We start from the raw sequence: 72,089 nt of genomic DNA, 5'->3' as shown, positions 1-72,089 counted from the left end.
GCCCCGCATGGGCTCGCTTTTGCTACACAGGCGGACGATAATTCACTGCCCTAATCTTTCTCACCCATCATTGTTTTCTTCGTAACATTTCGCACTTCAAGGCGCTCTTTCTCTCGCACCGGAAGCGAGTGCTTTAAGATGAAGGCACCCGGTGTAGGAAATTGAAACGCTCCGCTGCGTTGCTCCAAAACTCGCGTGCCCTTGTCCTACTTTTATGCTCACGGTATTCCAACGCGTCTCCATGTATCTTAAGCCATTACTAAGACAGATCGTGCGGATTCACTCTGGCGCACGTTCTTTCGCCGATTTTTTTTTTGTTTCCTTTGCTCGCCCTCGCTTGCTGATAATTTTCCCCCGAATTTACTCACTCATACCGAGTTTGCTATGGCTACACTCGAAACGCGTTAGGCTAATGCTTCCTTCGAAACATCATGTACCTGTCATATTGGGATAAGCCAAAAAATTAATGATAAATGGTTGTCATTGGTGCTTGACATGCGCGCCACCGGTGGATGCGAGCAAGAGGATGGATTTTCGTATTTTAATCTCTCAGGATAGCCGCGTTCCAAAAGCATCTTTTTCTGGTACGTTTTCGGTGTTGTTTTCTTACATTTTACGATCTGCAAATCATTTAACTCATACCTATTAAAATTGCTGTACGGATTTATTGGTTGCTAGTTGATTTAAAATATAGTCGTTGAAATAGTGCTGTCTACAATTCTTTCATATCTGACAAAAAAGAAATAATCCTTCAATTTAAATAAACACATTTTCTAGCCAAACAATATGCGAAATGCTGCTTTAAATAATTTTAATAATATTACAGAACATTGATTGAGCTGCACTGCCTTCAAGATGCCAGTTTGAAGATAACTGATATCATTTTGATGCATTAAAGCAAGCCATGAAAATGATATTCCCGGAGATTGGCTCTGCCTCATGGCCTGCTCGGTCCTTCGCACAATTGAGCAACACGCAAATAATTGCTAAATTCAAACACGAACCGTATGCAGGATGCATTTTCTAACATAAATCTTAATAATGAGAATAATCGAAAAAGAAACGTGTTTAGCTTTTAGCGGGCTACGTGATCTAATAAGGGAGTTTCCAAAGATTCATCAACGACGGTACGGCTCCCGGCAAGCTGGCAGCGATAGGCGACCAGTGAGTGAAATTAAATGGCTAACAAGCCCAATTCCTGCACGGCATGCCAGTGCCATCGCACGCCAGTGCCACGTGGGCGTAAAATTTATATGAAGCTACGGTAACGTAATTTAACTTTTATCGGATAATTTCCACTGGATGGCCAATCCACCGGGCCTCGTCGAGCTTGTCGTGCAAGACAATCGACAAACCACATCGGCCGCTGGACGTTGGATTTTGCTATCAATATATAAAAATAAACGTGAGCTTGTGCGTGTATGCTACTGAAGCTTCTTCAGCTTCTAGCTGAAGGTTTTTCTTCTTTTCAGGATACCACACAAACACACACACACACACACACATACACTCAATTTTCGAAATTGTTTCCCGGGCAAACGGGCAGCCATCGTGAGGTACCATGCGCCTCCATCATTTAAAAATGATCAAGATGGGGATGATGACGGTACGTGTTTCGATTGCTCAAGTTCGGAAATTCAAACAATAATTTCAAAACTTCAGAACACGGAGCGTGCTTGTGGATCGAGCACCAAGCGCACGGTAGTGGCCAGTACCTAAACGTTTGATTTGCTACTCGCAACCATGATCAGTGTCCTGTGTCGATATAGGCTGTGTCTATTTCTTTTTTTTTATCTGTAAACTTCCTGTACTAATGATGCCATTTTCTACCACAAAATTGGAGAACTAACTAACCACTGCATCACGTTGGATAATCAGTGCGGAAGACAGCATTGGTAACAGGATTCTCCTTAACGATGTTGGAAAAGCGATTCGAATGTGCAATTAAACGCATTATGATACAACGTGTACTTTTTTAGAAAAACAATCTTTTTGACAGCATAATCATCACTGCGAAAAACTATACTGATATAAAAAAGAGTGATTTTTGACGTTATTTTAGCAAGTATCACGTTATCCATATATAACCATTTTTAATTCCACAATGTACAAAGATTATTATGCTATCGAGGTGCACACTTCCATTAGCTAAATATTTTATGTTACAACGAAGAGCTGCTAGTGGATTGAAATACACATGCCAGCCTTTTATTTTCGATATTCGCGAAACGTACCACAACAAATAGAAGGATGGTAGCCATAAATGCATTGTTGCGATGCACCACGGATCACGACTCCGTGCATCGTACGCGGCGTTCAACAGCATAATAAAAATGAACCACGTGCATCGAACCGTGCAAAATAAATGATTTCAACATCGCTCTGCGCAGGAAGTGGTAAACAGGAATGAAAATGTTTAGAAACACGAACTCGGTGCATGGTTTGATTCGGCAGTACGCTATAATAATAATTTTACAAAACCCAATCCCACATTAGTGATGCGCTAAGCCGACCGGAAACATCTACAAAATACGCCATGTAGCTGATTTTCTCCTCCATTTTGAGATGCTTCAAATCGCTCTATCCTGTGCATTTACTAAAACATCAGAGAGCACGTCATCAAACGGTTTTTCAACTGCTAGCTCCGATCCATTTGATGAGAAATCTTATGATGCGTTGCTAATATCACCGACTGCGTATGCGTACCATTTTTCGTGTTAATAAACAACATAATTAGCATCCGTGAAGCCGATCGCACTTTGATATGCAAACACGGTCCCACAAACGAGGAAACGAATTAATCGAAGCGCAGCTCCCATGCGAACGATATTACGTACGGAGTCCAAATTTCCCGTCCAATAACGCTCGAACGCTATTTCCCGCCTATTTCCACCTAGCTCACAACTCGTTACGATTCTTCCGATTTCGGCCATCGGAAAGCATCGGCTCACGTAACGGAAGAACCTACGCCATAAAACACCAGCTCATCTCGTTTGCTGGCTGCCAAATTGAACGACGTGGCCAGTCATACGTGCATTCTGGCACGAACGAAACCCTGGCCTCCACGCTAGTGGATAAAATTTAATATCTTATCGGTGAGTGTGGTAATTTTATGAATTTCATTGTGTGCATCCAATTTCGCCCTGGTTGGCATGACAACGGCATGGTTTGAAATTGTTTACTAGCACTCGGTGGCTTTGATGTCAGCTAGCCGGCTGGCTGCCGCACCATCTAAATGCGATGCTCCTCCAGCCTGATCGGGAAATGATTGATGACGGCTGAGTTTCGCGAACGTGCAGGAAAAATGCTTCGCATGCTTTCAAAGGGTTGCAAATAAAACGAACAAAGTATGTTTCGTAGCTGCGATTTTGTATGCAAAAAAGTATAAAGAGTGTGTTATAAAATACTTTCCCATTAATCTTTGGTTTTTTTTTGCAGCTCAAAAATTTATCGCATGATTAAAAACATTGTATGTACATGAGCTAATACGAAGGAAGATAAAATATCAATTTATAACCATGGGTAAATTAAATATTACGTTGGTATTTGATTTAACATTTGTTGTTCTTCAACCCGATTTTTATTAATGATTAACAATCAATCATAGAGTTTAAAACAATTGCCTGTTTTCTCTTATTAAATTAAAATTTAGTAGCTTATTTCAATTGTCAAAAGATTATTGCAAAAAGTTTGGAAACAGATTATATGGAATCGAAACAAGCAATTCCGCTTTAATCGTAAGAAAAGCATCCTCTACCATACCATACCATAAGATCATTTTTCAGCTTCCCAAGACCATTTGTGGAGAAAGAAAAAACATGTCTACATAATAAAGCCAATGAAACGTGACAACCAATACGAGCGATTCGTCTCACAGCTCGTCGGAAGTCAAATAAAAAATTGATTTGAGTTTTAAACATCGCCTCTCGCCGTGCTAATCTTCAATCTCCCCAGAACCACGTCGGTCCCATTTCCATTCATCCCGTGAGTTAGTTGAGCATAAACTACACCAAAGCTTTCACCGGAAGGGTCGCCCTGCTCGGAGCTTCCGGCCAACCCTGCCGGAAACGAAGCCAAGCACAAACCGATATCCTGCTGTTTATGAGGCCACCCATCTGAGAGCGTGCTCCGTTTCGAAAGCTCGGGTTGCCACGCGCGTCCCTAGACACACCCAGAAAGCCAGATAGATCAACCGGAGAGCAGCGAGTTCCGGCCCCCGAATGCGGCCACACGGTGTATGGTGTACCGAAATTAACATTAATTTACAGCTCTCCGTTCCGGCACACCCCGGGGGCGAGTGCCGAAAGGTGGCCCGGATCATCTTTCCCAGCTCGTTCGGTCCGTGCGGTCGCGCCATCCCGTCGCCCGTAAGGATGTAAAACCTTTGTCGTCATCATCCCGCCGTTGACCACTGCGATGGTTTTTGTGGTAACGTTCTGCACAAATAGGGCACACGCCTGGTCACTTTGGTTTGGTTCAGCCGTTCAACCATCGTCCTTGGGTGTGCTCCCGGGCGCAGAATTTACGGCTCGAGCGCCGGAAAAAGCCGAATGTCGGCCGAAGATAGAATCATATTAAAGTAATATATGGAAGTCGGCTTCACGGCTCCACTTTAGGCAGGCGCTAACCACGTCAGGATGGCACATAAATCCAAATCACACGACCGAAACTGGGACTAATGAATGCTCGGGCGCGTTCGCTTTGATCAAAAACCGAGCGGCAGCCCGCCTTGGAACCATATTACCCTGGGCACTTTTATTCCTTTCAACCAGTACGGTTGGTGGCTCGATACAAAACCCGGTCCTATGGTATGGCCACGGCACATGATCTAGATTAATTTTCGACAGCACGATGAATCCCGGTGCACACGGCTCAGCTTCCGGGCGATCGAAAACGGTTCCGGTCGTAAAGCGAAATTTGATCCACGAGGTCTCGGGCTCGATGGCAGGCTGACGAAATGCGTCCACTTAATCCCCGAAGTGCGCTGGGAGGTTTTTGGGGGGGATAAAACCATGCGACTAAACCAGCGAACTAAGCAAATCCTCGATTAACGCCGGCGTCGAGTTAATTTAATACAAAATATGCTCCACGCACAAGCGGAGAAAGAAAATGCGACCGGGAAATCGGTGCTGCAAAGCGATTGCAAAAGAAACCGAAGCCAAAAAAAAAAAAAAGCTCAGCAAAACAATCTACTCCGACATATGTCCGCCGTGCCATAAACCGTCGCTTTATCCATCTGCACGGGAAAATTTGCCATCGGTTTACCGAAAATCCGGCTACGCACACACTCGCAGCCACTAACCCCCCTGTGGGGGGGCTGATTTATGCCCCTACTCTCTAGCCAACCGCTTCCAACCGCAATCTAAACACCATCCAGGACCAGTGACACCCGTAAAAGGCTCGACGACGACCACTTCATAATGCGCCATTACATTCCATTTGCATTCCGCCGGTGCGCTTTTGGTGCATTATGCTGTCCCACAAAACCAAACCATGCGTGTGAATTATCAAACGATTCCAACCCCCTTTGGGGGGGGGGGGGGGGGGGGGCGAATGGACACCGATCGGTTGCGCCGGATGCGCCAAACGCGAATAGCACATCGACACAAGCCCACGTGGCATCGCACAGTTATCCCCAGTTAATAATTGCCAGCCATAAATCACACTGTTTCGTTTCGTTTGTCAATATTAATGGACCACGAAACAATAAACCATGAATTAATCCGGGGGGGGGGGTTTCGATTCTCAACATACCGTGCTATTTTAGGTCGCGCGATGATTAGGTCGACCGAACGGGTGGGTGGGCGAGTTCTAAAAGGGCTCGCTGTGGGCCCTAAAAGCACGGGAGGCCCTGGAAGAAGAGCCACGTGGGCTGGGGTGTGCCATATTATTCTTTCTTCTCCGAGCGCCACCGGCGGCCAAAGTGTGGGCTATTTTGCATTCGATCGCTTGTGGTGCTGCATTCAAATGCGCTCTTTGCCGGGACGGCCTTTTGCGCGAGTGCAGCAGACTGAAAAATGCTTAAAACCCAAACCGGAGTTCGATAATTATTTTCTAAAGCAACCAAACCGCCACGCTGCATAGGTGGTTACGCAAAAAAAAGGCACCAAAGCGCACCGCTAGTGGATGGATTTGTGCGGTGCGAGTGGACAAAAACAATATGAAATGGCATTTTTTGAAAGCGGTTAGCAAACGATCGATTATGTGCAGAAAAAAAACGGACGCACATTAATTTTTGGAAAAATTAATTACAGAACGCTAATGAAAAGTTAATTAAAAAGGTATTCTGTGAATTTACCAATTGCAGTAACTTTAAGCTACAGCTTTAATAAATAAGGATAGAGGAGTTCTCATAGAGCTGTTTGGTGCTGTTGGTTGGAAAATGCTATAACGAGTGTATTGCATAAAAACAATATTATAATCATAAAAAAATGTAACATATGACTGCTTGAGCGATTTCTGTTTCCATTGAATTTTCTGTATTAGTATTTCATAGCAATATTTTAAATGTGTATTTTACTACATTACCTAAAATGTGTACAATTTCGTTTGAGATGCTTTAAATTAGAAATATTTGAACTATAATAAAACCTCAAATATCTGTACCCAGTACAAGCTGGCTGATTAACTGTGGATCCTAAAAGGAAATTCTCAGTCATCGTTTACTAACTGATAAGCTGTAAATATTAAATATACGATACACGTTGACCATCAAAGTTCCGAATTGAATTTCCAGAAGATGTATTTGGTTTAAATTATCTCATCAACTAGCTCCAGGATAAACGCACATTCGAATTGAATAATTTCTTACTGATAAGTGTTCCAAACCGACAAGCCAACATCATCACCAACCTTGTAACTATGCGTGAAACTGCTACTATGTATGCAGCCACGGTTGGGGAACTTTTTCCCAACTCTGCCAGGCCATAAATATGATCTAAGCAAGCGCGTCGGAAAAGTGGCAGCAAAAAACAAGCAACGATGAAGAGCAAAAACGCACCACTTTTCCCGCAACCGGCGAACGCTCATCGGCACCGTTTTTGCATAGGAACAGAGTATAAATTACCTCACGGAAAGCTTTTAGCAGCCACGTGCCTGTCCCAGCCACGAGCAGCATCAGCACCAGCACAAAAATAACATTGAAAAGCGAACACGGCAAACCAGAAGGGAGCGGAAACGCTACCGGAACAGGCGAACACGCGGTCAAATTAATTGAACTCGTTCCAAGATTTAATTGAATTCACAAGCAAAATCATTCAAATTAATTTACCATGAAAAGAAATGCTTAAATAGATGCACGGCCTTTCCCCCAAGCGACGGGACCGACGGGAAGGGCAATCGCAAGGACTCGAGCCTCCTTCAGGAGCCTCAGTTAGTGCCCGGGTGCCAACAAAACCCGCCTCCTCCCGGTGCGAGCGTAAAGGTTACGGGCGCCGAGCCAGGAGTAATCATTTCTGGACGGGGTTTTTCCGCCGACTGGGCGACGAATGTTGCATCCTAAATTTCCACCCCAAAAAAAACCCGGGCGCTCAGCCGTAGGACGCGGCCCCAAAGTGCGCTAGCAAAAGCCAAAGTACACCACGATATTTTAAAGTGCCGAATATAACTCTCCTACCCCGTCAGCCGTGGACGAAAACCGAACGGTTTCACTTCTCGCCATAACTCTCCGCGCGCACGGTTCATTCTTTTTCGAGATTTTCCTTTTTCTTTTTTTTCTGTGTGTGTGTGTCGGTGCCCACACCTCAATCCAACCCGGGCTGGATGCACTATCTGCTTTTCACTCGTTCTTACTGCAGATTTATAGCGCCTTGTTCCCCCGTAAACCCCCTTAGCGTGGAGCGCTGCCAAACGCGCGCTGCCGTTCGTTTTGCATTTCTGCTCCACCATTTGCCCTTGCAGTTGGTCCTTTTTGCGTTCCCTTCCATTTCCTTCGGGTGCTACGGCGTAAGTGTATGTGTGTGTGTGTGCCCTTAACTTCTGTGGATGGGGGGGGGGCAATGGTCAGAGAGAAGAAGAAGAAGAAGAAAAGCCCCCCACCAACCTGACAAGGACCAAACAGCACACCGGAAGCACCGAAGGGGATGGGAAAAGCTGGCCGAGCTGGCGAAACCCGGACGCATCCGGACGGCAATTGTAAAGTCTCGAAAATCGTTGAGTCACACAAACGCATCGACGCACGCAAATACCGCACAACTTTTCGGGAGAAACAGAGAGAGAGAGCGAGCGAGACAGTCGTGTGTGTGTGTGTGTGTGAAAGAGAAAGAGAAGGAACCTGCAGCACTCGATCCGGGCTTGTAGACGCATCGCCGGAGCCAGCTCAACCTTTGCCCACTTTTCCGTTCAAGCACAATTCGGAGTGGTCAGGAAAAGCCAGCAATAAGCCGAACGAAAATCGCACTCGTGTGGTGTGAGAAGGGGGTGGGAGGGAGGGAAACCCACAGGGTGGTGGTGGTGGGGAGGGGGGGGGGTAGAGAAGGGAAATGTTTTGCAAATATTGCCACAATACACCAGGCGCCAGCATTATTCGAGATGAAAATTTATAGACGGTATGTGTGCTACATTCATTTCCTCTGCGGGTACGTCCCACCCCTTTCCCCGGCCACTTTCCACCTCCTTCCTTCCTCTCTCACTCTGCATCTCAAGCCCTTCACGGAGAGATGCTGATTCCGAGGACTCGACACGGTTCGCTGGCTTGATGCGACCCCGATGTTCTGCAGCAAAGCGCCCGAGCGCAGCCATGTGTGAAGCGTCTTCAAGATGCAAATTGTTCATCGCTTGCAAGCTCACACCCACACACCCACACACACACCCACGAGCGTGGTTTTCTGATAGATAGGTAAGGACGATCGTACTTGAAGCCGAAGAGACCTAGCACACCAGGTCGGCGAACTAATGGGCAAACGTGCAATCGCTTCCGTGATGCAGAAAAGCTGCGAAATGCGATTATGAGCAGCATCTAAGCGCCAACCCTTTCCCGGGCAAAAAGGGGATGCGAGTGCACCCGTAAACTAATATAAAACGGCAGCAGAGCGTAAGATCCGCATCTCGGAAGGAGCTAATTTTTCGGGTACCGAGGTGGGTATTTTCCATCCACCATTCTGCGAATTGAATTACTGCCGCAGTGGTTGGGCGTGCAAATGCGCATGTCGAGAGGGCATGTCAGGGGTGGTTTAGTATGCGCCTTGCAAAACAGCCGCACGCAACCCGTCGTACGTCGGGGGTGGTGAATTAAGCTTTGCTCGGGAGCTTTTCGAAAAACGTGCACACTCAACGTGGAGACGCTCACGCGTACGAATCAATTACGACGCTCAAACACAAACACTCCTTTAAGGATGTAGCTAAGCTCAGGTGGGCACACCCACCACCCCATTCCCCAAAAGAAAAAAAAGTCCCACCCACCAAAACAATACGATCGGGCGAAAAATGATAAATTGATTGCCAAGGTGTTTGCCAGTGCCATTGTTATGCGGCTATAAATCATAAACTGAGCTAAGCGTACAGCCGCTTGCATCCTGAGCCCGGCGGACGCCACATCACCCACACGAGGATCGGTTGCAGGCGCGAAATGTACTTCCGGAGGTGCTGTCGTTCAGCTTTCCCATCGTCTGATACTCGTCGTAAAAGCCGTCTTAGTAGGCCGGTTGGGAACGCCTGCGAAATCAGTCACAGTAGTAGGCCGATTTCGATTGCGATCCAAACGCCCAAATACACTTCTCTCTCTCTCACTCTCTCTCTCTTTCGCACGTGTGACGCTCGGAAACGAACAAAGGCACAATTCGGCCGTCCCGTGGGTGAAGATGATCCTGGGAACACAGGAAACGCACACGGGGCAACAAACATGATGCGGGACAGCAATGACGGGCAATCATCTTGTTTTATTTATTAGCCCGTGTATCGGGGCCCGGTGCCGAAGCGTGTGTCCTGTTTGCATCCTGGGCGTTTGGGGGTGATTTTTGGACGGTGCTTGTGATGAATGTTGGCGTGCGTGGGTGCGTCGATTGGGATTTGCACCAAAAAGCCCACCGACGTCCAGTCGAGCAGTTCATCATTGACGTACCATCGGCAAGGACTTGTGCGTCTGGAAGGACAATCTGGGGTGTTGTCTTCAGGGCGATTCTAAAATGGTTTGCAAAAGAAAACTAGTTCCGATGGAAACACTTACCTAAATGGTGCCACTGAATAATGTCCAGAGGGTTCTGTAAGCTAAGTTTTAAAATTTAACCACAACCATTTAACAATACACCGGTAAAATGAAACGCAAGTCTAATTACCATTCTAGGAAACGACAGGATGTTGTTCTTCACCAGGACATATAGACGGCATTTCCATCAGTACCCAATCGGATTCGAATTTGAACGAACATGGGCTCTTGCTACAATCTATAATCATTCAAGACAAACCATTATCAAGGATTCGTGTCCTTTTCAACTGTAACCCACCTTTAGATAATTTTTTTCCAACGCATACAGAGCCCTTTACAAAGAAAATAACAATGTCTGGCTGAGGTCTGGGATGCCTTTTTTGTTGCTCGAATCCATCAACTGTACGCTCTCTTTCTCTCTCTCTCTCACCCACGTGCTTGAGATAACAAACAGCGTAATCAAATCAGCGAATTGCACGTTGCCAGTGCCGTGCGGGTGGCTTATGCTATCAAAGCAGATAATAAATGCTTTATCTACCGGGAGGTACCGGTAGATGGTTGTTTAATGCGCCCGACCGGATGGAGCTGAAACCGTTCTGGGTGGGTGTTAGTGCTGAAATGATTGTCTGGTCCCTTTGTTTTTCTTTTCCTTTTGCTCCTTCGCTCAAAGTAACATTATTTTGCCAAACACCAACACACTCGAGCACATTAAGTATATGTTGCGCTGTGTTGAGGGAAAATTTGCCCAGCAAAAGCTCGCCACCAGCAGTGAACAGCACATGCATGAAATGTCGTAAAACGGGCGCTTTAAGGCGTGATGTAACAGCGCACAGATGGAAAGGAATGCCGGACGGAATGCTCTATCATACAAGGGGCCATCCACCCACACCCACGGGGGTGGCCCTAATTATTTCACGGCAAGAAAGGGGGAAACTCTATCGGTAATCGCCAATAATGATAATGCTGAAATTCAATTTCCCACGGTCATTTCACTTCCGCTGCGGCTTTACCGCAATGGCAAATATATTCACCGCTATTTTCCGCTCATTTCACCAGCGTCCCGATGACGGGAAGAAGAGACAGAAAGAGAGAGTGATAGAGCGAGAGAGAGAGTGACAGCCAGATGGAAAAAGTCGGGGGTGCGAAACGCAGCATCCCGTACGACTCCCAATTCCCATGGCAGAATTCACGCCATTTCGCCCACCCCTGGACGTCGGGATGTCCTTCCTCGTGGCATTGTTGTCCTTTCGAGCGATGGAAGGAACCCACACCCGCACCTGATGGGCCGGAACGTGTCGAGTCGCCAGCCGTAGGTCCTGCAGGACGAAAAAAAAAGGAGAATCGAACCGCACCAGCTCCGTTCACTTATGGGCGAAAACCGGACGATTCAGGTGTCATTATTTTACCATTTTACCCTGTCTGTCCCACACACTGCCGCTGGGGCTAGAGTGATCCTAGTGACGTTTTTCTTTTTGTCGTACTCTACTTGCTCTCCTTGCGGAACCCGTTCATTTCGAGCTCCAGACGGACGATCGGAACGACCCGACGATGGACTGTGTGCTGCTAACGATTTCATCTCGTTCGTTGGTTTATTTAGATGCACGTGGAGGGAATAAATACGATTCAGCTTTTTGTCGTTTCTTTCTTCTTTCTCTCTCTCTCTCTTACGCTTACACTTTCCACCGGGGGTGACTTTTCTCGACCTCCCAAATGCCTGCAGCACGTAACGCTCACGTAACTAGTGCATGGGCACCAAGATTCGTCGCTTGTCTTCGAAGGACGATAAGAACGTCCTGGTGGCGGTGACGATGATGAGTCCTGTTGGGCGCACATGTATGAGAGCATGGGTGTGTGTGTGTGTTCATTGGAATCGGCACGAGCGCCACACAGCAAACGATGTCCCGATGTCGATTATCGAGCAGTGGCAAGATGGTTGGAGAAAAATTGGAAAACACGTCACCAGAGCGTAGACAGCGTTTCGATTCCTGCCCGTTTTGAGCTCATGTATGGTTCGCGTATCTTTTCGCACTCGGCGAGTTCGAGTTATCATCGCGATGAAGCTGTAACTGCATCAAGCAGATAGTTTGTCATTGCAACAAGCGGACAATTGAGAGAAGACAACAGAAAAACAGATGCTACACAAACACGTGCTTTAGTTGAAGTGCAAAAATAAATTTATCATTTCCACAACGGCATAAATTGAAGTGCTTGTGTATCACCATTACGGCGAAATACGCCTCACGGGTTTTCAGCAAATAAATAGCCCAGGGGCGCTTAATCACCTTGTCAAGCGGATAAGTCACAACTCATCCACGACGGTGGTTGAAGAAAAAAAAAACAAGCCCACACAAAAGAACGCGCTCGATCACAACACCTCTCGCCGTAGCCATAGAAACCATAGTAACCGTGCTTGGCATGCTAGCCTCGTGAAGTCTGTGAACGACTCCACCGAACTGTTGCGTCCTCGCTTACACACACCCACGCACACACGCACACACGCACGCACCTAGCAACCGGTGCCCTTTATCCCCAGGAAGGGTGGCTCGTTTGAAGAGGCCGAACCTCAATCCGCGCGTCCAGCAAAACTGCTCCTCGGGGTGCACTTTCGCAAATCATTATCGTACCATTTTTCACCTCACGGACGGTTTCCATCATCGACTCAATCAGGAGCAGAAACCGGGCAGGACGGTGGGTCGCAACAACCAAAGGCGAGAAGAAGAAGAAGAAAAAAGCACAGGAAACAGAATAACCTAACCGACCGTACGAGCCCGGGAATCGAACCATGACACAGGTGAAGCTCGGATCGGTCGCCCTCTTTCGCCAAAACGGGTGGAAAATGTGCTTCCCCGAGTGGGTTTTCCCTGTCGCCGGTTCGCCTACTTTGATGAGCCATAGCAATGACTGTTGCTGCGTGAGTGCGTGAGTCGGTATTGTACTGAATCATTTTCAATTTCCTTGCCATCGTGGGAGGTAATTGAAAAATGATTCGTAGTTGCTCTAGTTCCCGCAATACGCACCCGCGGGTCGTAAAAATGTTTGCCACCCAGTCCGTATGAGAGCTATATGATACTTACCGGGGGTGGCTTTTGGTGCAATATCCAAAACATGCCCTTAATAAAGTTTTTCCCCCAATGTGGCTGCAAATTTGTAACCAACTCTTTCGGGGGAATGACGTTGTACGTTGAGCGATTCCAAGAACTGTATGTTGTTTTTTGATGTTAAGCATGGAATGAGAGGAATCAATTTATTTGCGAGACAAAATTCAACGAATTTCGCTTGGAACTTTAATTAGCTTCTTTCTGAAAGGAGCAGCGAGTATCCGCTAGCAACGCTGTGGTTCCTTTTATTTTCGTGAATTTAACAGTAGTAATTGGAATTTAAAAGCACAGAAATGTCTACAATTTCATTCATAATCTCATGAATGGCGCACACGATTCCACTTCGAATGCACTTCGTAAAAATGTACCATTTTTCTCACGATAAAATTTTATCCAATCACTGTGCGAGAGTTAAAGGACGAAAAAAACCCATCCTTCCTTCCAGTAAATGGCTGGGCCGGTTGCTATTTATAGAATTTGAATCGCATCCCCCGCCGGCTACGTACCAACCGTGGGCTGCTCGTTATTTCCATGTGCCGACGCAATTCTTCGCGCTGATTGCCCCAATAGAGATATGCTTTTCCCGTTTGCTTTCCTTCCTCCCCACCAAATCGCACCCAAATTCGCGACCGAAAAGCCAGATCACCCGAATTGGCAACAAGAAAACCACAATACACACAAACACCAAACGACAAAGACGCAACGACTGCTGCTGCTGGAAAAGAAAACGACCACCACACCGACAACAGATGGATCTGTTTTGCATTCCGGTGTTGAGCACGCGGCCCCATTCCAACGGAACCACGGGGACAGTTCGGCCGGAAACGCGCCTGAGCGGAAAAGCGATAGGCGGAAGAAACCGGATGTTGCGCGTGGCCCCCACGCGTTTCCGGGTTTCCGGTGCGGATGCGAAGGTGTTGTGCGAAAGGAGCCAAAATGTGCCGTGGGTCCTTTAGTAGCGCCCACCCACACCCACCCACACGTGCGATTTCCTCCCGACCCACGACCCCACGAAGCAGTCGCAAATCCGCGAGCCAACGGCGAAGGCAAAAGCGGAAAACCAGCAGACTATCAGCGGTCATAAATAATAAATTGAATTATCATTATTAATGTGCAGCAGGTATTATCATTTTCCTATGGAGGAGCTGCCCTGATTAATATTCATGTTATATAATTTTATGAATTTGTTGTTCCTGCTGCCGGCTGTCAGCTGTGTGTGTGTGTGTGTGTGTGTGTGGGTGGATCGTGCCCGGGTCTCCGCAGACGTGCCTGACGAGACGGTCGTGTTTCCCGCGCTTATTTACGATTTTGAGCGCAAAGTCCGGCCCAATTGCGCACCGAGGGGCTTCTGGAAGCGATTTAATTGACTGCTGCTGACCCGATTGGCCCTTTCGGTGGAGCGCACATCTGGCGCGCACATTATGCCCGTTTTCCCCGATTTTCGCCCTCGTGTTTGCCCGGGGGAAAACTCCCTCACGCTGTGGCGTGTTGACAAATGCGCCCTCATCGAGCCGCGTAAGCCTCGATCGGTCGAAGGGGGTTACGATTTCGCCTAAATTATGCACAACCATGCTGATCCCCATTGGTTGGCCCAAAACTCCTACACCCGCCATCATTCATTGGCCCCCTTTGGTTTTGGGAATGTCGTGCGCGTCCGTGGAATGAAAAACTTTGCGGACTTTAAAGTGGCCCACCAACGCCGGAACCCCTTTTTTTTGGGGGGGTTTTTTCTGGCAGAAGTTTCTGATCGGTGGGGGAGGAAAAATTATGACGAAACACAACAAATCGGTCGTCTCCGCGATTCGCAGCAAAACGCTTGTGTGTGGGTGTGTATCACACAGACGCACAATTTATGCAAAGTAAGTATCAACAGATTTTCCTCCGCGCAGGTACGGGTTAATTTTAGCGCCAGCAAATTAGAGCCCCGGGTTCTCGTCTGTGTGGAACGTAGTGGACGGGGTTTGAGGCGCGTTCGGGTTTTGTGGGTGTGACACAGGGAAGGACATAATTTAAGGTTTTCTTTCTGGGAAACGAGCGCGAACGAGTGAATTTAGCTACACGTTCTGTAGCGTTTGCAAACAGCCTGTTGAGAAGCCTTGAGCTTCTGTTGGTTTAGTATTTTTGGGTTTGAAAACGAACTTGATAACATTTTACATCAACTTTCTGTTCCTCGAACTTCGATATCTGAACAAGTTGTAAACGATGACAAAAAATGTTCCACAAAAAAATGTGATATTATGCTTTTTCAAACGTACATTCCTTATCATACTTTGAAGAATATAAGCGTGCATCACAAAGATCTCGATACAAATGTGATGAGCTAAGCAAAAAATAGACTTCAAATGGATAAAGTATTTATTTTGAAATTCTTTATTCAAAACCATTAAACGCATGAATGTAAAATTGCTGTAATGTATCAATTCAAACTTATACGCACTAATGATTTAATAAAGCATATAAATAATTATACCAATTAAAAAGTATGTAATTAATTAGAAAGACCAGTAAGAAAATATGCATTTCTTTCACAAAACATCGTTCGAGAAGCAAAACCTTAAAAGCACCACATAATTCTTACACGAAATATTGAAATAAATATCCAACAAAACGATCCCCGATCGGGTTGAAATGGAACAACTTTCCACCGATGAAAAGCCTCTCCGTTTCTTGTGATATACCAACGTTTCATTTGCAAAAGATAACACACTGCTTGTTTTAATTATAAAATCTCGAAGTTTATTAACTTATTTTAAATGCTTAAATCGTACTACCTGAAGTAGAAAATAAACTATTTCACTAAACCGTGTTCGGACTCGTAACCGTGAACAGATATCCTAAACATGCCCCTTACATAAGATTTGTTTTGTGTCGCTTCGTACGGCGCCCGGCCCCCCACACCCGGGGGGCGGGTTTACCTTTGGTTATGAATCATCAGATCAGCCGGCAAACGGAGATAGAGAAGGATAATGACGGTTTTGACACATAAAATTATCCACTATCAACGAAGGGAAACGGAACGGAGCGAAACATTATTACTAGTTATTGTACAACGATACGGGTTTTCTTTTTTTGGGGGGAGAATAAATTAAAGTATTCGTTAGCGCAACGTATGGGGAACCCCCTTTGCGGACCAGCGTGTGGCCGCGTTTAGGCCGCACCCGGGGCTCGGAGCTCTTAACGAGTGAGTATTTAATTCGGTATCAGAGATTCGTTTTTTTTTTGTTACTGCATTCGCTTTACACTTGCAATTTTACTAGCTCATTAGCTTTAATGATGATTTTAAAAATTAGACTTAGCTTCATAAGTATTAATCAGTACTGGATGTTGTTTTTAAAGAGTTTTGTTTTCTTTTCTTTTCTTTTCTTTTTCTTCTTCTCTGTCCACGCTTCTTGTTTCATTTTTGATCTTTCACCTTACACTGCTATATCGTTATTATTATGTTTTGCCGTTTGCCTGCTTTGCAATCGCTGCCGCTCCAAAATCCGTTTTGTCCACCTGCGAGCCTATTTTTACATCCTTACCCAACCTGTTTAATTTGATTTATGTTTCTTTGTACACTGTTTTGTCGTTTCGCCAGCTGGCTGGCTGGCTACTTTTAGCTATTTTGTTTCGATTGTTAATGTTGCGGTTTCACTTCTTTGTTTTGTTTTGTTTTTTTTTTTATTGGCTTTACTTTGCATTGGCGTTGCTGTCGTGGCGGCGGCATTCGAATCTTCGAAACCCGCGCCCAGCGTTCGAGCGACCTGCCGTCAATGAGGAGCGCTTCGAAGGATGATCCTTTTTGATCGTGTTTCGCGCGTTCTTACCGCAAAATGGCCTACTGCATTGTAGCTGGAAGTAAAACTCGGTCGCCATTGTTTCGCTTTTGAATTTCCATGGCCTACCAATGCCGATCGGCTAAGCTTTCGATCCTTAGCTGTGGGGCCTTTAGAGCGCTTTATCTTTCGATCCTTTTATTTTTCTTCCCCTACTTTTCTTCTTTATATATATATGAATATGAACCTTTCCTTTATTAGCTTTAAATTGTGAATATGTATATATATATTTATTTATAGATGTATGTATATTAGCGCATCAACCCGCGAGTGATTGTTGCATTTGAGATTCTTGATTTGTTGTTGTTTCTTTTTTCTTCACTTGTGTGTGAGTGAGTGAGTGTGTGTGTGTGTGTTTCTTTTTGAATGATTTTGCTTTAACTTTAAAGTACTTACAGCTCGCTGCACGCGCGTTTGGCAGCGAAAACCCTGTCCTCTTCTGTCACAACCGAGCAACGCAAACATTTTACGTCTAGACGAAAACAACCAGAGACACGATGCAAGCAATGTTATGTTCAGAATGCAACGTCCCGGATAAGCTTCCCTAGATGTACCGACAGCAGGCAGACGCGCTGCTTACAAAGCCTTACCGTCAGCCCACCTACGCACTCGAGCGCGGTTTCCGCAACTCACACACTACCACAACACTTGCACACAAGCTCTCTCGTTCGTCCTTTGGCTCGATCGAACGCAACCGAACGCAGAGGATCGCGAAGGATCGCCAACTCTCTCCCCCTGCACACGCAGCTTCCAGCTAGTGGGCTTCCATCGACACTCACGCGCTTCGTAATTACACATTATGCTAGCAAAGTTTTGTTATCACAGTCAACACAGCGCTCTAACACGCCAGATTCAGATAGGGAGGAGAAAAGTTTAGAAAAAAAAAAAAAACACCGTACCCACGAACGTACACAATAATAATTACACACGCAAAAACCGAAACGCTCGGAGATGGCTGGCCAGCGAGCGGCGTCGTCCTGGCACATCACGCGACCATGTTGCAGCGTTGACTCAATGCCCGACGGGGTTTTGGCAAGGATGCGCAGGACCTTTGGCCCCTTTTTACACCAGGTGCCCGTCAGCATCCGTGAACCCGAACGACGCGTTAAACGAGCTTAAATTCGTGCTGCTAGGATCGTACGTACCGATCAGCAGACTATTTCCGAGGCTGCTACCATGACCTCCAGGCTGTCCACCTGCTGTCGACGTGCCACCAGTGGCCGCTCCCAAAAACGTACTACCCACGATCGGAAGCCCGAGTGGCACCGGTGAAGGATTTTGCACCGCGATCAGTTGCGTCCCGTGTTGTAGCTGTTGGTGTTGGCTGCTGTTGCTTGCGCTGCTGTTACGCTTCGGGTCCTTTAGGATGCCCTGCAGAGGTTTGGGAGCTGGTACTGGAGCTTGACCGGGCCCAAGAGTACCGATGATGGCGCCACTAAGACTACTGCTCATGTGCTGCGGTGATGAGGAGCTCTCGTTAACCACCGATTGCGCGTGATAGGTCACATCTGGTGGTGGCACCATCGGGCGAGTCGTGCGTGTTAGCGTGCCAGTGTTTTTAGGCAATGCCGGTATGATCGGTGGCGGTGGTGTCGACATCTCCATCGCCGAATAATCCTGCTGTGAGGGGGAAAAATCGAAGAAGCACCAAACAAAAAAAGCAGCATGAAACGAAGTGAAACTACATCAGCCAACCGCTGGGAAACCTACCATGGGTGGATAGGATAGGTAGCGATCGCTGTTCATGTTGTAATACGACCCATCAAACGGTGGTCCTGGCGAAGGAGCAGTCACGTAGCTACTCCGTTCGATCATCTGATCGTCGTGGCTGCGCTGCTGATAGTTCACTGGGTTGTGCCGCGGATGGGGCAAAGTCCGGGCGTAGGCTGTTTCGATCGAGCGAAAAACACACACGAAAAATAAGCAATCGAACGACATGCAGGAGGACCTCCTTGGGCGTGTAAAACACGCGCGAAACAGGGACGAAATGAATGAAAAATTAACCCACCTCCATTGATATTGTTAGGGTACGGGGGAAGAGTGCCTTCCTTCTGGTAGCGAGGCGGCGGCATGTCCCCATTTTCCACGAGATATGTCGAAGCGGATTTGCTGGTAGTGTCATCCTGTTAATCGGGTCGTTATCGCGATGAGTTACGCGTGCAAGTGCGATGCAAAGGTGCGATGTCGTGGAACAATGAGAGAGAGAGAGAAAGAGGGCAAAGATGGAAAGATGGAACATTATGCGCTGGCTCGACACACAACGGCAGGTCGAAAGAGCCTCCGTTTGGGCGAATTTGGGTTAAGAGGCACCTACCGTGTAGTCGGGACGATTAGCGTCGGTTGAGTAAGCGTCACTCTTTTCCGAGACACTAGACAGCGTTTCGCCTGAAACGAATGCAATCACGTTTAGTATGGCGGCGTTTAGACACACGGCTGCAACGGTTGAGGATGTCCCATCGCCTTTGAGGAGCGTTTCTTTTCGTTTTTTTTCTGTCTTCTTCTCTATTTTCCCACAGCACCACGAGCCCGCTAACGGCCCGGGTGTGCACCCAAGTTTTCCCATGTTTTCCCCCCGAAAACACACCGGAACGGGATTAGTGAAAGGATTTTGAATTTAGTCTCAGCACGGTTAGCGACAGAACACGCGGAAGAGTTATGCTTTTGTCCGGAAAATTAACCGCCAAATGAGTGCCCGATTGAGGGGTTAGAGCAGGGCGCCACAAAGCGCTGGCAGCTTACCTTTTGCTCGCTTTCGCAAAATGCACCAGATAACGAGCCCGGCGTTAACCGCCAGCAGGCAGAGGGCGGCCAGGGCGATGCAAAATATCACGAAGCTAGGAATTTCGGCACTTTGCACCATCTCGGGGGCGTCTACGGCAGGACCTGATCCGTTTAGTGGAAGGAAATCATGGAAATAAACAAAAAGCCAAAGCAAATTATAAAAAAACATATAAAACAAACATATAAAATAATATAAAATAAAAAAAGAAAATACAGAGAGAAACAAGACACAAAAAAAACAAGAGAAATAACACGCATATAACAAAGCACATCATGAACCTACAACACGACGAATCAAAAGAACAGTAAAGCAACCATAATGGAGAAGAAATAAAGCGACGCTGTCGAACACAATTAGTCGACATTGTTCTCTGCACGCGTGCCAATCTATATCCAAACTGAAGCACACACAAAAAATCCTAATTGCCAAATGGTGCTACAAATGAATTCAATTGCCTGTCAACATATTGGCACATTGGCAAAAACGAGCACTCGAGCAAACGATCAATAGACCGTAGGTGATGTAGAAGCCAAAGAACAAAAAAAATGTCCCTTCCATTGCTCCCTAATCACGCCACAGGATCATCCGGGAGAGAGAGAGAGAGAAAAAACGGCTCTTTTTTCACGCAAAAATCCATGCCGTACTTAGTGTTTCCAATTTTCGAGCGACAATTTACGAATTGACCGCTTGACGGCGTTTTGTGTCGCGCTATTTCCACCCCGTTACATCCAATTGCGCTAAGTTTATTCCATTCCCAAAATCCATTATCTCTTCACGAGTCTGCCGACATCGCAAAAAAAAACACACACACACATTTCGTTCACTCGACAAAAATTGATTCCATTTCTGGCAGTTTTCCTCCCGCTGACTGTGAATAAATCAGCACCAAGCGCCAACGAATGCGTGGCTTGTCAACGAAACCATCGGACGCCGAATCTTTTCCCCATTTTCCTCGACCTGTTCCTGCGACAGCTCCACCCATTCGGTGCAATTTGCATCGTTATCGTTATCCGCCCCCCCACCGTCTAACAAGTGGCTAATGGTGCGTTACCGGAATCGAAATCAAAGCCCGACAACGTCCCCGAAAACGCGCACGGTACTGCACCATCATTAGCTGCACGCGCGGATACAAAATGGAATGGCAATGATGAGGATGATTGATGGATCGATACATCCTTTCCCGGGACACCACCACCGGCCGTAGACGACGAGACATTCGTGATTGAGCCAATCGTAAAGACGACGATTCGACACGTGCACTGCGGAACCGTCTTCAGTGCAACGAAACGCGTCAACTAGCGGTGGTGGCAAAAAGAACCACACTTCCTATCGCTCGGAGATGGGACATCCACTGGGAAAGTTGCTGGCTTGTGAAGGGACGAAACAGTTACCCCGCTTGATGCGCTTGTGAACGGTGCGCCGGTGAATGCAGCACCCAATCAGGATGATGTTGAGCAGCACGAGACAGATTCCGGCCGCAACGCCTATTAGCAGCACGATGCCGGAAGCGCCGATCGAACCACCGCCCGCCTGTGATGTGGCCGGTTTACTACCCAACGATGATGCTGGTTGTGATGGTGGCGTGTCTGCAGCCAGCCGCACGGAAGAGATACGAGCATTACATCGCGATCGAACACGAGAGCTAAGGGACGAGAGTACTCTGCTGGGGGAACAGGACATAGACTTACCTTTAGTGTGTGCACGCGTCACATCCGGTAGATAGCGGCTCGAACCGAGCCCATTCGATGCCATGATCGAGAAAACGTACAGCGTGTTCATGCGCAAGCCACCGATCGTGAGTTTGTACGAGTTTGGTTGACTATCCTCGTACCAGTAGCGATCGCTGTTCACCTCGCGATACCGGATGCGATAGTTCGCCTTCATGCCACCATCAAAGCCGGGCGTCCAGGCAAGCGTCACCGAATCGTGCGTGACATTCAGCACGTTCAGGCTCACCGGTGGATCCGGTGGTGAGGTTACATCCAACCGAACCTTTTCCTTCACATTACCAAGCTCATTGCGCGCGATGCACTCGTACAGACCGTAGTCATTGGCCGCCACACGTTCGACGATCAGCGTCGATTCGTACGTTAACGCGTCGATCTGCTTGTACTCGACGTAGAACTTTGCCGATTGGTTCACGTTCAGCACCTGCCCGGAGCGGGACCAGTAGAATTTTGGCCTTGGTGCGGCCTGAGCACGGCACGGTAATCGAGCACGTTCACTGAAACCGGCCGCCGCTCGAAGCATCACCGGGGATTTGTCGATTTCCGGTGCAACTGTTCCGTGTGAGAAAGAGGCCGAAAGAAACCCCGTGCGGGCAGGATAAGCAACGCGTTTCGAGAGTTAAAACGATGGCCAGAAAAAAGCAAGTTGCTCATAACCATCGCTCACACGAAAAGCTTCATGTTTATGCTACTTACACTTCACGATCAGCAGCACATCGCGGCTGGTTGGATTTGCGACGCGATTGTCGGCGATACACCGGAAGTTGCCGACGTCCTCACGGCGAGCGTTTTTCACGTGCAGATAGCTCGTCCCATTCGCGAAGGTGGTCGAAGTTTTGATGGTCATATCGTACCCGATGCGCTCCCATCGGATGTGTTCCTCCGTCAGGGGTTTGCCTGTTGTGATTTGACACGAACAAAATTGAAGGCCTTTTTCAATTTTGTGCGGGGGGCGCAATTTTTTGCGGGGACCCAGCGCGTCTGAGGGTCTTTTCAAGGTGCAGGACAATCAATCAACTCGACAAAAAAATCTCTTACCTTCGACGGTGCAGGACAACATTGCTTCCTCGCCTGGGCTCACGGTAACGTTTTCCGAAATCGACTGAATAGAAGCGCCATCTGGTGAGGAGGGAAAAATAACACACACATACAGCCGAGCGTTAGATTCGATCGATAAATTCATACGAAAAAAAGGAATTTCAGTCACAAAAACAAACCACTCATAACGACAAATATCGAAAACGGATCTGACACGCCCAACGGAAGGACAACGACCAATTTTCCAATCGCCTAGGGAAAGCTGTCTCGCGCCACTAGCCTACAGGTCCTTCGTAACTGCTACACCGGCATAAAAGTGCCCACACAAAAAACTGCCTCTTTTTTTGCCCCCAACCCAAGCTCCCATTCCGACGTGGCAACAATTTCATCCAGATTAATGTTCACGGACAGCTGCATTAATCCATAAAATGTAATAAATTTTTATTTGCACCGCTGACGTATAAATGCTTCCGGGAGACCGAACCCAGAACGCCCGGGGCCCACACATGGTTCCGGGTAAAAATCTTTTGCTACGCCCCCAACCGGCCGGGCCAAATGAAAACCATTTGTCTTTCACGCCCAATACACGTACCGCGCGACCACGGTACGCTGGCGCAAAGGTACACTCGAAGGGGCACTGCCGGGGCATTGATCCGTGTAACGTGTACCAGGCAAGGACACGTGGGCAGCTTTTTGGGGTAGGTTCAATATTGAGCATGCGGCTCTCGGAGCGAGCAGCTTCGCAGCAAAACCAAAGCAGATGACAAATGCGTACGTGTGTTCGGGCGCTCCGTGGAAGGTCCTGAGACCCCCGAGCCCGTGGATGCGCGTCACGTCACGCAAAAATATCGGCCCACCCGGTCCGTTATGCCGGTCTGCGAAAAACGATAACGACCGGACGACCGAACGACCGGACAAAGTTTGATTCATGTACTTACACTCAACTACGACGGAAATATTAATCATCGCCGACCCTTGGGAGTTGACAGCCTCGCAAGTGTAGATGCCGGTATCGTTACGGTTGAGCCGGGTGATGTTCAGGATTGGTCCCTCGGACACGATCCGCTGGGCCGCTGCGTTTGAGATAAACGGGAAACGCGTGGATGAAACAGTTTTACTTAGATTAATTTCGCTGATTATGGGTGCAAAAAAAGCCGGGATTACATCTTCGCGGGTCCGGTTTTGCGTGCCGGAGGTGGTTGGGTTTTTTTTTCTTTCTTTTGGTTGTCCCGTTTTTCCAGCCACACCACGCTAACCTACCTGCAGTTGAAAGGATCGGAAGGCCATCCTTCGTCCACGTGTACGAGATGGACATCGGGTTCCCGGTGGCAACCATCGCGACGGTCAGTGGTTCTCCTTCCGCACCGACGACGGTCGACGATGGAGGTGGCTTAAATTTAGGTGGATCTGCAAATGGACACACAGAGATAGCAAACGGTACACCGGAAGTTAGTGAGTGTGCGCTTACGGGCGGCCCGGTAAATGGAGAAAGTTCCCCAAAAAAAAAAACAAATGGAGGTCCTTTCGGTCGAACACCCTCCAGGATACGTACATAGCACCTGCAGCTTGATGGCTTCGTGCACGTTGCGTTGTAGCGCTTCGTTGGCGCTCTGGCACGTGTACACATTCCCGTCCATGTCCTGGCTGATGTTCACCTTCAGCTCCAGCGAGGACACGTAGCCACCCCACAGGCCCGGTTTCGACGAGTTGTTCATTCCTGGCAGGCGGGAAAAGACGCAAAAAACCACCCAACCCCGGAGAAAGATTGAGTGAAAACAGCACAAAACATGGGTCCTGGTTGGTGTACGAGGCGCACTTTGGGGGGGGTGTTTGATCACCCCCAAGATAGACTGCGCGTGGTTGTGATGAGGTTTGCAGCAATTCAGGCGCTGTGAAGCCACCACGCGCGCATCCTTTTTTTCTTGTGTGTGTGTGCGCATGCACGCGTGTGTGTGTGTGTGTACTTACCGTCAACAGCGATACCATCGCGCCACCACGAAATCGTTGCGGGAGGATTACTGGAGCTCGAATCACAGATCAGCGTCGCCTCGATGCCGGGCTTAAGCTCCGGTGGGATGATTTTGATTTTCACCGTCTCGGGCGGGACTGCGCGGTCACGAGGGTAAAAACACAAAAAAAAAACGCCGCAAGAAGAGTTAAATCCTTTGCTCAAGCAAGCGCAACGCCACCCGGCGAGCAAACGGCGATGGCAGTTCAAACGCGTGTGTCCTTGCGGCACCGGATACTTACAGTTCACCGCGAGAGTCCTGCTGGCCGACATGGGTATTTCGGTGGCTGAGTTGTGCGCCTCGCAGCGGTACTTCGCCTGGTTATCCGTCGCGTTAACCAGTATCGAGAGCTCCGAGGAGACGGATTTATCCGTCGACTTTGTGGGTGCGTTTAACTGGTTGGGTTGGAGAACAAAAACACAAAAAGGGCGCATCAGTCGCGTTCGACAGTTAAGTGGCGTTTTCTCGGGGCAGCGAAAGTCACCAGCCGGCTTTGGACAATTTTGCAATTAGTTTGGAAGCCCGAATGTGTGACGTGGGAATTTCTAATTTAATTCCACTGCGAACGCAAATAATCCGCTGATACGCCGAGTGGCGTTTTCCCACCGCTCGGGTCGACAAAAACACGGTCCATCCGGTTTTCCCCCGCCCCCCGAAAACAAGGCGTCAGCGCTTGAGTGACGAATGGTGATCGAAACACAACACACAAAACCCCCCCCAGAGCATCTGCAAACCGATCCCGGTTCCGGCTTCCGGATCTCAAAGATCCGTTCGCAAGGGCCACGCAACCCAGGCACGCAAGCAGGCGCAGGAGCAGAAGCAAACAAAAACAGAACACAGAACCCCGAGAGCTCGGGCACATGCGAGCTAAGCGAAGGACTTTCCCCAGGTCCGGTCACTGGTCACTGGTGTTGGCCGGTTTTTCGGGCAAATATTTACCAACCGAGGGGACGCAAAACCGTACGGCTCGGTTCGGCAAAGTTTGCGGAAATTAATTAAATCTCCCACGCGGGCGGAGATGCCGTGGCAACGGACACGGGTGGGTCCCGGAAAAATGGCGAACACCCCCTAGGACACGAAGCTCAACACGTGGCCAAACGGTTTTAGGAACTAGCGAGCGTTGTGTAAGTTACACAAACACTGACGGGGAGCTTTCGGTGATGAATGATGTAAACTATATGCTAACCGCACGCGTGTTGGGTGGGTTAGTGTGCATAAATAACAAAGAAAAAAACGCCCAAAAACCGAACAAGAAACGAACAAGGCACCGGTGGCCCAAAAAGTGGCAACATATTATCAGCTGCCCGCAAACAATCTCGCTTTTGGGAGGATCCCCGAGCCCGAAACGGGGTTTTGCCGTGATTTGTGGACCGATTATTGACTTACCTTTTTGTCGTTCTTGTACCAGGTCAGCGTGGCCAGTGGATTGCCACCGGTTGAGGTGCACTGGAGTCGTTGCACGGATCCGGCCGCTATTATCGTACCCTCGGTGTAGCCCGTTATGATCGGTTGGCTTGGGGGAACTGTTGGAAAGAGCGAGAGAAAGAGAGAGAGAGAGATAAAAAAGGACACACGGTACGAAGGGAAAAAGATTAATGTGCGTGTTGGTTTGAGGGTGGAAAACTTACGGCCACCTTAGCAGCGGCAAACCTTCCGGCCAGAAGCCAATTAACCGCACTTATCGAGCGCTCAAAGTGACCGAAAGCCCGCAAATAAATCACTGTTAAAATTAAACGCTAAAACGCCGGACAGGATGGTATCCTGAAGGACGAAAGCTAATCAGGCTGGTTTTGCATTTTCCCTCACTTCGGGCGTGACGGTTTTCCTTGCGATGCACAAACTCGGGTTTCTCGTCCTCGTTTCGCTACCATCAGCATGAATAATTCAATTTTGTTACGCAAACTATAATCTCGTGAGCCCGCAGAAAGGGCCGCACACGCGGACGCGGTTTCGTGCACTTCGAGTGCAGTGCGGATTAATTAATTTGCTGGGCGTCTTTTTCGCCGTCCTCGGTTATGCTGACGTGTCCGGACGATGCCATCTCATGCTCCGGTGCGGTGAAGGTGCATTCAAACCACCATTAACCGCGTGAAGGTTTCGATTTCGAGTACCTAACTTTAACCTCAATCTTAACAAGGGGAATACTTACGCAGCACGTTAACCGTGTGTGTAGCGATGACGTTCTCCGTCAGCTGCATGTTGAGCCCGTGGCAAATCACCACCATCGAGCGTTTGTTCGGTTCCACCGGTACGGAAATGTTGGACATCGTGATCCATCCTCCTGCGAGTGTGTGTTTGTGAGAGAGAGAAGGATTCCAAGGAGTGTATGTGGGTGAGAAAATGTGATGTAACACCTTCCCAGCGAGAAACTTACCATCGGGATTCTCGATCGTCCTTGAGGTGGTGTTCTTCATGTGATGCCCATTGACGCTCCATTTGATTTCCGCCGGTGGGTTCGAAGGAGCCGTCTGGCATTGCAACGCCACGACATCTCCTGTGCGAGCTTCCGAGGCACCGGAAATGATGACCTGAGTGGGTGCGACTGTGGAAAACAGGGAAAATGTGTCATTCGACACGTGAAACCATTCTTTCTATTTCGAGCAATCCAATCAAATAAAAAGAACCACTTACACAATACGCTGAGCGTTAGTTCGGTTTTAAGCGGAGCCGAGATCATAATGTTGTTGGCTTCACAACGCAACCGAGCCTTATTGTCGCCTTCTTCGGCCACGAACGAGTAGATGTTCTCTGATAGTCGATCCGTCGTCCGGTAAGCCATGCGAACCTGCACGTCATTCTTGTACCAGATCAGCTGAGCTGGTGGGTTGCCGCCACGACTACGACAGATCAGCTCCACGTTCTGACCACGCCGAAGGACCTCACCAGCCGAGTAGCCCTCGATCTGTGGCTCCCCAGGTGGATCTGTGTGAGGATACACGCGAAGGTATGTTTCACAATCAAATCAAGCTGCTTCGAGGAGTCACTTCGATCGATACTCACACAACACCGAAAGCTGCACTTTTGTCTGCATCGGTCGGTCCGGTTGCAGGGCTTTGTGCTTCGCCTGGCAGGTGTACTCCATGTAGTCATCCTCGGCGGTCGGTTTGATTCGCAGCTGCGAGGACACCGTGTACCGTTTGCCCTCCGTTTCCGTCATCTTGTTCTCGATCGTATCTGCAATCGACCAATGAAACGTGTTAAACGAGAAAAACGAGTGAAAATGAAAGAAAAATTAAATGTAACCCTGCTTCTGGGGGTGTCTGGCGTCTAAAGTTTGGGAGAAAAAAAAATTAAGCACAGTTCACTGGCACTCCCACTGGGGTCGATCTGGACCGACAGGTATTCGTAGATTCTCCGGCAACCTGCCACCGGGAAGGTTCATTACGGGCAGATAATTTAATATCTTCAGCCCGAAGGATATAACTTTTACACACCGCCACGAGGGACGCGACCTTCGAGCATTGGGAAATTCTGTCTCGCTCTCGGGACGATCTCGCTGTCATTTCCGAGCCACGGGCTGATCAAGAGTAATGATGCTCAATTTGGTACGGCAACTGCCACTCATTTGTTTTATTTTCGCAACCCGCGCCCCGGCTTCGGAACCTGCATTTATTAACGGTGTAACGCCCGTGACAGCTATCTGTGGGAGTGCAAAATTTCGGTCTGTGTTTGTGCGTTTTTTTTTTTCGGTGCCATTCCTTTTTTAAGATCCTATTTTGGCACTGTAAATGTTCATAAAGCAGTGGGGCGTACGCATGGGCGACTTTATGCATCCTATTCGCATCGCATTACCATGGCAACGGCGTTGTGGAAAATGTTGCACACTAACACGATTTGTCGTGCTGAATATTTGACAAATACATCAAGCGAGCGCGAATGTTCGCACAACGGTATTTATTCTCGCCTTCCCCGGTGAGGAGTTCCGGTTTGCCCTCTCGGAAGGATAAAAAAAAGATACACCCCTTGCGTCCTAATCCCTGCCACATTCGAAATGGAATTGTGCGCCATTTGTACTGACCATAACAAAGTCGCCCCGAGCGGAATCCATTAGCAATTTCCATCGAAAGCGGCATCAAATGGGGTTGGAAAACAGAGAGAAAAAAATCCTCCAACCACCCGGAATCGCATCGCAATGGTGGCCAACCTCCCCGCACACACACACGCACTCATACATGTGTGGAAAAATCCACCCACCCGGTGCGTGGAAAATGGATATGAGATGTTTTCGTCTCGATTGGTCGCTTCGGCTGACCGGACAATCCGTGACAAATTTGTTTATGAAAATAGGATTTTGGGGCAAAGGACCGGCAAAGGGTCGGTTGGTCGGCGAGGAAAGCAATTTGTCATCACCATATAACGCAAAATGGAGCCCCACCGTTGGGTGGAAATGAAGAATGAAGAAACCAAGCACCGACTGCCGGAGAAGCGAAATGATATCCTCGAAAGAATGTCAACCATGCGGCTCGTCCCGAAGCCGCCACGAAGAGATTGAAAATGTGTGACCATTTTTGATCATTTAGGCTGGGTCTTCTTTCTTTCTCTCTCTCTCTTTCTCTCTCACACACAAACTTTCAGCAGCATCCCTCGGAGGACCTTCTGCGGACCTATCAACAGCAACCCCCGGAGGGTGGGTTGGCCCGTTCAAGGATACACCCGTGCCGTCATCCACACGTGCTGGTCCAATCCCGGCGATCCACACACGAACGAGAGTGCGAGTTTTTGGGCAAACGTTCGAGGAAATTGAAATCGCTTGAACCCCTTTTAAGTGCGACCATCTATCAACGGACCACCGAGGGCGGGATAGGATTGTCACCTCAAACGCTGCAAGCCACCGCGCGCCAGCGGTGTCGCACATCCGGTCGTGCCGCCCGGAATTATGTTGTCTTTGTTTTTCGACCCATTTTTCTTCAACCCAAGTGCTTCCGGGCTTCAAGTTGACTTTCTTCGCACTTGTTCACATGTCGCAAATGGAGCCACCATCAGGCGGACGCTTCGGTTTCCGTTTGCCGTGTCCACTTCATCTGACACGAGTCCTTGATGAAAAAGGACCTCGCTACTACATTCCAACGTGGGGGTGCTCTGTGTTGCTTTATCTGCCGGCAACACTCGGGAGCTTCCGTTCGAAAAAAAAAAACAGAAAAAGAGTCTTTAAATTTCGTGCCAAAGAAGCCGTCCCACAAACGGCAGCATCTAGCGCTTTAAACGATTAAGGTAAGCTTAACAAAAGAAAATCCTTTTAATGCCTCCCGGACAAAACGGTTGCTGCTGGTGACCCTTGCCGTTGCGAGTTGCTTCATGTTTTTTTTTGTTTTGCTGCTGCTACTTTCTCCTCAGAACGGTCACACACAAAGTTTCATCTCCACCCCGGTGTCCTAGCACCTCGAACGGTAGGGTGGCGAGCTGAACACACACAGCACAAAAAAAAGAAAGAAAGAATCCCGAACAGACACACCAACTGCGAATGTCAAAAAATGATGAAAAATGTACCGAGAGGGACTTCAATTTATTTTGTTCTCTCTCGTTCTCTCACTCGCACGTCTGGTGCCACGGAAACGGTCCGGTTCTGACATCGCAGGGAATCCCTTGCCGAATCCTTGCCCAGTGAGCCGCGCAACCGACGCCAGGGACGGGTTTTATTTTTTCGGAAAGGTGTAAAAAACACCACCAACTCGCAGGCTTATGTCCGGAACCCGTGACGGTAATGGGGCGGATGATCGAGGAAAATCGGGGATGAAAAGAAGAAAAACGCAAGGACAAAATCACACGCCGAGGGATGAGAACCGAACCGCGGTCCTTTGAAAAATGTCCTTTTGAAGAGAGCGATGTCGGTTCCTGCGGAGGACACGCACACGCTACGAGGGAGTTTGGCGCTGACGAATGAAGTCTCCACGCCACTGTTTATACTGATGAGCTGACATTCGTTCGAGGATTCTCAAGCATCCTGCTTCGGTCGCACAGGTCACACACACACGCTCACGTCAGCAAACAATTTTCACATTCGTGATAGATTTTCCCCGAAGCGGTGAATAAACACGGTGCTCGCTGTGGCCCAAGGTGTCACCTTCAGGTCAGCCCATGCTCGTTGGGAGGTGTTCTATCTCCACCGGGACTCTCGAAATCGGACTCCTTTCACCGGGCGGGACAACCGTCACACGTTCGTTTCTTCGCTACGCAAAACAAACAAAACCATTCCGCTGGAGAGAGAGAGCGGTAGCAGCGAAGACGAAACGAAGGAGCGGTGAAAGAAAAAAATAAAGGAAGAGCGAAAACCCGCCCGTATAATTTATTTAGTGACATTTACCAACTTCATCGACCGCAAACCCCGAGGTCCAGAAGCACGGCTCGGAAGCGGAACATCTTACTCTCAGGCCTCTCGGTCATGGGCGTTTGCCCGGGCGCGCACGGTGATGTCGTTTGTGAAAACCGTTTCCTGGTGCCATTTCCTCCGAATATATTACCGTTATTTATTACGATGCTGACCGCATTTTCCCCTGAGCTGGCCGCAGCCGGCGTTGATGCCGGGGATGATTTTGATCATTCGTATCACTTCGGAAAACCGCCTCCGAAACCGACCGCAAGGACGAGCGCTCGAATGAAGTGTGGACTTCTCCCGGTTCGGTCGGTTCTCGCATGCTCATCCGTGAACAGGGACACGCTGCCCTTGGGTTTGGGTGGAATGTTCGTTTTCTTGTTCCGCAGTGGGGTCGGGATGGGAGGCCAAAAAATTTCCATAACACCATCCCATTGGAGGTCCGACCAGGGGGGGTTTGACCTCGCAAAATGCACGCGCGAAAAAGGCGACACCAGCGCCAGTAATCGGAGGAAGTTGTTCAAAGTTGGAGTGTATTTATTCGAGTGTAAAAGCGAAACACGACGATTCGACCCGTACGGGTTGGCGGGCGGTTGTTTAAGGATTTTCCCCGAGAAAAAGGCGTGCAGAAGACGCACCGGAACTCCGCACAAAAAACGATGTGTTGAAGGCGAGCATTCGCCCAACGGAGATCAATGCTGTGGTTAACCGCGAAACTGGAGCATGACAATTGCACAACCGTCTACTGTTACAGTGCGCGTCATTTGAGAGAATATTTTCAATAACCTCAACACCAGTTTTCCGCACAAATAAACGTTCGTGAGTGTCGGAAAAACGATTCGAAAAACGATGCACTTGAAGAAGAAATAAAAAAAACTCTGAAAAGCCCTTGTTGAGCAACCGAAGGATGTGGAATTTGTTGAAAGCTGCTTACCCGATTTGTACTCCGCTTTGCCGCGATACCACACGATCTGGGCGACGGGTTTTGCGTTCGACACCACGCAGGTCAGCGTCAGGTCCTGGCCTTCGCGGACTTCCACCTTGGCGTTACGGTTGTAGCCCTGGATTTCGATCGACGATGGTGGAGCTGTGAATGAAACCGCAACACAAAGAGATTAATCATTTCGTTCGAAGCGGGAAAAACAGCGCCCTCTGTGTGTGTAATGCAACATTTGTGTAAAACATTCAAAATGGAGCTCGGGTTTTCCCGGATGTTCGAGCGACACATCTGCGATAATAAGGATGTAATTTGCTTGCCACCATAATTGGCAAACGCTTTCTCGCTTCCACGCTCGAATATCCGCTCGTAACTCATTAGTCCGCACGAAAGGATCCTTTCCCACGCTCTATCGACCCATTTCTCTCTTTTTTTTTCTTTTGCTTTTCTCGCACCAAATGCAACCCAAGACGGGATGAAAAAACGGGACCTTCCCCACCCACACGAGAGCGCGCGGTGTGGCGCATATCTCCACACGGGAATCTGAAGCAGTACTTAAATAATCATTAGAAATCGATTGGAAAATCCTTTATCCCGTTGAGCATGTTGATCCTCCCGTGCACGTGCTCCCGGTTTTCACCCACGCCCATCGGAATGGGGGCTTATCTCGCACTACGGTGACCGAAACCCTACGCTGGTGGGTGGTGGGTGAGAGATGAGCAGAGAAAAAAACCACTCCTTCTCGAAAATTCCCGATCCACAGGACTCCAGTGACACTCGCGCACAACCAACTGCGCCCTGGACTCGACTGCGCTAAATGACGGTGTTCCGATGGCACCCGGAGCTGTCAGCCATCAAAGGAAGAAGAGGAGGAAAAAGCACCCACCCACCCACCTACCCAACACACACACACACACACACACACTCATAGACCGAAAAATAAACGATGGAAAAGAAAATCGAATGTATGCCCGGAATGAATTCGGATTCGGAACCTTTTTTTTGTGTTTGGCTCATTTTCCCAAATCTATCCCGCGTTCCGAAGATATGCGCGACCAGAGGCAATCCCATTGCTGCAAAGCAGCGTGGGAGGGTGGATAGGTGAGTGAAGAAAAGGAAGAAATCACACGAAAACCACACCGGGAGCCGGCTCGGGTTTCGGGCGGTGAGGGAAAAAACCACGTCAAAGCGAATAACGATTTCACAATTATCTGAAAATTGCTTTCTATCCTTTTTGGGGCGAGGATTTTCCGCCCAAGCATTTGTCCGGGCGTCAGGTATGGGAACCGGGCGTACGAGGACGAAAGGATCAGGCGCTTGAATGTGTTTTTTTTTTCTCTCTCTTTTGCAATCTCACCCAACACCCAGCTAAACGTATGCGATGTATAGACACCGAGTGAAAGACAGACCGAAGGAAAGTGCAAACGAGTTTCTTGCGAATATTTTTCGGTTAAATCCCTTTTTGCTCACCGGCCCGGCGTTCGTCCCTTTCTCTCTCTCTCTCTCTCTCTCTCTCTCGCTGCGTTCAATCCGTCTTCCGGTGGCGGTGGTAGAAAAAGTGACACCAAGACGAGATAGTACCTGAACTAAATATAGCGCCTCCATTTGAGCTCACCTGCGCGGACGAACTCAGGCGCGATTTGAATAAGAGCGCGTCTTTCGGCCCGCAAATGAATATTAAACGGGGTTTGGAGGAAATATTATGAAAATAATCCACGGAATAGATTGGAAACGGCTGCAATCTGTGTGTGCAGCCGCCCGGTTTCGCGGAGCATATCGGTAAAAGCTTTCTGCGTTGGCTTTCAATTTGCATTTCGGGCCAAACTCGAACGGGAAAAGGTGGGACCAAATTATTCGTCCACTCCGTTTCGATTCCTTCGGTGCACCTTTGCCGGTGTGAGGGATTGCTCGAAGAAGCAGTGGAGGCAAACGATCAAATGAGAAAAGGAAAACCCAACCCAACCGAACTCCTTTTGCGTTTGGCCAAACCAACAGCGAACACACCTTGCGCACGTGCCCGAACGTCGTGAGGAATGAACTTAAAGGACTCCCCTTTTTTTTTGGTGGGGGGAGAAACCAACTCCAGCAGTGCAACGGTGAAGTGAAGTTGAAGTAAAAATACACCCCGAAGGGGTTGGGTGAACAGGAATGAAGGGAAAAAAAAACTACAAACGAAACCTCAAACACCACCCACCCATCGGGAAGGGGCGAACAACCCGAAAATGGCATAGAACGGAGCATAAAAAAGCACTAAGCTCTCCAAAAAGGTCATACACCGGGTTCGGGCCGGAGGATGCACGGTCGTAAAAAGCACACAACCCTACCCAAGTGGCCGTTGGGCACGCTGGCGGGGGGGATGAAGATGGGAGGGTTCACCCGCGCAAGGATGCGCTCGAAAGTCGGCGGAAAAGGCAAAAAATCAAATCCATGCAAAGCGCCACCGGAGCGGAATGGATCCGAGTGTCAGCGACAGCCAGCTGCCGGACTCGGAGCCCAGCCACCATCGGACGAATGAGTTTTCCCCCCACCCTCGCTTGTTTTCCACCACTCCAACCCCCGGAAACCACCCGGAACGGAACTGGGGAGGGTAAAGCAACGCAACGCAACGCAAGAAAAAAATCGTCCACCACGGAAAATTCTGCTCGACAACTGAAAATAAAAAAAACACAAAAACTGAAGCTGAATAAAAGCAAGCCGGCTTGAAACGGAGGATGGAAAACAACGAGCAAGACGAGATAAAAAAAAGACGTGCTCTCTTGATTCCGGCCAACGAAAAAACAAAAAAAGCACGCTCCCCGGTCCAATATATGATAAATTGAAGCAGGAAAGCGATACAAAATGGATTTGGATTCATTTCTCGTTTCCGATCTCCGCCGGTTTATTTTGCACCGAGGGTTTGGTTTCGTTTTTCTTTCTTTTTTTCTTTTTTGCGCCCCTATCCTGCTCCTGTCAGTTTGGTGCCTTTTTTTTGTTTTTTGTTTCTGCATCGTTCTCGTGCCACCCATCGGCTGCCGTTTATGGGAAAGGATCTAGCGCTCGGCCACTCAGTTTCCCTCGACGCACTGTCGATCGGGGCAAAGTGTTGGGCCCCTTCCGAGAGAATTTTTGATGCTGTTCCCGACCCGGCCGGGCTGCCAGTTTTATTGCTGCGCCCTCTTACTGACAGCTTTTTGCTCATTTCCATACGATTGCGGGGTGACACCGGTTAAGGATATCGGTCGAAGGGTGTCGGCCTTCATCTTCGGGCGTCAGCTTTTGCATAAAATGAAACAAAGCGCGACCGGCGCGTTCATGCAGCAAGCTGTCATCAATACTGTCCGCTGTTGTGCAATATTTATAGATTTATCACAATCGCAATTGATAGCGCCCTTTGTCCGATGTGCAATGATGTGTTCCAGGCGCATGCAAATTCCGCTCCCGGTGACATGGCGTGCCGAATGCGAGCGGATCTACAGCGCTAAAATATGTAAAACCCTCGTCCATTCCTATTTAATTGCATGTAGCTCGCTTTTCTTTCGCCAGCATTTGCATACTCGCGCGCAGCGTTAGGCAACCGAGTTGGAATCGTCTTATCACGATTTTACACAGCATCTGCGGCCAATCAAACAGCCAAACGAGCTTGGGTCAATCGATAATGGATGAATCAATTTTTCATCACGACCGTCCTGCCGCGGTTCGTGGCATTAATTTACAGGCCACCGCAGATGGTTGAAACTTTTCGAAACGTTTTTTCGTAATACCCCGAGTCGGGGGTTGGAGTGTTTTATTTTTTTTTTTTTTTGAGGGACGACGAAAATCAACTTCACATAAAACGCGCGTGGGATTCATAATCGAATGCAGCCGGTTAATTTCATTCATGCCCTGCGCGATCGTGCGTGTGTGTGTGTGGGAATACGAAATTATGCAAAAGCAAAACGGAGCTACAGCAAGAAAAAAAAAGCTCCACCGAAGCACGGTTCATTAATATTTCCCACACGGGGCCAGGAGACGAGATTCATCGCCCCATTCATGCTTCACGATTGCTATCCTTGACCGAAGCGGGAGTGGAGAAAGATAACAAAAAGCAAAACAAGAAAAAAAAAGCACACTCACGCTCACAAACCGGTTTTTACATTTTCATTCACAAAAACAAAGCGACAACCCGGTGCGCGGTGCCGGTAACGTGGCTCAATATGTTGCAAAAACGGCACAAAGAGGATCGCCTTGCTGCAGCCGTGGAGCGCAAATGGAGTCGCAGCATCCGCTCGAGAGAAACGCAAAAGGCGATACTTAGCTACCGTCACTCGCTCCCGAAAGAGACGGCTGGTTTTCGGGAACTGCTGTAACATTAGCTCCTATTATGCACCACCGAATCACCCGTAATTAATTCTTCAACCGGGTGAACCTTGGTGACGCCCAGTTGCCGCCGGGCCAGTGGCCATTTCCCACCGGAAAGTCGCGTTCACACGGCTCGGTTGGATGTGCAGGATGTCGCTGTTGACTTTCTTGTTTAACGCTTCATTTGCTTATCGCATCGTTTGCTGGGGCACGACGGCAAAACGACCCGAGAGTCAAACACACGCCGGAGAAGGTGTTGGTTGGTTGCTCGGGAAATTCGATACTAATTCGATTGCGCGCGGTAATGTCGGTAATCAAATTTACCCTCGGTACGCGGAGTAGCGCTCGCGCACCAAATCCCCGAGAAGCTCGCCCCGGGCCCTGGGTATCGAAAGGATACGCTGGTATTGCATGCACCCAGGGAGACGCCGGGACCAACTGCAAGGCCGAGCGGGATTAGAATGGGCATCGTGCATTCACCGTTTCGCTCATTTGCTGATCGATTTCAATTAGGTTTTACTGCAGCCTGAATTCAATTCCTGCGCCAGGCGGCTGCCTTGTTTGGTGTGTGCGCACGTGCGCGTTAATCGGTGGGGTCCTTTTTCAATTTTCCACCGGGTTCGATTTTTCGTCGCATCGAGTTTGGGAGCTCCTTAGCGCGAAACGCGACCGTACATTGAGTGAGTGGAATTTCGTGCCACATATCCGTGCCATTGAGACGTTCAATATGGGTGAGTCGTTTAATTAAAGCACATGGAGCAAATTAAATTCAACGGGTTTTTCGTAGCGAACCGACAGCAGGATCACGCTCTTTGTGTCGTTCAAAGGAAGTCCTCAGTTGCGCAGCTCGCAAAAAAAAAAACGACACAGCTAAGTAGCGCCAAAAAAAAAATGCTGTGTCAACGGCAGCGATGCCCTTTCGAGCCCCTTTTTCCACCGGAAAAGTGAAGCCTCATGCGTGAATTTGGCACATTTTCGGCGCTGCCCACTCGAAAGCCAGCCGTGCTGTATTTTTAATTCCCTCCGCGGGAAATTCGTGCATCCCGCACGCACTAATCACCCTCCAACGGTCACGCCCACGCGGATTCACACTAATCAGCACTGAGCGCTTCCACGAAAGCGACCGGCTAACGAGGCCGTCCACCGGAATCCGGCCCATCCTAAGCTCGCACCGGTGCGCACGCCGGTTTGAAAGCCGGATCTGGTTTCCGGACGTCCGGACAAGCCACCCGTTCCCGGATGCTTCCCCCATCTGGTGCCTGGGCCCTGGAACCCTCGAACGCCCGGGGAAAGCTCGAAAACCCGGGGGTTTCCATGTGCCAAGCCAAACCGGCCGATACACCGGGTTGACATGAAATATTCATGAATTAAAATTTTTCCAATTTCATTCCGGCACGCAACCCCAACGCCCCCGGTGGCAAATGGAGAGCATCCGGAAGGTTGCGAGGTGAGGGGAGGGACGAGGTGAGGGTGCACCCCCCCCCCCCTCCCTGAGCCTGTCGGTGCAGGATAGTCGAAGGATGTAGCCAGGATGGGTGCAGATTTTCGAAACTATTTGTCGGCCGCTCGTCGAAATTTATCTCCTGTCCGCAGCGGCGTGATCTGAGTTTCACCCCCGTTCCAGCGGGGGTAAGGGGTGGTATTGGGGGGGAGGGGGAGGACGCAGAGATCGCTATCGAAAACGAGCACCCGGTCGAGTATCGTTCGCACCGAATCGGGCTCCCGGATGGCTCGATTGCACGCCGTTGCCACCGGAGGCGATGCACATTTTTAATTTAGATTGTAATCAATACGCACACACGCAACCCCCGGCCAGCAATACAAATGAGCCTGCTCGGTCGAGCATGTTTACCGGGTGTAGCGAAATAGCGGGGCATTTTTCCTGCTTTTTTTTTCTCTCCTCTGATTTCACTATTAGCCCAAAACAAGCCCACGATAACAGCCGGGCTTATCGATGCGCGGTGATTTTCTGGAGCATGTGGAGGCAGCAGCGCGGCAAAATGAAGGAAAAATAGTTTGCCATAACTAACGGCGCTGTGCGGGGTTGCGGGACGTCGTACGTGGGTGAAGCTTCAAACCACCCCCAACCCCCGCGCGGGGGTACGCACACGCATGCAAATGTGCTAAATTTTTGCAAGGCAATGCGTTGCGCCCGAATCTATGCAATCTGCTCGCATATGCAAAACACGTCCCACCGGCGGTTGGAGTGCGATTCGGCGGGGAAGGACTCGTCGTACACACACACACACACACACCCACACACACACGCGCGTGCGTGTGTGAATGATGAGCAGGCTGATCGTACCCGACGCTTCTGCTGATGAGTACCGTCCCACTCGCCAATCGAAGTGGATCTCGAACATTGTTTCGCTTTTTTCCGGGGTCCGGTGCTTTTTTGTTTTGTTTTGTTTCATTTCATTGCCCGCTTTGCTTGGGATTTTTCCGGCAAACCCACCCATTGCACCGGGTGCCGTGGTTTAAGGGGGATGAGATTTTGCCGAATGCATTTTCAAATAAGCATACACTTCCGGTCCAGTTGAGTCCGGTGGCAAATTGGGAGCGATTTTTCCGATCGTCCGGCCAGCTGGAGCCTTCGGAATGCATCACCCCGCACTTGTTAAAACCACGGTGCCGAATGCAATCGAAGCGCGCTGAAGCGCTGCAAATCCCACCGGAACGCAGCCGGAGCCCGTTAGCGCTTGTTAGGCATAGTTTTAATTATTTAGCCGTCCGACTGGCCAGTTATTTAACCGCTGCTCGCTGGGGAAGGAAATGTGTAACACCGTGTAGGGTGGGATGCCACCGATGGTGCTGGAAAAAATGGCGCAATGGCAGCGAAAACTGCGAACGTGTGCTAAGTGCTTTGAGCAAAGGAGAGAGAGAGAGAGAGAGAGAGAGAGAGAAAAATCTTCACCCATTTCCATTCCAATAGAGCACTTTCGTTTAATGAACGAGCTGTGTTTTTTCCTATTTTAGACTTTCAATCGCTCCCGAAACGTATCGAGTTTGCTGAAGCGCGATTTAGCTTTATTCGCTTTTATTTCGATCACTTCCCAGCGTACGCAACATATCGCACCCGTACGCCGATGGACACACCGTCTACGGGAACCGAGCGCCATGAATAAATTATTCCACTCAAAAATGTAATTTGTCCGCGCGGGGTTTTTCATACACACGCACCTGTAGCATGTTTGACGGGGTGTGGTACATAACGACGAACAAAAAAAAAAAAGGAAAACCTTCACACACAAAATCGCACCGATCATACCCAATCACGGGGCCGACACGTGATTTTCGACTTTAATCATATTAAAATTTGAAGTGCCAACAAACCATCAACCAGCGCCAGCGCCCGGATGTTGATGTTGGCATTTTATTCCTTTAGCTTCGTTTTTTTTCTTTTTTTTTTGCTCACATTTTCCTCGCTTGCTGAGAGAAAATTCGATTCCCGGCTGGCTGGTGCTACTGCCGCCGCTCGTCGGGCAGATATTGTTCTCGAGCCACGACACACGTCACATATGCTTGCTGGGACGCGCTGATCGAATCACAATTTCGCCTAATTTCAATCTGCCACCATCACGTCAGTGCGTTCGTGCGTGAACCGTTCGTGCACGCTTCCGGCCGCAAACAAACAAACAAAATCAACACCAACTACCGGAGGCGACCGGGGGACGGGACGAAAGTAAAAGAAAGAAGAAAAAAAAGCGAAGAAGATATATATATAAACGCAGGAAGGGATTTTTCTGTCACATAAGAGCGAAAGCGAGCGCCGCTGAAGCAACCAAAGCACACAACAACAAAAAAACACGAGCCGGAAAAGCGCCAGCCTCCCATCATCGTGGGCCGGCTGCCAAAATCAGAACGTTACTGAAAATTCACGCTCTCGTAGCGGCATATCATCCTCCCATCTTGCGCAGGGGATGCGTCAATCCACGGCCCGAGACAGGCAGACAGACAGGATCGGGTGTAATCTGCTCTCTTTTTAGGGCGCGCGTGTGCGTGTGCGTGTGTGTTACGATTTTTTTTTTCCCATAGCACCCCTCTTATTTGCACGTTTTGTCATCTTTCGCCTTCTAACCGGTCCTAATGATCCCCGACGTGTTCGAGACGCTCAACACCGTCAGCCATTGGTTTGGGGGCGCGTAAAAAAAAAAGCAGGGAGCGAAAGGAATTGATTTTCTTCGAGCTTTTCTTTTCCCACTCGCTCGCTAAACGCTACGCTTCCCCTCGGTACCCCGGGGCTCGGGCGAGAATCTGCTTAATTTGATGAACTTTACACATTTCTCGAAGACAATATTGACTTTCGAATGCGCACCAAGCCGGGCGCGTGAAACGGTGCGCGTAACAGAAAAGGGCCCCATCGTGCGTTCGACAAACGAGCACGGGTTCGTTGTGGTTTTGAAGAAATATTTCTCAATTCTTCCAGCACACGCTGAGACAAATTACGGCCCACGCCAGCTTATGCTGACCGGGTGAAATATTCACCCCTGCCCAAAAGCGCGGGTCGGTTCATAACCGCGTCTCGGCACGCAACGGAACGATGCCACCTGCGCTGTGTTTCGGTGGAAAACTCGATCCCATCTTCGAGCTTACTGGAAGTGCAAAAAAAAAAAGTAGGAAAGAAAAAAAAACCTTCACCAAAAGCTTTCGCAGGTGAGCCGCGATGGAATGCGCGAGCAACAACAACGCAAAAAAAACGGCAAAAAAAATGTGCAAGCCCTGGCTACGAGACAAGATAAACACGGAAATTCCTGCTTACACGCACCGGCGGCTTTCGGGTGAAGAAATTCATCAAAATATCATCCCGTCCAGCCAGCCCATTCGCGCTGGGTGGGTATCATTCGCACTGGGATTGTATTTCAATTTGCGCCAACACCGCCACCATCGCACCGGGGCGCTATTTTACATACCCAGCGCTTTTCCACCGGCCTGGGAGCGACATAAAAAGCAAACACGCCCCACTCGGCAAGGGCTCCTAAGCTCTAATCCCGGTGAGCTCCCCGGGACCAGGGGGCCAGAAAACCTTAAAGCAAGTGTAAAGGTACGGTTAAAATCGTTTGAATATTTAAAAAGCATTACAACTTTTTCTCCCGTGGCGTTCGTTCGCGTGTACGCGCGCGCGCGCGCGCGATCGTTTGAAGTTCCGCGGGGCCGTATTGTTTGTGCGCGTTTTTCCGCACACGCAAGCCCACCCAAAACACCTGCCAGCGGGCGAAACAAACGAAGACATAAAAAGGCCATCGCGCCGGGTGGGTCGTTTTGCCGAAAACGGAATCCTTGTTTTTCGCTCCTACTTTTGCACTTTCGCCCCTCGTGGTTCAATCGTCGTGTGGGTGGGTGGGTGGGTGGTAAGGGTGGCTCATCCGCCGGTGGCGAAAGGCGCCGCTACCACCAGCTAAGAAATTGCTCTACACGTGATTACCATAATATTAGAAAATGTTCTCCTCCCGGGCGTCGGCGTTACAGCGTGGAACCCGGGAAAAACGGAGCATGAGGAGGTTTTCTGCTTCTGGTGCCGCTTTTCCGACGCCCATCATGCGTCCACCGCCCATTGGACGCTAGGACAGGGCGCGATAAGCACAAAAAAAAAGCCAGGAGCATGAAGTGTTATTAAAGTCGAATTAAAACATCTCACCTGTAGCAGGAGGGCGCGCTAGACTTGATTTGTTTTCGGTGTGTGTTCTTTCGGTTGTTTTCTTCCCGCTCGTTTTCTTCTGCCGGTGGCTTTTGCCAGGCGGTGTGTGAAACTTTCGGCATCAAACGCGCCCCACAACCGATACCGCGGGGTCTATATTTTCCCCGACCGAAGCAGGAAGGAGGACTGCTTCGGACCGTAAATGAAGTGATGAGTGGATCACACGAAATCGGTAAATGCCCGTGGGGGCAAAAGTTTTTGCGTGCACGGATCGCGTCTGGTCTAATACCATTATCGGATAATTTATTCATAACTGTGCGCAGTTTGGCCGTGATTCGCGTGCCGTGGTCGTGCAGAATTCTTCCCGTGGCCAGATTGTTTTTCCCTCTTTTTTTTCTGCATGATGAAACGCTTCCAACCGCACTGCTTGCTTCTCATTTACCCGCAATTAATCACTTTAGCGTGGTCGCGCAGTGCGTCGCGTGGAAAAAGCGCAGCGATTATGGTAGCCCTTTTTCTTGTACCCAATGGAAAGGGGGGAAAAAAACTAACACGCGCGTGGACGCCAGGACGATGGAGAGGCTTTTTCCTCGCACGAGAGAAAAAAAATCACCGTTTTACATTCCAAACGTGGATAAAAAAAAAACTTCCCGTTCGAAGCACGTGTAACCAGGCGCAAAAAAAGGACATCTAATTGGTTGGAGCCATGAGCAAACGTAAAAAAAAAAATAAAGCACCCAGCAACCTGACAAATTGAATAGCAACTGCCAATAATTGCGGTTTAAATCTGAAACCCCATCAATCCCCGATGAACCGCTTTCTCCTGTGGTGCCCTGCCCCGTACCGGAAGCGGATGTGCATTGCGGAAACAAAATCGAGCGAACGCAGGAGAGAACAAAACTTTTTGTTTAAATAGAAATTTACATAAAATAATTGGTTATTGAAATTTATGAGCCGCTCACTCGCGCTTGCCCACAGCCGCACAGGGTTTTGGGTCCTTTGAAATGATGTTAAAAATGCAAAAACAAATGCGAAAAACAAGCAAACGTAAAAAAAAGAAAGCCTGCACACTCCCAACAAAACAGTGGAAACAAACCGCCTGTGGGTTGCAATGAAGGGACATCAAAAAAAAAAGCAACAAACCAATAATCAACAAACTCAGCAACCCGGACGACCAATTAGAACACAGTGTGCTATGGGAGCGTAAAAATAAAGCGTTTTTCCCGCACACGTAAGGACACACGCCGAATAAAAAAGATAAACATAAACACAAAAACCCACCACCACCGGAGCCCGACAGGCTTGTTTTACGTCCTGGAGTGAGCGGGACGAGCCGGCGAGGGTGGAATCGGATTGATGAAAAGGTAATTGAAAACCATTTCAGATGAAATTTAGCATGAAATTGATCTTGTTCTGGTTGTCGTTCCGGACGAGTCTGCAGCATTTTTTTTTCCTTTTTAACTTTTTCACATTGCCAGCCGTATGGCATTAACAATGTTTTTAGCCGCTAACATACACTTAAGAAAATATTACTCTCTACTTTAGCGAATCATGCTGAAGAATACGACAATGATCAACAAAGGATGGGCGCATAACTCAGCAAACAGAGATGCTGTGAAGTGCGAAGCTGATAAAAGCTTCTTGCCTTTTTTCAAATCTAAGAGTAGAAGAGAAAAAAGACGACGCGTACAATCCACCAGCAGGCTCTAAAAGCGGTCCGGCAAGACCGCTGCAATAAAGGGCCCGTTAGCTTACTGTTTCGAAGAAATCTGAGACGAAAAAGAAGGACGTGGTTCAAGGAACTAAAAGTTTTACTGATAACGTTATTAAAATAAACAATACTCGAAGTGCGCTTCTCATACTCAGCCATACTCAGCGATCCTTGATGAAAGAAACACGATCAAGAAAAGTGCAATCAACAAAAAATAGACATAATGGATGGGTTTAGAGCTTTAAGAGCATAATAGACTTTGCAGAGAATGACATTCTTACAGACCATCCCCCCAAACGCACCAGAAGGATAACACATTAAGAAGATTATGCTGGATGCTGATCTTTGGACTTTGTCTTTTAGAACATCGACATAAAAGCTTATAATAAATATAAGATTAAATTTACAATCTAGAAGAACATGATGATCACAATCATTGGTTTTGAGTTGATGTTAACAAGACAAAAAAAACCAGACAGTAGCTACAAAAGGATAACAAAATCGATCCTCTGAACGGATTATCAGGAAAACAGACAGCCAGGGTGTGTCAAAAAAAAAGACCCCAAAACAGCCCACCGGATACAAGCGGATTCTTGTTAAACACATCCCTAACCCGAAGCGTGTAGAATTCGGTTAATTTTCATGCCACTCCCTGACGACGACGATCAACCATTGTTTCTGGAGGAGCAAGTTTTGTTCATCAGCTACAGGCACTCACGAATAGTTTGCACCCGACCGGTTCACCAACTTCCCTCGGCAACTATTCCCTGCGCGATGCTCAGGCAAAAGTTTAACCCCAACCTTTTTCCCCGAGATCCCCCGGAAAATGGATCATCCGGGAGCAGCATCTTCGAGTGGGTCCCGAGTCGAGAGCGATTTCGATACCTGCTCGAGACACAGCGCACACCATACCATATCTTAGATCATGTATTTTTCATATTTCAAATAGATTTCCAACTCCCACACCCACCAAAAAACGAGCAGACCAAACGAGGGTTGGGTGGAAAAGTTTTGCTCGCACGCTGTCTCATGGTGCATAATTTTAGTGCCAGAACAGGCAAAGCACCGTCCGGGGCCGCCGGTACGACACCGGAATGCTTAAAACGGGCTTCCGAGCGACGCCCAGGTAGCCGGGCGCCATTATTGTAGGGCACCGGAAGATCCCCATTCCTTCCTTCCGGCTAACCGGTCACCCCGCGGAAAACCCATCCATCCCATGCGCCGAGAACGGGGTGAAAAATATGCTTCACATTGCCGCCCGTCAAGCGATACGTTTTGCTATTCGCCAACCGGGGGTGCCACCGAGCCATCCCCACGAGCCCGACTAATGCTGAAATGTAGTGCACCCACTCACCCCCACCCTTCCGGGGGGGGGTGGGATGAGTGTTCAGCCGACAGCTTCCTATCGTCAGGCCGCGTCCACCTACCTGATGCTGCGGTGTTCGGCGTCACGTACTTCACGTAAGATAAATTACGACGGGACGAGAACGATCCCGGGCTTCCCCAACCGGGTCGTGGGGGTGGAGAGGGTGTGGGTGGGGGGAGGGGGCAGGATAAAGTTTACTTGTTATTAAATAATTTCAAGGAATTTCCATTGAAAGCATGCATCCCGAGCGGGGAGTTCGTTCAAGGACCATTTGTTCCGACCACACAGGGCTTCTTTTCCTGAGCCGTGTGCTTAAAGTTGTAACTACCCGCTGGGTAGAGGTTGCAGTGCAAATTGGGGGCCCTAAAGCTCTCTCGAATGCTGCTGCAGCAACACCGTGTGTCTGTGGCGCGAAACAATACGACCAATAAGGGGTGATGCCTCCTCCGGCCGGCACTTGAGCGGGTTTTTGGGGGAGGGTGAGCGAAACTATTTCATCATTCTTCCGCAAACAGTTGCATGGATTCCGCGGCACTGCCACATCCAACCGGAGTGACGGGGGAGGTTTTTCTTCTGCGCACCGAGCGCGCTGCGCAAGTTTTACATTGCATATTAAAGTGCATTCAACAGTGCAGTGGATAATAGCCAGTTTTGCAACGAACGGCCAGAAGTGCATTTTTAATATTTGATACAGAACTCGGAAACAGGGAAAAACCCTTCAACCGTGCTCGCTCGGGCGCTGTTGCGCTCAGCTCAGGCAGAGCGAAAACATAGGAATGCGATGATGAGCGCCGGTTGGCAAGAGAAGTTTCGCTTTTCGTGAAAAGAAGGAACCAGTTCACACGCAAGCTTACGGTGGATTGCTTTTTTTTAAGTGGAACCAAGCTCAACTAAGAATCATTTTGAGCGTGTTTCGCTCTTTTACATTGTTCTGTATTCTCTATTTTGAGTTGAGAAAGAAACCTCTATAGAGCTTCTTGGCATTTTGATAAACTTACGCTAATCAATTGACTAATTTAATCATACATTAAAAATGTCAAAAAGCTGTTTTGTGGATGTGCCTTGTCAGAAGTATATTTTTATATATTTAAAAAAAAGAAGATCAAAAATATATAGTCAGTATCAGACCACCCGCACTGATAAAGCGTTCTAATAATGCCCCTTGCTAAACTAAGCTCATCTATTCATGCGCATTCCAAAAACGCACGCTTCATTTAGCTATGCGTAGAACATAAAATATTCGTAGAATGATCTCCACCAACCTTAATCCTGCCTTTTTCATTATAACTCCTGCATTCCAAGATAACTCTCCATTCGGACAGGAAAAAAAAAACGGTGTCAATTAATTCGTAGAATCAAAGAACACGTCCGCTTAATACAAAAGACAAAACCCCATGCCGACAAAATGCATGTCCTTCTCGGGACGCTCCTGAATAATTCTCCATTTCACCACCGAAGCGCGCTGGTGAAGCTCCGAACACCACCGGCACCAGCTGACACAATGAAATCGACAAATGGAAAGCTCGGTAGCTGCTACTTACATATCACGGTCAACCGAGCGTTCGCCCGGATAGCGGTGTTGAATTTGGCCGGCCCGACCTGACACTGGTACTCCGCATCGTCCTCGATCGATGCGTTCGATATTCGCAGGTTGTAGATGCCGAGATTCCGATCGGCCAGCACCGAATACCGCGGGTAGCCGGGGATGGTGTGGGAAAATCCTGTGAACGAATGAAACCGAAGAACAAAAGAACGCCCCGGCGACGGCAGTGGGTGAGTACAAAACCGACAGTAACAGGAAAACGGCAGCATCAGCATAAGCCACTCGGGTGCACCGCCACTCCAGCGAGTGAAGTAGGTTAAATTTTCATCGCAATAAATGCGAATAGTGCCGGCTGGGCTTCGGCACGAAATGAGACCCTTGCCGGGGAGCCGGACACTTACCCAATGCGAAGCCGTCCTTTGTCCACTGTACGGCACCGACTAGATTGTAGATCTCGCAGCGAAGCAACGCCTCGGTGCCCTCCAGCACCTGCAGATCCCTCGGCACGATGCGGAACTTTTGCTGAGCGTTGCACACCAGCATCGGGATTACTGGAAAGAGACAATCACGGCAATGGTTATAGTTACAATTATCTGGCAGGATTAGGAAAGAATTCGCCACACACGCGCACAATGGGAAGCGTGCGAGGAACAATGCACGGAAGGCTTCTTCTTCGTCTTCAGCAGCTACTGATGCTTCTTGCTTTCGGGTTTCAGACACCCACGCAATGCTCGATACTTCGACGTGCATAAGACTGGATTAAGCACAATTATTTAAGCACCATCGGTAGGCATTTTCATTGTGTTTCATTTCGTGGAAACCCTCGCACCGGTATCCTAGCAGTGAGTCCTTAAAGTCCGGTGAGCAAAAGAAGAAGAAGAAAAAAAACCAGGCGCCATCTCGATCTGTTGACACAATCTAGCTCGAGAGCCATAAATCAATTCCATCCCGCAGGAGCGTTGAAGAACCGGGAAGGCTCAGATTTATGTACTCTGGGTATTTGCCTTCCCAAAACGAAATACGCATCAATCGAGCAGAAAAGCGTGCCAGGCGTGGATGCCGGGACTGTTGGGGCGCAAAATCGATCGCATACCATTCATCACGTGCAGCGAACCAGTATGGAACCGGGAATCGAAAGAATGCGACAATGAGCTAATACTCCGCGCTGCACTGAAATGCTTTCCCCGTAAAGCGATCAGAATGTGATCTATTTGCTGTGATGTTTTAAGTGCTCGAATATCCCTTTTGAGTGTTCATTCCAGCTGGAATGCGCGTTTGCTGAATCAAACCGTTCTGAATCAAACCGAATGCTCATGGCAGCATATCCTGACCAGCAAACGGAAGCTGCCACTGATGAAGATACCGCTGCTAGTGACGCCACCGGATCCGGTTAATCATGGCCACGGAGTCCTTTTCACCCAAAAAAAAAAACAGCAAAACTCATTTCGAGCACACGTGTGATCATCACCAGCCATCACCAGCTGCCTGTAAAAAGGCCCCCATTCGGCGCATTCGAGGGGCAGTGCGTTTTTTTTTTGCCTTCCTTCCTCACTCAGGTAAAAGTGGGTCTCTGATGTAAATTATTTCGCTCTCCCGGTGACCCTCCAGAAATGGGTTTCCAACGGCCACAAAAAAAAACCGGTGCGGTTCACTGCTCATTATCTTTTCAGTCACTTCGCTCGCAACCTGCACCGGAAGTTATAATTCAGGCAGCTTGACCGTCGTCACGTCCTCTGCGCATCCGCTCGCGGGTTGCGCTTCCTTTCATGGTGCGTGTGAGAGAGAGAGAGAGAGAGAGAGAGAGAAAAGTTTGCCCCGACGCCACTGACTGGCCAGTTGCGCAAGTCGCGACCGCATCCGTGCGACAACCATCTTGGTTTCGGGGGTACGTCAACATCAACCACCCCAAAAAAGAGAGGGAGAAAACAAAACTCGCTTGGTATGCGTCTCAGGCCAGTCGTATATGAACCCCGTGGAGTTGGGTTCGTGTCGCGGAAACTCATCTTCACGGAGCCGCCCCGGTGATATCAATTAATGAATGACGACGATTTCATCTTCGCATTATTTGCCCCGGGCCGTTCTCGTTCCACATCCGGTTTTTCGCAACCAACCCGCGGACCGGAAACCGGTTTCCCCTAGCGGGGAACTAGAACTGCCGGCTACCTTTTCCCGAATGTATGCGAGTGGCGTCGTTAATTGTACGCGTTTGCGAGATTTGTTGCTGTGTGTGCCTTTTTATTTTATTTCATTTCTTTTTTTTTCGGTTCCAATTCCGGTCACTAAAACCACCCTTACCGTAGCTCAACAACGCTAAAGAGGCGCACAACATACGACGGTTCATTATGTGGCGCACGTCTGTCATAATGTTGTCCGGAGATAAAATCGATTAGGGCACATATCGCTCTCCACCTGTCGCCCACGGCAGTCGCGGCTTATGGTGACTTTACTCAACGCTGCTCTACTGCAAATGTAACCGGAAATGGCCGGAAGTACCGAAACGGGCGTGTGTGTGGGGATGCTCAAACACGCCCCCAGCTGTAAGCTGACTGTGTGTGCGTGTGTGTGTGGCACAAAATATGCACCACATTAAAATGCAATAGCAAAAGAAGAACACGCCCGAAGGAATGCAACACGAGCTGCAGTCCCACGTTCTGCTGCAACTCGCATGATCTTTCTAATCCATTGCTTTCCCAGGCGCAACAATGAAAAACCCCGCCAGCACCACAATGTTATCGGGTGTGTTGGCTTCCCTTTTTTTTTGGTTTTGCACTTCCCATCCGAGATAAGCTACCCACCCGGCGGCTGCAGTCGGGTGCACTCGCGCGCAGAAGGTCGAAAGTCCCCGTGTCCCGGTGGGAGAGTAATCAGAATAAAATGTCGGAACAGCGCCACGACGCCACCGCCGACGTAATGAAACCGTAATAAGTGGAAATGTGTGCAAAGACATTAGGCCCGCAGGTCGAGTCCGGCGTGCACCGTTATCACCGAGTGCTGCTGCTGGGTAAAATGATATTCCGGAATGGTTTGCGCAAAAATCCTCCCAAACCGAGAAGGCGAGAGGAGCAAAATGAAATAAAACCCACTGCGCTGAAGCAGCGCCTCTTCATGCTGCATGCGAAAAAGGGCACAGTTTCCGAGTCCGTGTGTGTGTGTGTCGTTGGGAGCATTAATTTTTACGACCCAATCCTCCCGGCCACCCGGTGGATCCGGTTTTGATTCCCAGGGCCGATTCCGCACTCGGGGCGATGGTAATTTAATCATGCAACTTTTCATATGCAACTGCCGGAGGGAGTCTGTCAGTTTAAAATAATAAAAAAAAGCGAGCTAGGATTGCGGTTTTTGATTCACTCGTCGGGCGCTTTTTTTTGTTCTCTTGCTTCTTTTTTTTTCGTTTTCGGGAAAGCCAAACCGTGCAGTGCTTACATTTCCCACTCGTAACGCCCGAAGGGAAGCCGTCAGGTGGCGTCAATTAAATCATATTAATGCCACGGCTGCAACCGAAGGCTGGACGTATTTAGATAACGCACAGATAGCGGGCTGGTTAGTTCGCTTGGGGGGAGGGACAGAAAAGTTACTATCAGGACCTGTTTTGCTGCGCTTCGAACAACTTTTACCATCCCGCTTGGGCCGGTTTTTCGCATGAATGAACGTAAGGGCAATGGGGAAATCGTGAATGGTGAACGATAAATAACCGACGCCAGCCAGCGGACGAAAACGACCGCTCTAAAGGTACAAAGCTAAAAACACAACCGAAAAAGGAAAAAGGAAATTACAACACACAGGAAGGAAAGGATGTGCGACCGCAATCGAGCTCGAAAAACCGCGAGATGGAGAGAAGAGAGAAGAAAAAAAAACATCCCGCGTGAACAGGTACGCAATCAAGAAGGGAAAAACCGATCCCGGGGGATAATTATATTTGCCAAAAGGACGTGGCGCAGGGAGCGCATTGCGCGTAAAAGAGAGCTGCGGAAGCTGCACCTGAGCATAGCCCGGACTGTGACAGGATGCGCCAGTACGCACGGAAGGAATCCTCACAAGCAAGTGTAATCAGCCGGACCCGTTTTTCCCACGGCGATAAAACTTCCACACACTGGAAGCCACACCGAGGAAGCACTCGGTCACATGACAGTTTGCAAATCGATCGAGCCAACCGGCGGTGGCCTGAGAAAGTTGCCAATTTTCTGGTCACCGATCGAACCGACCGACGACGATGGGGCCGCGAAATGTGAGCGATAATGATAGGCCTGACTGTTGGGAGGTGGAACCGATGGGCCGAGGTTTTTTGGCGTAAAGGGCGTGTAGAAAGAAACCTTTTCCCACCATATGTTTTTTGGAGCATATTTTTATTTTTGCTTTATTTTTTATTTGATGGTGCAGTGGAGTTTTCCCGCAGACCGCATAATGGGCAGGGCAATTTGAATGCGCCGCAAATCGGAAGGATCAATCTGACGAAAGGCCCATCGTAACGGTGAATGCCCTTTCAATGACGACCCGTGGATGTTGGCCTTTATTTTTTTTGTGAGCCACACTGTAACACACTGTCGAACAAAAAACTAGCAGATACGGTACGGGCACAAAGACGCCAATCAGCGTCTTTTAAGCGCCCAAAATAATGGCATCAACAAACGATCTTCGCTAGGAAACAATAATCGACGATAAGTCGAAAAGACCCCTTGTTACACATTTCACCCAAAAAAAAAATAAAGAAATACATCAATTCGTTTTATATCTTTGCCGTAAATTTACGGCTCAAACGAATTAGATTAAATTCCCCCCCAAAAAACTCAGCTCGCTTCCCTCGTTCGCGTTCATTTGACTCGCTGCTGTTAATCAAACAAGGAATAAATTTATGAGCTCCCCGCGATCGTTTCTCACGATTAACGATCCCTATTCCCGCAAAGAAGAAACGCGGGCTCGCGGTTCGAACGCGTTACGGCGAATCGGTAAATTTCACACTTTTCACCGTCCAATCATCATCGCCCAGCCCTTTTCGATCCATATTTACGCCCCAAAAAGCCCGCCACCACCACGAGCGATGTGTCGGTATCGTTCTTCATTAGCGTTTCAGCCGCTGTATGGTTCCTTGCTTGCTTTTTTTATGCGCCGTGTGTCTCATTAGCGCAGAGCCACGGCACGCCAGCAAACATGTCTCTGCGCACCGTCATTAGGCGCTTTTTTCTGTAACCGGCTCTAGAACCAGCTGGCCGGTGAGCCATAAACCTCCCGGAGAAACACACACAAAAATCACCCTCCAAAAAACGGAATCTAGACGGCTAGATCATCGCCACGGGACCGCGATCGAGAGTGTATTAATTTGCTGCACTTGTTCTCGCCCCGAAACCGGGTCCCGGGGTAAATCTCCAACCGGCTATAAAGCTAATTTTTCCAACCCAACCCCAAAAGCAAAACCGATCGCTGGTTGTTTCGTTAATTGGATGCTTCTAATTGATTCGGTTTTATTGGTTGTAAAAGCTCAGCTCGCCAGCTTTCGGTCGGTGTAAACGGATGGCAGCCGTGTCTCGGACGGGCACTTGAGCTGCGGATGTTAACAGTTATTACGTGCGGTTTTTGAGGCCCTTCGGTGGGTTGAGGAACTCCACTCGTTAAGCTCAAGGTTAGCTAAGATAAGGCTTACGCGTGCCCACAAGACTAGTGGACAAGTAAGCGCACGTAAATGAGCTAATGCAGCGAAACTTTGCGCCTAGTTATGCCTACCGCGAGCTCCGATCGAAGCTTATAACTTGTATTTCAATGTAACCGGTGCGCTATTTACCATCCCCAGCAGCTTCAGCGTAGGGGCAACCGAAACCGCCAACGTACGGCGCGTCAAGCTAACGGCCCACTCAATATGCGCATGACGCCATCGGGCACACGCATAACGGACTCTGATTTATGCTCGCGACCCGGTCGCCCTCATGGCCATGATCGCTGGCACACCGAAGCTCGCGAAGACACTAGACACGGCGACGGATTTGCGTGGTCGTCACCGGACCCCGGGGATGGATCGCCGCTTGTCAAATCGACCTAACGATCGTAAATGGGAAGGTTTGCCTTCGGTTTGTTCGGTTGGTCACGGTTGTGCCGCTGCGTTGGCAGAAAAGTACCACTTTAAGGTGGCCAGCCCGGGGGTATGGTATTGCTTCATTTGTGGATTTACCTTACACACCCTCGGGAAAGGTAGCTGCCCTGCGATGGGACAAACTTTACGGAGAAGGCTTTGGGAGACTTTGCATACAAAATAGCGTTTCAGGCTGTCTATATCGGGGTTCCCGTTTCGCGCCATTCGGGGATCGAAATACAGACGTTTTAGAGAATTTATTTTTATTGTTACGACAAAAATGTGTAGGAAAAGCTCCACCAATCGACGCATTGTTTTAAGTGCAAGTTTTTAGACAGAGCAACATTTAAATATATAATATTTAAAGCTCTCTTAACTCTATTCCCTGATGACTGTTTTTGTTGGCTTGCTTGTTCGTAAACTATCCTCGGTCTTTTTTCGTTATTTTATATCTTTATAAATAACGTATGTTTTTAAGGAACTTTGGTATTAATCTATCAATGTTATCTCAAGGTCAAAAAGCTTTAAAAGCTTTACTCATCATAGAATATAGCAGCTGAATAGAATATCTGTTCGTGGGTAGATGAAATCATTCCCCTGAGCATCAAACAAGACTGATCGAGAATAAGTAAGAAAATAAAAACACCAAAAATCGATAATCGAAAAACGAATCTCCAAAACCGAAGAAAGCGAAAAGCCGAGAACTGAGAAACTAAGCAAGATTGATGCCGCTCCAGCGGTGGACCGATGCACCAGCAAATCAATCAAACACGATTAAGACATCAGGTACCTTTATCACCGTAGCACCGTAGCACCCGCGTGCCGTGAAAGCACGTGAACGTCTCTAAAACCACGCAAGGAAGCCCCGTGATGCCGTGGTGAGAAAAAGGGACCGCTCGAACGGGAGTTAAAAAGGAGCTCAAAAAAAAAAAGGAAAGAGTGAAAGCACCCAAACGGATCGCGAGGCAAACGAAAAATGATTCGGCGTCGGAAAGCCGAGTGCAGCGATTATTAATTTCCGGTCCGGTTCTCTCGATCCATCGATCGCCCGGCGATCTAACGTCCGCATGGCATGGCATTTTCGTTCCGTTCGGCACCGCTAGGGTTTCCGCAAAAGGGCTCCCGAAACGATGGTCGAACCGGGGATTTATACCACCCGATCCAGTGATCCAAGCGCACCAAGCCGGAACCGCCAGCCCGGGGGACAGCTCGAGAAGTTCCAGCTGAATGGTTCCCGTTCCTACAGGACGGTTACGGTGCACTGACCGCGTTTGTTGCCGAACCCTTTGCTAGAGCCCTGCGGTCACCATTTTCGAAAACCGAAAGGCTTGCTCCACTTTTTGGCCCATCGCCCACTGCCCAAAAACCACAACCACACACACACACACACGCGCGCGAGTTCTCAGCACCCGGTAGGGACTGGGGGAAGTAAATATAAATCTTCATAAATTTGTCAAGATGAGCCACCACCGAAGGGCACATCTTGGGCTACGGTGAGCAAAACCCACCGTAAATCAAGCCCGGCAATCAACTCGTAAATTATGCCACATCCCTTACCCTGTGTTAGAACAATGGCCACCGGGGGGGTGGGGATGCTTGTAGGGCTTCGCGAATCGGCACTTTTTGACACCCCTCCAGGACACCAGTGTCCATCTATTAGGCCGATCTTCTCGGCTATCGCGTCCTGCGTACAGCGCCCTCTAGCGGTGGGAACCGGCGATGCAAGTGCTTCATTTATTGTTCCATTTCTCGGCACCCCGAACAACGCTCCAAGGGGTGCGAGTGTATGTTTGGGAGGGGAGGGTGCGTTTCAGGGCCACCTCACGCACCTTTCCCACCCCCCCACCCCCCTCGCACCACCCCTTTAGCAACAAGAACGGGTTCCGTTTCCTTCCCACCATATACGGAAACTCGTTTTTCGAGAGCGACGAGCTTTTTTGTCGTTTGTTTTTTTCTTTTGTGTGTGTGTGTGTGTTCTCCTCTCTTTTTACCCAAACCCTGCGATCGCCCACCTTGCGGAGACACGTCCACGAGGGCTTCCGTCCGCATTCAGCACCCGGCTCCATCCCCCCGGCTTGGAGGAGCGATTTTCATTCATAAGTCCAACCGCCCAACACTGGCACCGAATGGGGTGGTTAAAAGAGAGAGAGAAAGAGAGAGAGAGAGAGAGAGAGAAAAAAACGTCACCACCCTCCCGGTGGGGGGGGTGAGTAGCGTAAACAGGGGGGTGAACCGAAACAGGTCCCCGAGCCCCAGATGACAGCCTGCGACGGTTTCATCTCGCCAACGAAATGGCCAACGAGAAACGAGAAAACCTGCTCCGTGGCGTTGTTTTGAATAAAATACATCCCCACGCGCACTCACCCTTCGCTCACGTACACCCAGTCCCCCCCCCCCCGCCCCCACTTGAAGGTGCTCCACCGATCTCGTCGAGTCGCAGGCCGAGAAAAGACCAAAACGAAACCGAAACGGGAGAAAAATCTGTTTCACTTCGGTCTTGGGGTGGCCGGAGAGAGAGAGCGGTTTTGCTGGTTTCCTTCTGCCTGTTTCTTTCTTCTTTTTTTTTTGCGTAACATAAAACGAGTTATCTCGTGGAGCCCTCCCACCCCCTTCGATCTTCATTTCCAACCCCTTTGAGTGGCTTTGAGTCCTCGAAGAGGCCTGAAACATGGCCTGATTCTGCCATATCTCTTGCGCGTGGTCTTGCGCCTCACTATCGCTCCCATGCCGTCCGTTTCCCAGCGCCCGTGGGCTTCATTATTGACCAACACACACACACAAACACACAGAGTGGCTCCCCTTAGGTCGGTCTCCCGAAAGATGATGATGAAGCCTTAAAAGCCTCCAGCTCTCGGTTGCCCATTGAAGCCAGCCACCCGTGGGCCGAGGGAAAAAGGGTGGGTTGACGGCGAAAGGGGGGGGGGGGTGGACTTCCGTTCGCCAGGCCGCTTCCATAGCCAGCGGCGGATGGACCCCAGAGTGTGTGCGCTCAGGTGTGTTATTACATTGTACACCCTTCTCGTTTCTCGTCGATTCCGTTTCACCCTTCGATTCTAACGTCATTAATCGGTTGATCTTGAACCCGCGGAAACCCGGCAAGCTTCTGGGAGTCAGGAACAGGAAGGCGAAGAAGCCGCTCCAGATCAGGTTGCGTTGCGGGCGCGTTACGACCGAGCTGGACACAACCCTGGTATCTCCGGGCCCTGCCCTTGTGCGGGTTGATTGGTTTGCTTCATCTCGGCGCGATTTCCTTTTCGGTTTCGGCTGGTATCGTCTCTCTCTCTCTCTCTCTCTCTCTCTCTCTCTCTCGCGTGCTCTTCCAAAGTCTCGAGCCTCATCGAGCCTTATCCCACATCCTTGCTTCGTTTCTGCTGTAGCTTTTGCGCTGTGACGCTTAGAAACCGAAACGGCGCTGGATGCTGCCCGGACGTCATCCACGCGATCATCCACGCGAATCGTTCGCGCGCGCGTTCGCGTTCGAGACCCGCAAACGATCATCGTCTGGCACACGCACGCACGCGCCACACGCGCCTGAGATACAGGTTTGTTTCGGGACGTCGTTCAAAAGGCCCGCGAGCCACACGACCAGTCTTGTGTCGAGAAGAAGAGCAAAAAAAAGCACACACCCTCGGGCGGTTGGTCGTGTTTTTCGCTTGTTTTTTTTTCATTCTGTGTGTTTTGTTTCACCGCCCTTAAAAGTGATCACTTCTTCGGCCGTCGCTTGAAATTGGCGTGTGGAATTGAATCCACCGATCGTCCCGGGGGACCGCCTTTTAGAGGTGCGTCCCGTCAACCGCGCTAACCCACCGGAAACGGAACCCACCGAACCGATGACGTCAGACTGACCGTATATGGGCATTTCGTGAGGGTGGGTTTTCCAGCAAAAACCCCGCGAAAGGGGTTTTCTTTTTTGCCCTCGACCCACCAAGGCAGCGAAGGTTGTTTTTCACGGGACCCATCCGAATGAATGGCACTCGCCGACAGCTCGCCCGGTTCGCAAATCTAATAACTTCTTTTCGCCGCTTTTTCACACTCTCCCACCCGACGAAAACGCCACGCTGGGCTTTATTTTGCCATCTCGCATCGGATCGGTTTTGTGCGGCAAGAAATAAAGCGCGGGGCGAAACAGGTTCGTTCTGATTTTACGAAGCGTTTGCCAACATTAAAGCCAACCAACTGGAGCCTCCGCGAGAAGATGGTACGTACGTAGCAGTGGCACGATAATTACGTTGGGTTGGATTTTCCATCATTTCTGCTGCTGCTGCTGCTGCTGCTGCTGATGGTGCCTGAGCTCGCGCGGTCGCATCCGCAGGCGCTGGGGCGCTCGCTCTTCGCTCGGTAGCCGTAAATAATTAATCAAACCCTTGATTGCACATTCATGTACAGGAGGGCCCTCTGCTCACGCGTGTGTGTGTGTGTGCTCGTGTTTGTGTGCCAACAGTCGAGGACTGATGCCGCAGAGATTGCATGCACTCAACATCAGCAAAAGCGGTAAACACCGGTTCCGTCCAACCCAGCGAGAACACCAGCTCGAGACGTTGGTTCGGGAAAACGGGTTCTTTTTGTTATTTGTTGTGAGTGTGCATGCGTGCGTGTGTGTGTGTGTGTTTGTTTGTACCACCACCCTCAGGGTGGATTGGCCCATTTGGCAATTCCTTTCCAGGAGGCTGCTTTTCATCGTGGTGAAAGAGAGAACGAGTAAAACACCCAGCACCCCGTGGGCAGAAAGCTCGCGCAAGTGTGTGAAAATGTGTCCGCGACATGGTTTCACTCCTTCCAACCGAAAGCACACACACACACATACACACGTTCGCGCACGATGATTAATTCTCAAATTTAACCCCGCGCAAGCTCACGTCGCATCTGTCACCGACAAACGCCGACGTCTCCATCACGCGCAGGCACGTGTTCCAAAGACGCCAAAGCTTCCATAAGACCGAGACCCGAGAAAATCCCACCCGGACACATTGGAAGTCGATAAACAGTCGAATAAAATCGTTCCAGGGCGCGTGGGTGCACTAAGCGGCTGCTCGGCACACCATTTTCAGGACCTTCGTTTCCAAAAACCTACACCCACCCACATGATGACGGGCGCCAAAAGCTCGCTAGAGCTTTCACCGGGAAAGCCTCCACCCATTCGGGTGGTAGAGGGCGACGTAATAACTATCGGTCGATCCGATTTTGCCAAAAATAGAACCGAGCGATTGCCTTCTTCGAAGCCCGGTCGGTTGGTCTATCGATCGACAGTTCGAGTTCGATTGCTTAAGCTGGTGGGGCTCGATTGGCAGCAGTACAATATTCGCAACCACGCTCACCCCACTTACCGGTGGATTAATCGGCTCAGGTGAAGCCGAAATTGATTGAAGTGTTTTGATGCCGCCCTTTTTGGTCGCTCGATGGGACATCATCATCATCCCCAGCGTGATCTTTTGCTTGCGTGTTTTTTTTCTCTCTCTCTCTCTCTCTATTCCGATCGAAGAATGATGAGCTTCCCCGAGCCGTACAATCGGGCATTTATTACGCATCCAGCACAACCCGATAAGTGCGGATTACAGCCGTACGGTAGTGAATTATGACCGAACCCATGACCTACCGCTGGTGAGTAGTTTTTTTTTTTTAAAGCCCACCTCCGAACCACCCACGAGCAAAGGTAATTGTGGTGGCAAAATTAGTGTAAGCATCATTTAACGACTGTCACAAATCAGATTACCAGCTCTCCGGGCATCACGAGCGGCTAAATCGGTGGCCCCAAACCGATGGCAATCCTCTCTCAGTGAGCCTTTTTGGGGGCCGAGGGCGACGGATGTTGGACGCGAGTCCCAGCGTGTGACGGGGGCGGGGGCTTACAAGTGTTTCCAATTGTTAGCTAACATGCTTCACGAGTCGAGCGCACTCGTCACACCGATCGCACGGGAAAGCTCCATACGAGGGAGGCTGTTGAAAACAAGCCCCTTCTCGGTTCGTGATAGTTCGACACATAAAACACATTGTTCACCGTTGCGCGAGCTGCAGCCTGGACGCTACCGCGTTGATCCATCAACCAGGACATCGCTCGAATCGGGCCTCGAATGTGGGACAACGTTGGGCAGGCCTAAAATCCCACCCTACCGTAGGAATCCTTTCCGGTACGATCCCGGTACGGCCACCCCGTGCAAACATCAGCACAGGACATCGACCGAGTTTTCCCGGGCTCTCCCTTCACTTTGTTTGGGTTTTCCTCGACATGGGGGGGGGAGGCAGTTTGAATTATTTCACAGTTTCGAGTGATTTTTCACCTGTAAATGCTCATCCCGAACCCCGGGGGTGATTAGGTTTACGTGCCCGGACGTTTCGTTGACCCCAAACCCGCGGCTGATGGGCGTCCGTTACTCACCTTTTTACGCGCACAGAAGCGACTCACGAAAGTGCGAATGACCGAACGCGAAGATGGAAGCGAAGAAAGAAGCACAACCATACCAATTTAATATCGGTCCACCGCGGGGCCGTAAACGGCTGGCTCACTTAGATCGCTGTTACGGTGCAATTTGAGAAAATTTCCCCGAGGACATTTCCCAAAAAAAAAACCCCCCCGGAGCCAGTGCTGGCGCCGTCCGGGTCAAACTAAACCATAAATTCTAATATGAAAAGAGCAGCAACAAAAAATGTACACACCAAACGAATGGCAACCGTGATCTTTTTGCCCTCTCGGTCACCCGGTAAGGGTCAGCGAAAGTTGACGCAATCGCCCGGTGTGGTGTGAGAACGCCGGAAAAGCCACACGACGAGGCCATCGCGAGTGAGTGATACGCTTCCGGAAAATTGATTTCAATTAGTTTCGGAGTCAGCTCGAGCGCGATTAAATCGTCGAGGCTCGCTGCTGCTGCTGCTTTTTTTGTGCTACGTCCAACGTTTTTCGTTACGAGAAATGGTGGCGAAAATAAATGACCGCTCACTGGACGGAGAGCAGAGGACTGTTAACAATATTTTATTTATCCACCGCCGTTCAGGTGGCGTATTTTTCTTCCGATTTCGAGGGATGATTAACAATTGCCGCTCGGGAAAATGCGCACTTGGGCTTCAATATTGGGCCCACTCAAGCGGAAGTGTATAATGATTCTTGACGAAGTAAATAAAAAAATTGCCCTCACTCGCAGTTGCATTGTTACACCATCAAACCCAGCGAGTCCCTTCATAAGGCCAGCTGAAGGCGAAGGCAAAGTGTGACTCGAGAAACATAATCAATAACCATCGCACAATGCGCAACGCAAAAGGTACTCCCGAACCGGATCGGATCTTGCAAACGTTTGCTCCATTACGGACTGGGTCGGTCTCTCCTGCCGCTTGGGAATCAAATTCACGACAATGCTATGATTAAACCGCGTGGTGCGCATTCACTTGAGCCCACATTTTACCGGTGGGCCCCCTCCACCGAAATTATTTGAATGAGCTCACGGGGCGCAAAAGAAGCACAACAACGCCACGTACACTCAAACTCACAAAACAAAAAAAAGACACCCCAAAATGTGAGGCCTCCCTCCGTGGAGCTTTAATTTTATGCACCAAAAGTTCCGGACTCCCTACCCGAAAAGTCCGGCACGGGGTCCTAAAAACGGGGCGAAATTTCCACCGCATCACACACACAAACCAGCTTGTGATGGGAAATCGAAAGGGCGCCCAACCCCCACGGGTTGTGGGCGTGGGCTCACCCATAAAATAATTTCCACAAAATTAAACGACACCATAACCGCGGATATTCGCGGGTGACGGCGATGAAAGTTTCCCTACGCCGCTGCCACGCGACCGGCCACAGATTGGATGGCGGGATTCCATCATTTGATAGACACGGCGCGAGAACCCTGGCCGATCGCGCCCGGAAAAGCGTAGGAAAAACCGACACCATTGGGTGCTTTATGTTTCACGCGCTTTCGTCCGCACAGCTCAGCCCGATGTCCTGGCGTGATTCCGAGGAGGTCCTTCGGCTCTCGGTTTTACTGGCAAGGATGCAAGCGTGAAGATGGTGATGCGGGCCTTTTCCTTTTTCCCGTTCACATCGCCTCACAGCGAATGGTTTGGCTTTTATGATGCTCATCAAATTAAACTGCTGCCGAGTTTTGGTCGAGCTCGGGAGATAAATACGCACCCTGTGGTGAGGTGTGCCCCGTGTGGGTGAGATTTTAAATCGAAAATCGCGTGGAAAAATTAACGTACAACATCGAAAACCACGCTTCGAGGGGTCGTGTATCGTGTTTGGTGAGTTTTCCCACCCCCAAAACGCACAGCTTCTTGCGCAGACAATATCAATCAATACGAGCAGGCCCATTAGCTCCCCAAAAAAAGCCACCATTTCCGCTGATGGCATTCGTAAGAATTGAATCGTGCCTGTCTGCGCTAGCACTAGAGTTGGACGCAAAATTGTACGCCCTCGAACGACTGTTTATGGTCGTCATTTAGCGAATGTTTAAATAATGTACTTTCTTCCCGCTCGCGATGAACAGTTGATTTTGAGCACATTAACAAAAACACTCTCCAACCTACGGACCTCCTCGAAGTGCACTCCGGAGTCGAAAGTGGAAGGCAATTCTGAAGCCCCGGAGTTTGGTGGAAATTTCCGACGGCGTCGACTCAATTACAGCGCTGCGGTTTTCGAACCTCACTCGCAAGCTGAACAACTCCCGCACAGGCTCTTGTATTGGGCGTTCGTACCAGCACACCTGGCTCCTTCGTTGCGAAGGCTTTCAAGTTTCTCCAACTGCTCGCTTTGGTTTCCGTGGCTTTTTTTTCACGAAACCAGCAAACGAAAGAAAAAAAAGCGAAGCAAAATAAAGTACCTGTATATTTATTTATCTTGCTTCCATCGGAGTGCGCCTTCGTCGTCGTGTTTTGATTAATTGTAAGCTTTCGGTCCGGTTGGTTTTTTGGGAAAAGCGTTCGCAAGAAAATCGGCGCTGGGTGCGCAGTGGAGAGGAGACAAAAAACCAACGCGCACAAATGAAAATCGTTCCCCGCTCGGCTGCTTTTCAAGAAAAACCGACCGCCCATTTTTGCATCGTCCTTTTACCTGCGCTCGGGTGGACGATGTGAAAATGGGCAAAAAAAGAAAACTCGCTCAGCTTGCCTGCAAATACCCTTCGCGCTTGTTTAAAGTTTTTACTCATCACGAGAGCGTTTTTACGCGCGTTGCCGAGACCTTCACCATGAGCGAAAAGGCGACACTTTACCGTACCGGTTCCGTATGCAAAACCTTGCCAGCCTTCGCTGCCTTGGGGCCAGGTTTAAAGCAAATTAAAGGGCAACTCCGGCAACGACGATCGCCCCAGCGGAAGCGCAAATCGGAGCATGTTCCGTAATTAATGAACTTTTGCTTTCAGCCCACCAGCAGCAGCAGCAGCGGCAGCTTAGGCAACGCCCCAACAAGGTACGAGCCAGTGCCGTCGGAAAATTCGGTCGATTCTGTTTGTATCGGATATCCGACGGATCCTCGTGGAGGGTTGCTGCTTGTGAAAAAGCCTCCCCCCGTCGTCGTGGAAGGTTAAGTAAACGGCTAGGCCCGGGCTTAATGCCACTCATTCGTGCCGTTTCCATCTAAGTTTCCACCACGAAGCACCGTATTGAACGCCACCGAAGGACTAAGGATGGGACTGCAAACTTTCCTCGGCTCATTTTCCCTCCCAAAAACCCAGAACGGCGCAAAAGCCGGCTCGCGAACTAGTTGACCAGCCAGTTTGGCTGATGGCGTATTAAAATTGCACTTCTAAAACTCCGCATCGCAAGCTGTTTCAGCTTCCTTGGTGTGGGGAGTTCCCACCGGCAACCCCTCGAAAAGTGTATCGAAGTTCGGAAAGCTTCGAGAAAACTCTCCCACAATTGTGGGGCCCAAAAATGTTTCGCTTCCACCAGCAAAAAGAAAAAAAAACACCACAGAGAGGGCCGCAAAAGCACCGAGAACGTTCTGTGTGGGCACATTTTCATAATTGTGGTCGTTGTTTTCTTCTTGCTCTTGCTTTTTTTTGCTTCTTCTTCATTTTACAATTCTTTTCTCCCAACACTCCCAAGCGCACAGCTCGGGTGCCACAGCTCGTTACGCATGGTAACGCCCGAAATGGCCGAGGCAGTGGAACCGGCATAAAAAGTGTCGAGGGGAGGAAAAACAAGCGAATGCAGATCCGTGAGCGGCCACCACCTGAGGCGTAACATCATTTTTGTTTTATTTAATTCACTGCCACCCACCACCCCGTAGGATGGGCGGATCAAAACGTCTTATTGAAGATTGTTTTTTTTTCCCCTTTGCGTTGGCGTTGGCTGCGTGCGATAGTTTCGGCGAAAAAGCCCCTTCCAATTCCTCCCAGCCAAGGGGTAGGGTCTCTGGAGAGGGAGGGGGAGGGGGAGGGGGGGAGTGGTAACAACCCACTCACCCCTTACCACCCACCCACCCGACCAGAGCTTCCGTAAAACCTGACGCACAAAAGCCAACGACAGCGCTGAAAAACCCACAATCCGAGGTGCCCGAGGGAAGGTCCCATCGCCGCATCTCAGAAGGGGGTGGGTGGGTGGATCGAGCGGCCATTTCCCATCCCGAATTCGACGGGCAGCTCGCGAGTTCGCACCACGGTGCGCCACGGTGTGGTCAGCGCCTCGTTAACGACTTAATTTTTCTTCATTTAATTTATGGCTAATTGTTACGTTTTTTTCCCACCATTAATCCACCGGTGGGGGGGAGGTGGGTGGTGGAGAGGGTGAAGCGGAAGTCACTGCTCGACCCCCCCTCTCAAGGGAGGTTTTCCTCGATGATTCCCAGCGTTCGCTTCCCCCCAACCAGCGCGTCAACTTCACCTTTCAAACCGCGAAGACGAACGACGCCCATTTTGTTTCGCTTTTGGCACTGCGGGCATTCTCTGTGCCATCGTTAAAGATGGCTCCCTTAGGGTGTTCGATTTTCCCCCCCAACGGACGAGCGAAACTTTTCCACAGCTTTACCACCACCCACCTCCCACCCCCTGGCTGGGACGACTTCCAATGTCACAATGGCATGTCTTGGGGGTTGAAGCTGTTTTTCCCAAAAACCCCGTTGGCAGTTTTTCCGGCCCACCCAACTCGCGATCGTGGCACACCGATAAGTCGACGTTACGGGCGCAAAAGGCCACAATAGTCGTAATATTTGAGATAAACTTTTAGCCCCCCCTTCACCCAGGAGGAGATGTTTGAAGGGTGAAAAAAACGCGAGCGCCCCCTCGGGTGGCTTTATGATTTTGATAGGTGACAACATTTGATGCGAATTTGTGCTGCAACATCGGCCCCATTAGATCGGATCGGCGCTTGGATTGGGAGCGATATTCTTTTGACAGGCTCGGTGAGAACATTAGCACATGATTCGGAAAGCGAAGCAGCTCGCCTTCCAAAGCGATAGAAGATGAGTGTGTGAAGACAGGAATTATTGGTCGGTTGGCTTTTCGATTTCTGCAAACAGCTGCTCGAGAAGCCACTCGGCCGGGAGCTGGGTTCGAAATTACAAACCCATTAAAGCGAGTGGCAAAAATTTCCGCCAACTACCGGAAGTGCCGGGTGCACAAAACTTCTCCCATAGACCTATGCGGGAGGGTTTCTTCCTGCGAATCAGAGACTCAAGCTCACACAAAAGGGTAGTTCTAATTGGATTTCCGCTCCACGGCTGACCAGTGGTTTTGGGTTCTGGAACCGAGCACCCAAACACCGAGCAGGTGAGCTCCCCATCGATGAGGGAGCCGTTTAGCACCGGTGTTGCGATTTAATCCGCAAGATTAGGGCCCCGGGTCTCGTTAAGAACGACGCTATTTTAAGAAACAATTACACACCGAGCTGGGAGTTTTGGTGTGCAAGCATGACTCGAAAGCAGCCGGAAGGGAAACACGAAACGAAACACAAATGGGTGCGCAAAAAGTACACACCGAAACGATCACCCGAAAGCTGCTGCGAAGAGGGAAAGGCAAAAACAAAAACAGAAACGAAACTGCCACCGAGCAGCAATCGTGCAACAATTTGTCGGCATGATATTTTAATCCCACCGTTATGAAATGGGGCAAAATTTGGCTCGCAATCAGCGGACGGTTTTTATTTATTCAGTGGCCGGCGACTTCTTTCTTGGAATGAAATCCCATCCCTTCGTGCGTAGCGTGCGCCGGAGCGTTTGTGCGAATCGTTTTCCACCGAAGCCAGGAGGAGTAAGATGATTAACCCGGGGAGAACAAAAAAAAATGACAAACTCTACGCGTCGGGATGCCGATCGAAACCCACCCAAAACCGAGCGCCCTTCCAATAAGCTCTAACAGACACAAATATGACTCTCCCGAGACTGATCAATACTTTTATTAGTGTGTTCGGTGAGAAAATATCAACATTCCTACGTATTTCTTCGACCCACGACCCGACGGCACGGCTCGATACGTAGGACAATTTTATTGATTGATTGATTTGGGCCTTTGGGTGGGTTTCCCAGCGTCAGCGTGCGCCCGAGTGTGCTTTCGATTTCCCTTTCTTCGCCCCCGGGAGCGTGGAACGAAATTGAATTTCGCTCCATTTCTCGCACACTGGAACCGGGACTGGGGCGGTCCAGCTCGGGTGGCGAGCAAATAACTTTGAAGTGGCCCCTGGGATTGGGAATGGGATCGATATCGTTCGATTGACCGAGAAACGGCAGCCACGCTCAAAGGTGGATCAATAGGTGAAATGCGTTTGCTCCTGCGGTACCACACAGTTAAACTCGTATCCGTATCCTTTTGAGTCGGTTTCCTGCTGCTGTTGCTGCTGCTGCTTTAAGCCGATTGGAACATGGCCCATGCAACAGGGTCGAACACGTTTCTGGGACGATAAAAACGAATGAATTGCTCGTCCTCCCTATCAGGCCGAAGGCTGGGGATAATAATTGGGGATCACATTTTATGCCCTGTGTGTGTGGGTGAGTCCTTCAAGCGGCTAATTAGAGGCAAATGGCTTGCCCGTTCGGTTGGTAGCGAAATGTCACAAGCAACCGTATTCGTTGAATATATTTTCCCGAATTTTGCTAACGGAACAGGCCACTATCGGCATCGTTCCATCGCGAGTCAGGTCCTTACTGGGCTCAATTCAGCGACCGAACCTACCAACCAACGACCATTCGACGCCAAAACGGTCATTATCGTAATTAATTTATCTGAATCGAAACCTCCCGTTTGGAGCTCGGAAAACTGCTTTTTAGAAGAAAAACCTTTTCCCCTTTTCGAGCATTTTCGAGCGTCCCACAGAACCCAAAGCACTCCGACAAAAAACAGGGGGATTCCGCTTTGCCACCGCCTGGAAAAAGTTGCCAACAGTAATAAAAAACAATCCGACTTTCGAGTGGTTGCGTCCGGCTCGTCCCCAAAAGCCAATCCAACAAATCCGATGAAACGGCGCCAAGCGCCTAAGCGCGGAAAACTTTTTCCAAGCAAATGTTTTAATTGTTTATCACGCGAAAACAAAACTATATTCAAGGCAAATGTCAAACCCGGGTTTCGTGGACCGGTGCGCGGATCACGGATGGCCGGAAAATGACGGTTGGCCGACGGGGGGGAAAACTTTCGCTTTTCCGGTCTACCCGAGCCGGACGTAAAATCGGCAAAAACCGAATCATTCCACCATCCAATCTCCAAGCGGCTAATAGCACACCATCTTCGAGGCTTCGGGCTTCAGCGGAAAGCTCTTAAGATGCGCTTAATGCATCGGAAGGGATGTAAAATAAATAAACAACTTTCTGGCGAACGGCGAGAGCCTCCCCGGCTCGGATGCCACCCGGATTTGGTCGGCTTCCGGCGTCCTTAAGCGGACGCCGATGCCTTTTGCAAAACCGTGCGTCGTAAATTCTTCCGGAGCGTGCTGGGACCGTTTCTCGGCGAGGCGATTGGTGGCGGAAAAGGCGATAAAAAAAAAACTTTGTCAATAGACAGAACCGATCGGCACTCGATTCTATTAGGATTTTCACGACTCGCAAGCTAAAAAGGTCACCGGTAAGACGATGCCGAGGCCGATGCTTCCGTTTGTTTGTTTTTTTTTTTTTGCTTATATATACTTCTTTTTGCTGATTTTTTCCCCCGTTCACAATCACGTTGACCTCGAACTGTTCAAGGTTTAATGACCTTCTTGATGGAATTAGGAGCGTTGGCAAGCATGACAAACAAGTGAGCATCTATTTTACCTACCGAAAAAGGTCAGTTGGCTAATTGATTGCATGAGTTTTTTCTATAGAATTACGATCACTTCAGGTGTTCGAAGATGAAGACATTGATATATTACAGCCAATTGTATCACAGAAAAAGTACTAAAAATTACTCTAATAATTAAATACACTTCCCATTGTTGAATAGAACATTCCTCGTAAGCCAATAATTAATACACCTGAGAGCCAAGAAACTCGACGCAACCGAAATGCATACAAATCAGAATTCAAAACCGCGTGGCATGATTTCGATGGTACCCGAAAAAATTTCTAAACATTCCCGAAAACAAAGATGCATCATTCCAAAGCGCTCAGTTGCCTCCTGACACTTCATCATATTCGCACCGATGCTCAGAACCACAGCGTATGTTATACGGGTCGCAACTAATCACCAGGACCTCCGTCATTTGTCCGACGTAGGTGCGTAACTTTTGGCGCTTTTTAGACCAAAAAACAGGCACACGCCTGTTCCCAGACCCCGAAACGGCTCGTTAGCACCGTGTGTGTCTGTGTCTGTGAGTATGCTCAAAAAGCTCGACAAGGCATTCATTAGATAGAGTTACCATGGCCATTGTCCTCGTCCCGTTGCTGGCTGCGTTCGGCTGACAGGCGAATGTGTAATCTACCGCTGCCCCCGAGCTGGACACGCCAAGCACCATCGCGGAGAACCGTACCGATTCCGAATCCACAACCACCGGCAACGACATCTCCGACAGACAATACATTGTGGCTAACCTCCGGTACGGTGTGGTGAGCGCTCTGTCAGAAACGGTCACGCCGGAAGCGGCCCAACATCTGCTCGTCGATAGTACGCATTCGACGCGGCGACCGGGCTTGCGGACGTACACGAGACTCGAACCGTTTGTCTTGCGGCATTTCACTCTCGGCACCCAAAAACGAAACGCATTTCATGCGAAACAAAACGAGGACACTTTTTGTGGCGCTGTTCCTCGTAGAACACCTAAAAACCTGCTCCACGGGAGGATTTTGTTTAACAGCGAGTTTCGGCTGCTGCTGTCCAGATGAAAGCATCGCACGTAACCAGAAAAACCCAGCCACTCAATCAGCCCAAGCTGCCCACAATACCAAATAAATGTGCTTCGTTAATAGCACATATCACACTCATTAAGCGAAGCCCCTTTTCGAATGATAGCGAACTGCCGGAGGTGCTGCTTATGTGAAATAAATCTTTATAATTATAGATCACAGTCGGATGTGTGCTGTGCTCGCTCGATTCCCGCACGTTTTAAATCCACAACTCCACCAACGATCGATCGGGGTGCTGCGATAATATCGTCTAATTTTTCTCGCCTTTCCGAACCCTCGAAATCTCACCACGTCGATCAATTCACCATCTGTCGGCGTCACTTCAGCAAGGGGTGCGTTTATTTTCGTTTCGTTTTTCTTTCTGCCTTTTTTTTTTTTGATGCCCCCACCTCGATTATGAGTTATTTTGTTAACCCATCTATGCGTTTCCAGCGCGTTGTTTTGCGATGGAACACCGACTCGCTCATTTCCAGCCGTAAAGCACTCTCATTCGCGTGCAGTACCTTAGACCCCCCCACTAGCGTCGATTATGGGTGCGATTTTGTGTGGCGCACATGTTCGTCGACGGGTGCACACATGTGAGCGAGCGTTTCATGCAAATGAAACGCAAATTTCAGCCAAATTACTTCAGCGCTGTGATCGTTGCTCCGTGGGCCACTGAAAAACCAGCGCCAGGACGAAATGGAACCTGCGGCACGACACACGAGAGCACAACACTCGGTTAACCGTCTTCGTTAGTGAAAAATAAACCCCACTACTCGGCACCAAGTCTGGGAAAAATGTTCACATACCCCAAACATGCCCGGACGGACCAAAAACTAAGGACCAAGGACACACAGGAAGCAGCAACCAAAAAAGAAAAACCTCGATGCCACCATGCGGTGCACCACACCGAGAGCAGCGAAATGTTTGGCAACCACTTGTTTTTACGGTTCCTGCTAGCTGGCAGGAGTGGGTTTTTGTTTCCCACCCGTCGAGGTCTCAACCAACACACACACACACGTGCGGTGGACCCTTGGGCAAGTGGTCTCGGAACCGAGAGACAACCCTGTGTGCTTTGTGGTGGAAATTTCCGACAAAAAGAACAACCAAAAGACCCTCCCAAAGATGCGCAACGAGAGGATGCAGCAAAAAAGGGAAGGCTACAGCATAACCGCTTATGTTCGCAACATATGGTACATATTATGGGCCACGGGTGAGCGGCCGGAGTGTGGCCCTCTTCTTGAGAAGCGACCAGCGAGAAGTTAATTTTTAAATGATACGGAAATAATTTATGGGACATCATCTGCGTCTTAATTCGCGCGCGATGTCGGTACGAGCCCGTTTGCAGGGTCCTGAGAAATGCCAGCGTGTGTGTGTGTGCATGGCCAAAAAAAAAAGACAATAAATGGATCAGGGTGGCATAAATCTAGCTCGAACGAATGGCCCAGCGCAGCCAATTGTGTGTGCGAGAACGCGAAAACGGCTCCCGAGAGCTGGCAGAATCGCACCATTTAATGGTTTTAAATGGAGTTTTACACGTTATTACTGCATGCAACCCGCCGGTTCTTGTGGGTTTTCGTGTGCCCCCAGGGCACCTTTTTGGCTGCGGCGCACTCGCTGCCGATCGCTTGGAAGCATTCGCGAACGCTCCGAGGTGGAGTCATTTTTCACAAATTGCCAGCGATAAATTCCCCGCCCAGCATCCGGTTCGCATTAGTTACCAACGCCACGGCGCGTAATTTATTCTACTTCGAGAGTCGGAGAGAGAGAGAGAGAGAGAGAGAGAGAGAGAGAGAGAGCGAGAGAGAGAGAGAGAGAAGTGCCTCCAAAAAAAAACCACAACCAAACTTGTTCGATCGCCCAAGAGGTCGCGATTAATCGTGGGTTCGATTTTCGCCAGCCAACAACCCAAAATCCGGCAAATTCGAGCGCCCATTTTGGTCGGCCAAATGGACATGGCCATTTACATTTGCAACCCGGCCCCCTTTCAGCCATCGGTCCTCCAGTTCCAGAGCCCTCGATGCGTGTCTATCAGCCGCGGCTGTCACACGCACGTCACGCGGCCTTCCGCTTTGGCGTTCCTTTTTTTTCTAATCACCACCACCACCCCGGAAGCAAGCCCGGCAATCTTGACTCGCGGCGCCAATGATAACCGCACTTCGTGATTCCGTGAACGATAAGCCGCTCCGCTTGCTCCCGGGGGCCAAAAACGAGCCGATCCGGGCCCGAACGGTGGATGCCGGATGCTTTTCAAAACATTATTGTAAAATTTTACCGCATTGCGGTTGTTGTGACGGTCGATGGATTTTCTCTCGCCGGCGAGGGACCCGCACACGCCAGTGTGTGTGTGTGCGTGTGATTGTGTGCGATGATGACAAGGCGCTGGAAGGAACGAGAGAGAGAGAGCCCTTCCGTCTCACCGGACCCTTCCAGTAGCGTTATCGCGCGCAAGGACAACGGGACACCGGGCAATCCGAGGCGTTTGTGCGTAAGAAGGGGCTGGCTCCTTGGCTATCACGTCCTTGGCGGTCGCGTTTCGTCCTTTTTGCCACTTTCTCCTACCCCCTCTCTCTCTCTCTCTCTCTACCTCGCTCACTCATCGCTCTCTTTCTCCCACCCACCACGCAGATGTCATTTTGAGCCGCCGAGGGCCGCGTTTTTCTGAAAGCTTCCATTTCAAATCCCCCCGAGTCACGTCCAACATTCGCTTCCCGGAACCAGTGCGCCAGTGCGTGCCACCGCGTCTCTCCGTTCATCGCAGCACCTCGCCGTGGCCACGTTCCTGTATTCGAGCCACGTTCCTCCGCGGGTTCCCGCTTCCCAAGGGGCCGAAGATTCCGCTCCGAAAAACCTATTAATCTTCGCTCATTTGCTAGCTGTCAATCAATGCGGTTGATGATGGCTGCCCCTTGCCTGGGGGTGAGCGAGGGGGGCAGGGGTGGGGGGGGGGTGGTGAAGGCAAGTGAAAATTGTGCCACTAATGGGGGGTGGAAACCACGGAAGGACCTGCTCGCCCAAGCCTCGAGGACGGATTTTCCCAAAAAAAAAAAACCCACCCGGGGGTGAGATGGGCATCGATATCAAGGGCGGGAATAGGGAAGAGGGAAACGTGCGAGAGAGGGGGAACAAAAGTTTCTGCCCACCACACGTGGCCACGCGTCACCAGTGCCAATTAAGGATGGTCGCCCCCTTTTTGCCTAGGCCGCCTTGGTCTACGTCTACGTCAATCTGGCACCGAATGAAGCCGCCACTTTGTCCTCAGCTTGGGTTTTATGCGTTCACATTTCTCCCAGTTTTTCCGACCACCACCCCCCCACAAAAGGTCAAGCCGCCTTGGGCAACACGCAAAACACAAAAACGCGAGCTAAGCGGTTGGAAACGGTCGCGAACGATAAAACCCACTCCCGGACCCGTTCGGAACTGATGGCTCCGAAAGCTCAAGCCCCAAATTAGCTTCATCCACCCAGTGGGGGGGGATGCCAGCTCGAATGGCACGTTGTTTTTTTTTCGCCCCCGGCCAACCGGATGGCAAATTGAAATTATCGTCAATATGCAAATATGCAACCGAATCGTCAGCCGGCGCGGCACGACACCGATACCCGGTTCTGGAGCTTGTTTCCACCGATTTTCCACCATTTTGAGGGGTGAGTTTTTTCTTCTTCTTCTTCTTCTTCTTCTTCTTCTTCTTCTTCTTCTTCTTCCTTTGCCAGGGCGCTATCCCACTTATGCTGACTTCCTGCTACTACTCGCCTATCCTTTCGCCGTGGAGGCGTGGAAATCGTCAACCCCCTTGCTTTCGGCCGCCGATTTCCCAGCTCGACAAAATGGCGCCGTCATATTCGGCGTTCGCTGCCGATTGACACTAAATAAACGCGCGGCAAAATCCGCCCGCCGGATGATTATGGAAATTAGGGCACCAGCGCCCCCAAGGGCGTGCAGGGGCTATGCTTATGCTTATTTGATGATGGCCAGGGATCGCAAATATGGGAGTAATTTTGCCACCGCCTTCGAGTTGCCTGAATGAGCGGCTTTGCAAAAAAAGAAAAAACGCCACGCCACGCATCCGCCGGTTTAGCCGGAGCTGTAAGTAAAGGCGCTCGCCCGAACCGAAGAACGCCAACGCCACCGTAATGCCGTCATCACGTGCCGACAACACCCGCGAGAGAGAACGTGGGTCGGCATAGGCCGGCATCATTTTTCCGCCCGGTCAAACCTCCCACGTACGTATCGATCGCTACGGGAGCGATGGCGGGAAAAGCTACTCGCGCGAAGGGGTACCTTTTTGGAGCGACTGGCCAAACAGAAGCGGCCCCATGATGAAGCTTCTGCCTCCGACAGTCAATGGGGCGCGCAGATGGAAGGATTTTCCGACCCAACCGTCGGGGAGAAAA

General features: G+C 49.6%; 1 protein-coding gene across 1 annotated transcript; it reads right to left on the bottom strand.

Moving 5' to 3' along the window:
• Window positions 1-18,085: 18,085 nt before the first annotated feature.
• LOC128727040 (nephrin-like) lies at window positions 18,086-47,529 on the bottom strand. The gene is made up of 22 exons (XM_053820903.1): window positions 47,523-47,529; window positions 46,831-46,980; window positions 46,428-46,607; window positions 31,855-32,007; window positions 27,611-27,784; window positions 27,242-27,532; window positions 26,985-27,152; window positions 26,760-26,891; window positions 25,997-26,133; window positions 24,852-25,005; window positions 24,570-24,707; window positions 24,154-24,318; window positions 23,862-24,008; window positions 23,540-23,674; window positions 22,602-22,682; window positions 22,260-22,460; window positions 21,525-22,115; window positions 21,228-21,422; window positions 19,369-19,439; window positions 19,063-19,177; window positions 18,765-18,940; window positions 18,086-18,674 (listed from the first exon to the last, which is right to left on the bottom strand). Exons 1-22 carry the CDS (start codon window positions 47,527-47,529, stop codon window positions 18,117-18,119), a joined length of 4,119 nt encoding a protein of 1,372 aa, XP_053676878.1. The 3' UTR covers window positions 18,086-18,116.
• Between the last annotated feature and the right edge of the window lie 24,560 nt (window positions 47,530-72,089).

The sequence above is a fragment of the Anopheles nili genome, chromosome 2 (genome assembly GCF_943737925.1).
Source record: "Anopheles nili chromosome 2, idAnoNiliSN_F5_01, whole genome shotgun sequence".
NCBI classification, from domain to species: Eukaryota; Metazoa; Arthropoda; class Insecta; order Diptera; family Culicidae; genus Anopheles; species Anopheles nili.
Note: the sequence above shows the minus strand (reverse complement) of the source record. Positions and strands in the feature narration are given on the sequence as shown.

Bases quoted from the DNA above. Each gene is read 5' to 3' on its own strand.
- LOC128727040 (XM_053820903.1), bottom strand. The intron at 24,319-24,569 runs GTAAGTACACAC...CCCGCCTGCCAG, and splicing joins CGATGGTATCGCTGTTGACG to GAATGAACAACTCGTCGAAA. The intron at 22,461-22,601 runs GTAAGAGATTTT...AAATCACAACAG, and splicing joins GTTGTCCTGCACCGTCGAAG to GCAAACCCCTGACGGAGGAA.